The 63380-nt window shown below is 30.5% G+C and overlaps 1 protein-coding gene across 1 annotated transcript; it reads right to left on the bottom strand.

The window, feature by feature from the left end:
• Positions 1-3478: 3478 nt before the first annotated feature.
• Positions 3479-43267, bottom strand: LOC113377328. Its single transcript, XM_026617604.1, has 6 exons — positions 43151-43267; positions 29187-29294; positions 15151-15315; positions 10806-10906; positions 6500-6662; positions 3479-3768 (listed from the first exon to the last, which is right to left on the bottom strand). The coding sequence occupies exons 1-6, from the start codon at positions 43260-43262 to the stop codon at positions 3479-3481; spliced, it is 939 nt and encodes a 312-aa protein (XP_026473389.1). The 5' UTR covers positions 43263-43267.
• Between the last annotated feature and the right edge of the window lie 20113 nt (positions 43268-63380).

Raw genomic sequence — 63380 nt, 5'->3', positions numbered from 1 at the left:
AATGGAGTGACAGAGTTGTAAAATAGACAAAAATTATTCCAAGCAGTTTGAAAGTTATGAGCTTTTAAGTACAAGTGGCCTAGAGCTTTGGTCAAACCATGATCATTTTTCGGTTATTGTGGTTAATTTTTATTATTTTTGTTAATTTTAACTGTGAAACCATAACCATGAGTAGCATTTTTAGAACCACAGTTACAAATAATGACAATTGCTCCAATTGCTTTTTGATATTAACCCTTTCCACTCGCGAATTCCGGAATTCATACGTATTTTGCATATGAGCATATGCATCCGGGTCGATAAAGTCAAGAGTTAATTTGTTGAACTATGGGTTTAAATTTTTCAAAATTTGTCAAATTTGAAACGCCCTTCTTTAATAAAATGTACTAAAGTGCCTTGGCAATTTTATTAAAAGTTCGAACATTTAATTAGGATTGTAAAACAGTGCAATACCCATAAGTTTCATAAAAAACGAGTAAAAAAATAAAGTAATTTTTTGCCAACCAATTTTACTGTTTCGTTACTATATGTCCCGCTCACTCTTAACAAAATGTCCATTATCCATCTCTCTCATCATTAGCATTTTAAGCAGTTTGACCTAATTTCTAGGTTTTCCCTATATGCCCATAATTTTCAAATTAACTTCTTCTGATTTTTATCATGATTCATTGATTGCAACCAATATGCCTACCAATTATCACCGCCTCTCGGCTTACCGTTGAATTCTGGGACACCCTGTATATATGAGTTCAAACAACCGGACGTCAAATCTGAGAAGATTTTATGGATTTTGTATTTAAGCAGAAATATTTCACTGAACTATAACGGTCGATTCTTAGAACTTATAGTTAGTCCATACACATAGCAACATCTTTAGGATTCAATATAATGACATACCATTTAAAAAAGTAAAAAATTCAAACATATCACCGCATTCGTTTCAAAACACTTGGTGTTCAAGCATTTTAAACCAACACAAAAAATTATATACCCTTTCGATCAATTACAATTTCATACGCCAAATGATAACTATATTTAACACAATCAAAGAGGTAGACATGGGCAACTTGAATGTTATCCTAAATATATATCAAATATAGAATACTTCGTTGATTAGCAATATGTATTCTACTACTTGTATATTGCTGAAATGTTCAAATGCAACTATAAAAAAGCAAAGGAGTTCGATTTCAGAAAAGTGATTTAAAATATTTTGATAAAACCGTATGTGGTTCATAATTTTGGCATAGGCAGATTCAGCATCTAATGAACTGATTCTGCCACATAACGGACCAATGTTATGGCAAGGCTATGTTATGAAGAACTTTCTATACTGAATATTGACAATCATGTGGTTGCTTATCCTGGAAACAGCACAAATGTCAAAAAAGCGATCTTATGTAACAGGGTCTTTCTGACTCAGCTTCATAACATACAAGTGACGTTGCAGTTTATGTGCAAAACGCCTGAATGCACAGCAAATACATGACATTTTGACAGTATTCAGTACGATTCAGTAGCATAATGTATGCACTTTGGCGAGTAACAGGGCCTTGCCATAACATTGGTCTGTTGTGCGGCAGAATCGGCCCATAAATCTGAAAATTTTAATTTTTTTCGACCAGCAAGTACCAGGTTATAATGTGCACTTGTACAGAGGGAACAGTAATACAATTATTATTAATGACATTACTTATAGAATATTGGCACGGCAAGACAAATTAAAATACCAGAAAAATTAAAAAACTTCCAAATCACTTTATATGAGGCTATAGCAACCTTAGTAAAGGATTTCTTGTTGGTGTCCTACCGTGCTATTGGTGGATTGTTACAGTGGAGCTAAAACTAAGCCCAATATCTAATAGATATTAGGCACTGATTATTATAATATGCTACAAAACATTATAGATTAAGTAGTTTATTTAATTAGAATTGCTATACTACTATAATAATTAAACTTTATTAATGTTCTTAAACCAATACCGCAGGTTTCGTCCAAACAATAATACGTTGAAACCGCTTTTGCATTTTTTGAATTACTGTTAAATAATGATGTACGGTAATTTTAAGTAATCTATGAAAGATTAAGTAGTCATGCGATACATAGATCCACATTCTTATATATACAGGAGTAAAATTTACTTGCTTAATAGTATGTAAAATTTAAATATCTATACTTCAAACTTCAAACTTATACTTTGGCAATATTTGTTCAGAAAATAGAGTAACTAATATAATAATAGAGTCAATCATTTTTCTCAGGATTTTTATTATTAAGGTGACCATACTTCCAGGAATGGCAGGACAGGAAAATCACATGGACCATGATAACTTTATTAGATAATTTAGTTAAAAATGTATCAAGAAAACTTGATGTATCAACGAATTTTATTTTTGCTAAAATTTCTGGAAAAACAAATTTCTTTTGTCACACACCTATGACTGACATAGCTCTATATTAAAACTTTTTTCTCGATGAATTGTAGTAAGGTGATCATACGTCCCGGTTTTCCCGGGACAGTCCCAGATTTCCACCTTGTATCCCGGATTTTTCTAAAAAGAGTATTTGTCCCGGATTTAGATCTTTGGAATAATGAAGTTCTTACTAAAAATCGGCAATTCTGACTAAAAAAAAGTCATAAAAAAACTGTTTTTTAATTAATACTTAAATAAGCATTTGTTATTCGAAAGCTCACCCCCTCCCCCCCCCTTTGTCTAGGATTAGCATAACTAAAAACTGCCGTCCCGGTTTTGACTTAAAAAAATATGGTCACCTTAATTGTAGTCCTGTATATGTCAGGCATATATGTCTCATTAGGGTGGTCCTTAATATGGGCATTTTTTAATTTCCTTGCTCACAAAGGCTCAAATTCTTCCAAATTAATAAAAAAAAACTCTTCCAAAAGTTTTAGCTCTTAATATTGTCTTTTAGATAGCACGCAATTCAATCAAAATTTTGTATGGAAATAGCATGGCATAGCGAACAAATGAATGAGTTTTATTTAAAATTCGAAGTTCTACAAAACAAATTATAAAATACCTGTTTTGCAGAGCGTCGAATTTTCAATAAATGATGACACGAATTGTCACTTTTAATTCATTTGTCGCTAAGTTATACTTAAAAAACATTTTTAAAATTTTGGATTTTTTCCATGCATTTCCATACAAATCTTTGATTGAATTGCCCACTATCAAAAAGTTAATATTAAGACAAAAACTTTTATAGAATTTTTTTTATCAATTTGGAAGCATTTAAACTCCTGCAAGGAATAAAATTCGAAAAGATCCATATTAAGGACCACCCTAATGTCTCATATGGCTCATCATAGATAAACAAGTACAAATGGTGGCTCATGTAGAACTCCTAAGCGTCAGACACATATGACTAACATGCCAAAATATAAGTTTAACGCATTTGATAAACAAAACCAAGTCCACAAAACCAAACTTTCTCACTTTATTCCAATTATCCATTCCTCTAAACCTCGGTGCTGTGGGTTTGTATGCGAACCTTCTTGACGCTGCCGTTCCTTCCCATGACGGGCGACTGACCAGAGCCCGAGAAGCCAGGATTTGGAATGCCCAGGCCATTGTTATTGCTCGCCCTGGGTTTCTTGAGCGATGATCTCAATGGGGATCGCGTTATGGAAGACTCGAGCATCGAACCGTTGGAAGAGGCCGCCGTCGTTGTCGTGTTCATCGACACCAGACTTCCGTTGTTGTCACGCGGGTGGTACGGCTTGCCACTGGCGTCAGTCATAGAAACGCCTGCTCGAATAAACGATAATGGTAAAAGATTTATTAGATATTTGAAACATGAAAATTAGGGGCACAACTAGTGTGAAATTTTCAAAAAATCGAATTTTCAATTTCTCCATATTTCGATAGGTTATACCTTTGAAAATAACATACAAAAATTTTGAATCGATATCTTAAATAGTTTTTGAGTTACAGCCATTTAAAGAGTATATATATAGTATATAGTATAACGATCATTTAATCTTTAAACGCGTTTTTCTCGAACTCAAAAACAAATCAATCCGATCATTATCAAATTTTTTTTACATGTTCTATATATAGTTCTCCGTAAAATGAACTATCGGTTTTTTGATCGGATCAAAAATCGAATTTTGGCAGTCCAAAAACGACCAAAATTTTGGGTAAAATTCCACTTTTTTTTTAAAAACGCCGTCATTTTGTCAATTTTTGATTTTTTTTTCTTTATCGTAGTTCATTGTACAGACAATATTATCTAGTTTAACAAGAATTTTTTTTTTTAATTTCATTCACGTAGAAAGCCGAAATCACTGCAGCAGTGAAGGGCCTTTTTTGTCGCGCCGTTGGAGATCGACGATAACTTAAAAAATATTTAATTTTTTTCTTTAATTTTACTATGTATTCTTAAAACATGTATAAATATATTCCTAAAATTTTTAAATGATTGATAAAGTAGTTTTTTTAATATAAATTCCCAAAAATCACCTTTTTTTAGTTGTGCCTCTTAACGGGGTATTTTGGTCTAGAATTTTTCAAAAATCGTTTTATTTTTTTTTTTTTTTAAAGTTTAACTATTTAACACTAGATTTATGGATGGCACTAGATTTACCTATTTTTACTGAAATGAGCCAATTTGGCTCATACAAAAAAATGTTTTTTTTTTTTTAAAAAAAATAGGTCCTATGTAATTTAAATGAAATATTTATTATCAAAAAATTTATAATAAACATTTTTTATCATTTGATCAAGTATATCAACGCTATTGTATATGTACAGTCATCAAATTTTCATAAAGCCAAATCGGCTCCGTCCGTAAATCTAGTGTTAAGAATATGTGTACAAGATGATTTTTCGAAAATTTAAATTATTTTCGGAGATATAGCTGTTTGACCACGATAATCTTCCTCTGTTTCCTTCATCAGCAAATTTTTAAGTATGATTTACTCGAAACTGTCTTTTTCGATACGATACCCACGATTACTCAACTTCTATTGGACCGATTTACTTTAAATTTTTACAGATTCTTCTTTATAGACTTCATTTCAGTATAAACTACACTCTAATTTTTACTATTTTCAAAAAATTCGAGAATATTAAAAAAGTAGTATGTTTTATTCAGGCAGTCTCTATTTTGCAAAAAAACATTACTTTAACTTGTCCTTATTTCATACGATTGCAACATTATTCCAGATTAATAATATTTATTTTTTCTGCAAATAATTGGGAGGGCTACTATTTTAGATATGATCAAATGCCAATCTTGAGACCCGCCACTTCTAGATCTCCTTCAAGAATTAAAGCTTTATGACTATTATTTTTTCTAAAATCAACTCAAAACATTAATTATATATTTGTGAAAAAATATAGTAAAAATATTGTTTGCCTTCTTATGGTCTTTCAAAAATCTCATAAAACTCTTGGCTCTAGACCAAAATACCCATTTAAAAGGTCTTAAGACGTCGAAAGTTGAAAACTCGATTTTTTAAATTTAGGTTTTCTGAATCTAACTATTAATATTTTTTATTTGATTTTATTGAATCAAAGAAATAGTCTTACTGAGGACTATATGTGAGGCAGAAATTCGATGCTTTCAGAGAATTTAATAATATATATGAAATGTAGACTTAGATTAAATTTAATAATTATTTGGAAAATTTTCATTAATCATGAACCTAACGTCTGCTCAAACAAACGATAATAAAGGTCCTATTTATTATGTGAAACATGGAAATTCACACGGTCTTAGGATATAAAAATATAAATCTCATTTTTTGTTTAAATTTTATATGCAATACGTTTTTTTTATATTGGCATGAATTAAAAATTCATTTAACAAAATTCATTTAACAAAATTCATTAAAAAAATGAATAAATTTTTTCTTCAAAAAAACATTTTTTAAATTGTTGGTATATAAATTTATGGATATAGTGGGTATGCCGTTTCTGCAGGAACTTGAAGACTATTTTTTTTTTAAATATTCACTAAAAATCAAATTGTAAATTCACTAAAAATTATATTAATAATGCGTCAAGCTATAGTTGTTTATCATTGTATATAAAATTATCATAGAATGCAATAAAATTTGTGTAGTTTTTCTAGAAAAAATGGAAGCTTTCAGTTTAGATTATTAAAATCATATATATGTACAAGTTAAATATTTATTTATTTTTTGTGTTGATGATATTTGGTATAAAAGATTAATTGCATATATATCCATTTTTCAGTTCTCTTATAATCATGTAAGTAGTCATTTTTGCATAACACAGGCACAAAATCATCTTCTATATTAGGAAAGTTAAAAAATTCTCTATGCATTTCAATTATTTTCATGATCAAAATTGAGAAGAGGAAGGTCATGAAGACTAATTTCCCTAGATTGCAAGTTGTTTACTTCTCTTATTCTCGTAGGCCATCTCAGCATAAGCGAAAAGTTATATTTCTTTTTATTGCTTTACTACTATTTTATCTAAAATATGAAATTCTAGTAATATTTTTGTTTACCCGGTCGATGTCTCTGATCACGAAAACCTGGATTGTTAAACGTGGTAGAATTATCGCCTGATAAATCAGGTCCTGATGTTGGATCACCACCTTTCCGGCGTGAAAATAGGACGTCGTAAATCGCCAGGATTAAAAGCACGAAAGTTAACACTATCAGCACAATCTGAAAAAAGAAGAAAAAAAATATATTAAATAAAACATATGTGAATTAAGTTACAGATAGAGATAATTGATATCAATAATTAAAAAAATAAAGATTTTTTTTACTTAGTATGTAAATATGTTATCCATTAGGTATTCAGTTATCTAACTACAATTTATGATCTGCGAAACCCATTCGAGAATACGCTATTATTTCGTCAAGCACATAACACGCTCCATATAATATTTTGATTTATACTAATTAATTAAAAAAATATAATAATTAGTGCCTTTGCGTGTATGAAATGTACGATATATATACAATACGATTTATTTTTTGTGCTGTAAAAATGGGTGTATGTGAGACCGTTCCGTTTTGATGGAGCGTTTGACCTATACAAGCGTTTACCACGCATGAACAACTCTTTGTTTTAGCATAATAAAGGACCGAATTAAGACTAGTTGTACATATTTTTTAATAAATTATTAGCCTAAGATAAATCAAATATAATCAAAACAAATAAAAATGGAAGATATTTATAGAAATGTATTATTAACTTCCCGTAGGGTAATTGTAATGGGCCGAAAATCGAAATTGAAAATTTTTACATTTCTCGACGTTTTCAAGGTTTCTGAACATTTTGGCATACCTAAAAAAAATGGATGTGTGTGTATGTATGTATGGATACAAATTTCCAGTTCCGTTTTCGGGCGCACGGATCAACCGATTTGAATGGTTCAAAAAACATTCGATTCCTATTGATAGGGAGAAGAGCTGATTAGTTTTTGGCAAAGGCACGTCCAGCCGTTTCAGAGATACGGAGAAAAAAGTGCAGAAAATAGAAATCAAGTTTTTGAGAGAACGAAGCATCTGATTTGAATGATCTAAAAAACATTCAATTAGTAATGATTGGGAGAAGTGTTTATTAGTTTTTGGCAAAGGCAGGCCCAGCCATTTCAAAGATACGGAGCTAATATGTAAAAAATGGCAGTTTTTGAGAGAACTAAGTGTCCGATTTAAATGATTCAAAAAACTTTCTGCTTGTCTTAACAAAATATTTGATGTTGCAAAAAAAATTTTTGTATATCGAAAATAATTCAGATTTTATTTTTATTTCTGACTGTAGTTCTAATATACTTTAAACAAATAATTTCAACTTTGCAATTCAGTTTATATAATTCTTATAAATATTAGACAATGTTACAATATTAAAAATAATCTATTTGAAAACATTCAGTATTCCTCGAACATTTCGCTACGGTACGGGAAGTTCCAGCAATTTGCCTTGAGGCATGATGCCATACACCCCACTAGTTTCCATACATTTCGAAATATGATTCTATGTAATCTACAGTTGTATATATATTAAATAGATTTGAGGATCAATTATTATGAGCTATCAGGTTGGCAACTAAGTAAGTACGGTTTTCACTTTTAGATGGTTTCAATTGAATTTTTAGGTTTGTTGACATAGTCCAAAAGTAAACAGTAGGCATTGTAATATATAAACTATCAATCTGTAAAAAAGTATTTTTTATCAATTGCGTAGTTTTCGTTTGGCCTTCGTTGAATGATGGAAAATCAAATCAAATCTCAAATTTTTGTCATATTTCAGTATTCAATTTTTGCAAAAGTACAAGGGCATCTTAAGCTCACAAAAAGGTATGCGCTTCTTATGGTGGCGAAGCCTTGGTCAAAATTGGTTTGACAAATTTTGTTCTGGCGATTTTTTACTCAAAGATAAAAAAACCTTCTGTTCGTGCAGTTGAAGTTGATTACAAGGGTATTGTCCACTTTAAACTATCATAACCAAACGATTAATTCTGATGTAAAACGCGGCCTAGATTGACAAATTGTAGTGGTGATTGGTTACATTATTGGCATCACATATCTTTATCCACATCCACCATATAGTCCTGACCTTGCACCACTTGATTACTTTTTATTTAGATCTTCACAAAACTCCTTGAATGGTAAAAATTTAATGATTATGATGGTGTCAAATTGTACCTGATTCAGTATTTTGCTAATAAAAAAACAGAAGTTTTATAGAAGTGGGATAAAAATGCTGCTTGAAAGATGACAAAAAATCAGGAAAAAAATGTCTTTGAATTTCTAGCAAAAATCCGCACTTACTTAGTTTTCAACCTAATATATGCGTAAATATTCACTTTAATCTTTTACACCAGATTACGTGTCTCACTGAGATAGATTAATAATATTATTTATTTACAATTTAATGTTTGATTATAAAATATACTTCTTTTTTTTGCCGGAAGTATTTCATTGTCTGCTCCCATAGAATTTTTGGCTGATTCAAATTTCTTACCATTCAATTAAAATCGTATACAGTTCTTCAACCTATTAACTACAGGTTACTAGAACATCCGTGGTGTTACAGGTCAATCATCGTAGAGTAATATTGCACCTTATTGGCCTAATGACCCACACATTGTGATCGAATTAATAGTCAGTAATTGAATAATTGGCACAATTAAGCCGGAACGAATATGCAATGTTGTTTTTATAGGACACGTTGTTGTGTTTTGCATTCACAGCCACTTTGATAAATTAGATGACGAAAATGAATAGATCCACGAATAAAATTGATCATGGAACACCCAACTACTCGAACAGGCTAATTAAACATATTTTGTTCAATGGTAACTGACCTAATTTGACTAGTGATCTTGACTAAATTGCATTGTAAAATTTTGTGCGTTACTCATTCAATAAATTTTTAGCTCAATTAATAGATACATTTATAAATGTTTGTCTATGTACAATAATAATGTATTTTGCTGAAATGATTTTACATTTGATAAATCTAATTCATCCCTTAACATTTAACTTTATGATTTTTTTTCACTTTGAGGTTTTTGGCAAACAAGTTCAATTTTTATAAGTTACTTTATTTATCTAAATGTGGGTCTGGTTTTGTATTCTTTTATGTCAGAACTTTAAGATGTTATAATATTTTTAACTATGCAGCTTTTTTAGGAAGCAACCCAACGGTTGGCCTATCTGTTTGATATATTCGCACATATAGAATTTCACTAATATGTTTGATTTTTTCAAGTTGATGTAGCATTGTCGAAATTTAGGAGTTTCCATCTATATTTTTCAAGTAAATGTTTTTTATTTAAAAAAAAAAAGTTCTACAATTTTGTGACAATTGTAATCATGTGCCTCTATTTTTTTTATTATTTCAAGATTTTCTTCCACTGATTGATGACATATATAGTGTCGAAACACTCCAATAAATAATTTACAATATTTATTTATTTTTTTAATTAAGTCGCCAGATTGACCATTATACTATAACAAATGTTTCAATGTCGAAAAAACTATCAGATAAATATATTGGATCAGAAAAATATGTATTGGATCTATCGATTTGTGTATATTGTGTTGTGCAACGAAATTCAAATAAATATAAAATAAGAAACTGGTTTTTATACATAATTTATTATCGACGTTTTGGAACTATGTACGTTCCATCCTCAGAACAGCTGACAAAAATATGAGCGTAATTAGAAGAAAAACAAAAAACTTATTTTATAAAATACTACAAATGTAACAGTACTCTAATTATTATTAATAATTATTAATTACCATGACTTGTGACAGGTATATATAGTAATTATTAACTGCTATGACTTGTGACAAGATTTAAGTACTTCCAATAAATGGACAAAACTATCCAGGCAATCTAGTTATAAATATTTAATACAAAAATCATATAGTTGTTCTAAAGTAATGCAATATTAATAACTTCAGTTTGTTATTTTCTCTTCGATTAAACCACATACCCCTCCAATGAAAAAAATAGTTAGAAGCATGGATAGTAAGTTTATCGTTGTATAGTATGCCATGTCATGATCGTCAGGGGTAGAAAATAGGTCACAACTTTGTCTAAACGGAAACATAGGGGATGGAAGTCCGGCATTTTTTCCGGACAATGACAGCTAACGAAATGAAATAAAAAAACATGTGTAATACACACCCATATATATTATTATTTCAGATTAACCAAAGCTATGGTATATCATTAACCCCAGTTTGCTAATGAGTATTTTGTATGGACGACATATTAAATTTTAGCGTCATATATCTCATTTTATTTATCAAAATCGTTCAAATAATGATTTTTAAATAACTTACTTGAATGTAGAATGACTCGCCTCTCGTAACTTCAAATCCATTATTGTCACGATCATCTGTCTGTAGAGCGAATAGACACGCAGCCACAATTGTCAATAAATCTAAAACAAGTACAATTTGCAATATTATTACTCCATTTTTTTTAAAACACAATTATTAGAATAATTGATGAATCGTATATTCGAAATCTTGTAATAAAAGTAAGGTGATAAATAAACGAAATGACAGCAATTTGCAGATTTTATCGTAAGAAATTGACTTTTTATATTCATCCCTTACACCAAATATTTACAAAAAAACGGTTCTTCAGTTCAAATTTTTCACAAATATAGAGTTTCTCTTACTTTGATGTTCCAATTATGAATTACTTGTAATTATTTGCAATTACAATCCTCGTAAGATTTATTATTTAATATTTATAGAGAAGTTGATTCAGACATAATACCAAGTTTATTATACTACATCCATACGTTTCGGTCTACGCCGAGACCGTCATTGAGTACAAAAAACTAAAATATTTTATTTAAATTTTACAATATTTAGTGTAACATTGATTAATTTAATCTTATTATTTGCTAGCTGCAAAAATATACTTGAAAAAATAACACTAAACCATTACATTATGGTTAAATCCATGTAATCAACACTTTCCATTTGCGAATTCCGAAATTTATATGAATTTTGTCACCGGAGCAGCGGCATCCGAGTCGAAAGGGTTAATAATCGGAACATCAAAGTAAGAGAAATTCTATATTTTTAACTTCCCGTAGGGTAAGTTATAGTAATCGCGAAAAAATCGAAAATGAAAATTTTTGCATTTCTCGACGTTTCAAATGTTTCTGAATATTTTGGCATACCTTAGAAAAAATGGATGTATGTGTGTGTGTGTGTGTGTGTGTGTGTGTGTGTGTGTGTGTGCGTGTGTGTATGTATGTGCGGATACAAATTTTCGTCGACGATTTCGGGAACACCGATCAACCGATTTGAATAATTCAAAAAACATTTGATTCGTATTGATAAGGAGACGTGCTGATTAGTTTTTGGCGAAGTCAGGTCTAGCCGTTCCGAAGATACGGGGCAAAAAGTGCCGAAAACGGTAACTCAGTTTTTAAGAGAACGGAGCGTCCGATTTTAATAATTCAAAAAACATTTTACTTGTATTGACAAGGTGAAGAACCGATCAAATTTTCATAAAGGCAGGTCTAGCGGTTTCGGAGATCTAATGAAAAAAGTAAAAAAAAAATGCCATTTGGCGGTCAAAAATGATCATTAGACATATGCACATCAAATTATCTGATATTTTATAGAGATTTTAACAATAAGTATAATTTTGGTTTACATTCCTATGGGTTCCGTACCAATGTTTACGCGTTAGACGTCGACGCGGCGCTTACACGGTTTGATATTTTGTCTTTATGCAGTTAAAGCAGTACATTTGCTTTGAAAAAAAGTTTAGATCTTTCAAAATATGTCAAAATAAAACAAATATTTTTTTTTCAAAAAAAAAAATTAAAAAAAAAAATTTAAAAAAATTTTTTTTTTCAAAAAAAGTAATTTTTTGTCTAATTGTTTGTCAAAAATCTTATTTTTTCGAAGTAAATTTTTTTCAAAAATGTTAATCGTTTAAAAAAATAATAATTTTTGGTACGGGAAGTTCCAGCAATTTGCCTTAAGGCACGATGCCTTAATTGCCTTAAGACAGAATTCCACTTACAGCTAGTTACTAGATGATCCGACAGACACGTTGTCCTGCACCCACGTCTACAGTTTTTTAATATCCTATACTAATATTTACCGTTTACCTTAAAATAATAAATTGATATCGTAAACGCCGAATTGCATGTATTCATCTTTACTTTCCCATTTGTGGTTTTAAAGTGAAATTTTTAACGTATTTTAAAAATATTGTAAAAGATGTAAAGAAATTTTATATTTCTTGAATTATATTGAAAAAAACTATATTGAAAACTTCATATCCGAATCTTGTGTTGGCGCCCCCTAAGGCGTGCGCTTGTATTTCTTGCACGCGTCGCGTTCAAGGTAGGATCGGCCCTGATTATTAATTAATTTCATATTTTAAGTAAATTATTCAATTTGCCATACATATATTATCTTATTGTCAATAATTACATACATTACATACATTATTTGCCATCTTATATTATTTTTGTCAATAATAATGTAGACATTTATTTTTTCTTATTCATAATCATGAAGATATTATACATATTCTAATATCGTCTAGGCTCATAAGTAAATTTAAATTTTTGGCAGATGACAGTTTTCATTTGTTTTCAATGTCTCAAATATTTTCAATGACATGCCCTTTTTTGCAATTATTTCCATTTATTTCTACAATATTACTATATTTTTATAATCTCATACATTCTAAAAAATTCCCTTAACAAACTTCAGAAAGATTTGTCAAAATCTGAATAATCGGTTAGGAGGAGTATATTTACATACATCATTACAGAAGAATTTTATATATAAGATATGTGAAAAATTTGTTTAAGTACAAAAACTGAAGAACCGTTTTTGGGAAATATTTTGGAACAAGGGATGAACATAAAAAAGTCAATATTTAATTCAGTTTTTAACCATAATTAGACATATGATCAAGGAATATTTTACAGTCGCGATAAAAGCTGTAAATTGCTGTCATTTCGTTTATTTATTACCTTATTTTTAAGTAGTAAGTGTTTTAAAAATAGTTCTGTTCTTGAACTTATATATTTGCTTCTTGAACAAAATGTTGTTATATGTTGTTATATTTATTTAACAACTCATATAACTTTTATTGATGTAACACATGATTATTAGAACTCAACGTAAATATATATATATATATATATATTATATATATATATATTATGTATATGTACTATAATGAATAAATGTTATGTTAAATAACACATCTTGATGGCTTACTTAACCTATTTCGAAGCTATTGTTAAGAGTCAATAGTACCCAGAATTGCTTAGAGACTACTTGTGTGTGACTAATATTAGCAAAGTATATGCAATTTTCAATTCGCACAAAATTTACATAAAAATAATAAAAAAATAAGTGTGAATGAATATGATTTTGCGTTACGTAATTGCCAGTGTCTGTATTTTTATCCATCTCTATATTTTTACACTGGGAAAAAAATATATTTTAAGAAAACATATTGTAATAAATTTTTATCAATTTATTACAATTAATTATTCAATAGTATGTTAATAAAACCAATTGATTTTTTATTTCTCAAAATGCAAATACAATCTATTTTTAAAACACAAAAAAACTTTTTTTTATTCTCTCTTTTAAGTACAACTGTCCAGTAAAGGACATTTAATAAATTTGTGGAATTTACAATTCAATAGTTGTTTTTCCATTAGATATAATATTCACAATATTTTACTGATAATTATATAATTTGAATTATCTACTTATAAAATAATGACTAAGTTATTTCAATTTTTTATCAGGAGAATTGATGACTTAAATCCAATTATGAATGACCGTATGTAATGTCGAGACCAAAATAGAGTTTACCCATTAGTATCCAGGTGACTTTTACAAACATAAAACCAATATGAAACCAAAATTAAATTATTTGCGGTTGACATAATGCGTCACTCAAAAGGAAAAACCAATCGTATAGAAGATTTTGCAACATTGCATACATTATGAAGATCGATTCCGTCATATTAATGCATAGTTTAAAGATTGATATTTGCTATTTTGTGAGATTTGTGATAATTTGAAACAAAAATTTGAAAATATTTCTATCTTTTTTTTATTTTAATTTTAACAGCAATCAGAACCGTCCTATGAGCTGTTGGGCTGAAACTTCTCCTTACTTCGTATTTTTTTAGATGGTAACCCAATGGTAACAATGGTTTAGATAGTAACACAATCCATCCACATTTGATGATTTTTGTTATTAGAATTAATCTAATAGGACTGACTTTTTTTTATTGGTGCAGCAATGCCGGGCAAGGGCTATTTTCACTTGGAAACATATTGTTATTTATATTTCCAAGTAAAAATCGTTGTCACTGCTGCCTTACGACAAGTTGCTCAAAGTGAGTATCGAACCCTGGACCTCTGATTCAGGCTTACCTACGGGCGAGCCCTATATTTCTATCTTGACACAATAACTGTCTTTGATTAACTAACTTCCATGTATAGTATCTGTATACACCAGATAAGCGATTAACGACCAAGTTGAATGACAAAAAACCTCATTTCCTAGTATGCCATAATGATGTGATGCCGACGTAGCATCTATAGTGACTTTTGATAAGACGACATATCGATTTACGTGACCTGATACTGACTGTGAATGAATACTTACTCGAAAGCAGGACTATGGCTAATTTGAGGACGACCAGCACGTAATACTGACATACGATCTTGTCCTTGGACGTTATCTGGGCTATCTGCAGAACACTCAGGATGCTGAATACACCTAGAAGAACAACACTCGTCGCTGCAACCAAGCCTGCAATCCAAACTGCCACTGGAAAAGAAAAAGAAAGGATAAGTTATTGTGGAGGGTAAGGACGAAATATATATTTATGATGCCATTTGTAGCGATAGTTTTGGTAACCAATATCACTATCAATTTGACAGTGATCAGTTAATAATAACATTTGAACAGCAATCAGATTTATTTTGTCAGTGATCTATCTAACTGTTGTGATATATGAGAAATTGAGAAGGCATGCAAACAATATATTAATGTTCTCTATTATACAAAATTATTTCTCTTTTTTTATTTAAATGCGAATTACAATCTATTGATTGTTTTGCAGTTTTTTGACACATTTATTACATGTTCTATTAATTATTTTTTACAACTATAAGAATGCGAATTTAGGTTGTCCTCTCCTTAGGTTGTGGTTATATTCTTAAATACCTCAAATCAGTATTTTTGACATGTGAATGTCATGTGCTATGGTATACAATTGTGGGACAGTGCTCATAAGACTAATATAGAAATAATACAGAAATTTCAAAACAAATTTTTGAAAATTGCCTTAGGAGCTCCAAAATATGTTCCCCAACTGGTTGATTCATGTCGACACAAATACACCTACCATAAATGAAGTAATAACAAAAACAGCACACAAGTATAGAAACAAGCTAATTAGTCATCCAAATTTATTAGTAAATTCCTTGATAACAGGAATCCAAAAAGATTGAAAAGAAAAGCGCCTCTGGATATAATCCATCAACTCTCCTGATAAAAAATGGAAATAACTTAATCATTATTTATAAGAAATTATTTATTAAGTAAATAGTTAAAACTATATAATTATCAATAAAATATTGTGAATTTCATATCGAATGGAAAAACAACTACTGAGTTGTTTTTTCCAACATACCCTTGTAGTATACAATGTCCCTTTTCGGCCGACTATTGTAAATTCATCAAATTTATGGAATGTCCTTAACTGGACAAAAAAATTAAGCTTTTTATAGTAAAACCCAAAAATGCTACTTTCACTTGAAAATATAATAAATATTTCCAAGTGGAAATCGATATCACTACTAATTGATATCAGGTTGTGTTGTATCAGCACAAAACCATGTGGATGCAAAGCCTAGTTTCTATACAAACCCGGACGATTAGTATTAATAATTATGTTTCTGAAAATATTCAAAAATTTTCATTTTCAGTCATTTTCATCGTAACAATAATTGTTTTGCTTCATGTTGAATTTTTTTATAATTTTTATAAGATTTTTTTTATTGGTCATTTTCATTGATCTCTAGTGTTTAAGAGCTTTGGTCTTCTAAAGTGGAAAATTATTCTAAATTTCCAGGTTCAAGTTCAGCCTCGAGCAACATGATATCAAGCAGATCTAATATATAAATATATTATATTATAAAGTAGAGCAGAGTTGAAAGATCCGTTGGTAAAAAGGACCACCACAAGTAAAAATTAAGAATTTTTTAATAACAATATTTGAAAGTAGAGGGAAAAAGGTGAATAATCAGTCATCACCTTCATTCTTAGGAGTTGAAAGATCCGTAGATAAAAAGGATCACCACAAGTAAAATTAAGATTTTTTTTAAAAACAATATTTGAAAGTAGAGAGAAAAAGATGAATAACCAGCCATCACCTTTATTCTCACGACGTTGCTATAGATAAACAAAATTTTTTGAAAATCTATAATAAAAGTATTTTATTTAGTTGTTAGTTTCTAAGCACTTTTGTTTAGTTTACGACACCTTCATTTATTTTTTTGGTGTACGTTATCCAATTGTTTTATAAAATGTATTATTATTTTTAAGTTAGATTCAACAGTTAAAAAAAAAAAAAAACTATAAAAAAGCTCACACGTAGGCGCAGTAAAAAGGACGAGTTATTCCAACTCTGCTGATGAATATTTCTGACGAAATATTAGATCATAGTTATATAAATTGTTATTTCTGTTAAAAATGTACCCATGAAATTTATATTTAGCATTGCTTGAATAATATAGCTATTATTTCGTAAAATTCCATCAAAATTAAAAATTATATATTGGATCTGTTTGCCCGTGGCCGTCCCATTTCACCCCGCCTGTGGAGTATAAAAGACCAGTGACAAATTTGTGAAAAACAGCAAGAAACACATTTCTACAATGATGAATATGCTGGGAGTTTTACTAAACACAGTCAGATAGTTGATGGTTTAATATATATTATTTGTTGTGATTTACAATAACTTACCCTACGGGAAGTTAAAAATTAAATCATACAATGGTTGTTTGCAAATAAAGAAATTTAATCAAATTGCCCTGAGATATGATATCATTTGAAGTGATTCGAAACACATGATATCGTGTAACATCTCCATTCTGAACGAGAAACCACAATAATCTCCTCGTAGGCTTCAGTAGATCCAGATACATCCGGCGGAACGAATTTAACGCTCGTCGTATCGTAGCTCGGATTTGTTACGCAACGGCCCCGGCGGGAATATGCGCGGTTACGCGAACGTTGTTGTCACTTTATAATTGAATTTGACGTTCATTCCACGGCTTTTGGATTAAATATTATGTAAAAGGAGATGCCCTTATGCCGTTGAAATATTTATCACATTTTCCTCGAAAATGAATCCGCGCATAAAGCGGACCACCACCGATATCTCAACAACCAGTGAAATAAAGAAGTTTTTAACAACAATATTTGAAAGTAGAGGAACAAAGATGAATAATCAGTTATCACTTTGATTCTTAGGGAACGTCCATCAATCATGTGATCGATTTTCTAATTTTAATTTTAGGAACTTTTCACCAGCAATATTTGAAAGTAGAGGGCAAAAAATGTATAACCAACCATCACCTTGATTCCTACGACGTTGCTATCGGGAGATGTTTAAAAATTCATAAGAAAAGTATTTTCTTCCGTTGTTATTTGTTTTGATTGTGAGCAATGTTGCTTAGTTTTCCAGACCTTAATATAATTTTCAAATATACGTTATTTAATTGTTTTATGAAATGTGTAATTAATTTTAAGTTAGATTCAACAGTTTTTTTCATATAACCTTTACAAAATTCTTACACCTGGGTGGGGTAAAAAGTACCAACCGAACCTTCACCCTGGCGAAGGTGTAAAAAATAAAACGTTATAAATTAAGTTAAAATAAGCTATTTTACAAGAGAAATCAAATAAATAGTTATTCCAACTCTGCTGATTAATATTGTTGATGAAATACCAGATCAAGGTTAATTACAGTGTTATTTATCTCTGTAAAAAATGAACCCATGAAATTTATATTTTGCATTGGTTGAGTATTTATTTTGTAAAAACCCTTCAAAATTAAAATGAAACATTGGACCTGTTTGCCCTCTGGTCGTACCAATTTACCGCGACCATGGGGTAGAAAAAACCAGTTTACAAATTTTCGAAACATATTTCTATGATGATGATTTAGCTGGGATTTTTACTGAACATAGTCAGATAGTTGTTTGAGATATATTATTTGTTGTGATACAATTGTTTTGGTTTTCACAATATAATTGTGTAGAGTCAAATTGCACCTCTGTGCCCCGCCCTACCCTATATATTATTTATAAACATATTTCTATAATGATGATTTAGCTGGGGTTTTTACTGAATATAGTCAGATAGTTTTTTGTTTGATATGTGTTGTTTGTTATGATATAATTGTTTTGGTTTTCACAATATAATTGCTCAAAGTCAAATTAGACTTCTGTGCCTCTTATTACTATATAAATGATTTTAGATAGCAATCAAAACTTCCTGCAATATCACAATTTCATCACAATAGTTCCATGAGTGTGGTTAATACCCTCCTTAAAGTGATATCTTAGTCTAGAATTTTTAAGAAATCGATTTTTTTACTATATGATATAATATTTTCAAAGTTTAACTATACAAGATTATTTTAAAAATTCAAATTATTTTCGGAAATATAGCTATTTGACGACGAGAATATCCTCCTCTGCTAAATGCGTTTTTCTCGAAACTGTCTATTTCGATGCGATACCCACGATTTCTCAACTTATACTGGATCGATTTGCTTGAAATTTTTAAACAGTCTTCCTTATACATCATACTCTTCAGTATGATCTTGGGTTTTTACTATGTTCTATTATTTATTATTCACTCCGTTTTTTTACTATTTAAAAAAACGAGAATATAAAAAAAAATCTTTTTTCCAGAAAATTGCTATTTCCAAAACCCACTAAAATTCATGCCTCTAGACTAGAATACCCCTGCTTTTTCGAAGACAATATAAAGGTTGGTTCTCTATTAGATACATTGTAATATTAGAATTTCTCTAATAATGATTATGATGACTTTTAATTTGTTCAGTAATTTCAAGAAAATGTTATTATTAGAGTTAGTAGTAGCAAAATCCGATATTTATTGCCTTTAAGACTAAAGTAAGAAAGAAGAACTTTGTTTGATTGCATTGCTCGAATATAGAAAGATGAATACAGATTCTGCAAATCTTCTAAGATCAACATTTTTTCTTTAACTACAGAACTATCGAATGACAAGTGTACATTGAAAATTTTCCATCCTAGACAAAGTATATTAGACTGAATATGTAAAAGGTATCATATTTTCATTTTGAGTGTTTATTACAAAAATAGTAGTAAATAATTGTACAACATTGCAAACTCCATTGAAAAATATATTGAGACTACTGGAACGATTTATAAACCAATCATTGAAATGGTATTCTTGGAAATTAGCAGAGTATAATATTTTCTGCTTAATTCTCACGAGTAGATTATTTTCACACATAGTAATTTTTAGATTGAACAGCAATTAGAACTATATATCTTCTATGAACTGATGTGATGTAAATCTTTAACCTAGTGTTGTTATAATGCAACCCAGTGGTTGACCATTCTCTATCTGATGAGATTTTTTAACTTCCCGTAGGGCAAGTTATAGTAATCGCAAAAAAATCGAAAATGAACATTTTTATATATCTTTACGTTTCAGAGGTTTCTGAACATTTTGGCATACATTAGAAAAAATGGATGTATGTGTGTGTGTGTGTGTGTGTGTGTATGTGTGTGTGTATGTATGTATGTATGTGTGTGTATGTATGTGCGGATACAAATTTTCGTCGACGATTTCGGGAACACGGATCAACCGATTTGAATAATTCAAAAAACATTCGATCCGTATTGATAAGGAGACGTGCTGATTAGTTTTTGGCAAAGGCAGGTCAAGCCGTTCCGAAGATACGGGGCAAAAAGTTCCGAAAACGGTAACTCAGTTTTTAAGAGAACGGAGCGTCCGATTTTAATAATTCAAAAAACATTTTATTTGTATTGACAAGATGAAGAATCCATACAACTTTCATGAAGGTAGGTCCAGCGGTTTCGGAGATATAGAGGAAAAAAGTAAAAAAATGAGCCATTTGGCGGTCAAAAATGATCATTAGACCTATGCACATCAAATTATCAGACATTTTATAGAGATTTTAACAATAAGTATACATTTTGTTAACATTTCTATCGGTTCCGTACCAATGCTTATGCGTTAGACAGCGACGCGGCGCTTACGCGCTTTATATTTTGTCCCTATGTAGTTAAAGCAGTACGATTGCTTTGAAAAAAAAGTTCAGATCTTCCACAATATGTCAAAATAAAGAAAAAAAAATTTTTTTCAAAAAAAAAAATTTTTTTTTAAAAAAAATTTTTTTTTTTTAATTTTTTTTTTTCAAAAAAAAATAATTTTTTGTCCAATTTATAGTTTCTCAAAAATCTTATTTTTTCAAAGTAATTTTTTTTCAAAAATGTTAATCGTTTTTAAAAAAAAATAATAATTTTTGGTACGGGAAGTTCCAGCAATTTGCCTTAAGGCACGATGCCCTAATTGCCTTAAGACAGAATTCCACTTACAGCTAGTTTTATTATAGATTTAATCTAATGATATTTCAGAACCATAATCTCAAGTGAGGTATCGAACCCGGATCCACTGGTTGCTAGACTACGTTCTTACCACGAAATCAAGGCCTAATTGATACTTACAAGGGAACCCTCAGGTTTACTCTTCTGGCATTTTGATGAAACTTCGCATAATGATAGAATTGATAGTCAAACCGAACCCCATAAAATATTATAGGCTTATAAAAAGTGGTTTAATTATAAAAATTGATTAAAGTTGCAAAAAATGCGCTAAGCGCTATATCTGCTGCTGTCTAGAATACTTTCATATTCATAATTTTCTCACGTTAGTGGAACATTTTTTCCAATTTCTAATAGCATTTTCGTTACATAACAGTACACATATAGTTCTCCTGGTGTAAAGTGCTAACGAAATTTGTTTAGCGCCGTATCTTAACGGTATAATACAGATATTCTACTAACAATAAGTAAACACAAAAAACAGAAAATGAAACAACACACAAGAAGCACATCAAGTAATTATATAGATGCACATTCATAAAACACTAAGGAACAATTCTCGCCGCGAGGTAATACATTATCTATGGAATGGAAGGAAGATACTTCATGAATTAATAATATTTAATTTTATAGAGAAAACAATATTTTCAAAAAAAAAAAATTACCCTGAATCTTATCCTCAATATTTCAAGTTAAGTAAAGTCAACTCTACTACAACGTGGTATCTCAAGAACGCGGTTTCTATACTAGACAAAGTTGAATTTGGACAACCCTCCTATAGCTCGATTTTCGTTCAACAACTCATAAGTTCCTTCTGCGCAACTTACGAGATTTTAGTATAGGTATTATTATAAACAAATTTGACTTTTGCAAAATGTTCATATAAAATGCCTTTTTTTATGTACGACAACGGTTTTAGTAGTGTCAGAGCTCATTCACAGAACGTTAGTCTTGGTAAAAAAATGAGCTGAAAAACTTTTTGTTGGACAACGGTTTTAGATAAACTTTTGTATTATTTTTTTATCACACTTTATATTAACTTGATTTTCCTTGAATTCCATAAATAATTTGTATTTTTTTTATAATATCTTCATATGAACTGTTCAATTCGATAAAAATTTATAATTGATCTTGTCTTTTGTACTTGTTGGTCCCAATATAACGCTGTACTAAAGTAGTGATTTGTACTAATTCTGAATTTCTTAGAGCACGGTTCCCATACAACGCGATATACGAGACTTCCATATTGTTCGGTGCGCCCTGACCGCGTTATAAGGGGAGTAGACTTTATATATATATATATATATATATATATATATAATAATAGCTCCATGGTTAAAATCTCATTACCTACAAATGTCAGCAAATAGGTATCCAACGATACCGCACGGTTGCAGATTTATGTAGGTTTATCGCACGAGCTCGGATTTGCTCAAAACGACCATATAAGCATTTCAATTGGTCACACAAAGATTGAATATTTTTCATCATAAAATTTTATTATGTTTATGATAAGATTGAATAGAAAACAATACTTGCGATTGGCGTATTGACGAGCGTAACGCGCATAAGGAAGAATGCATATTCAATGAAATACTTAGATAAATTGTTCTTGATAAACCAGAAGGTGCAGTTATCGAAGAGCGCTGAAACTATTTCCTGGGTTATTATATTTAAATTGATTACTAAAATTACTAGATCATCATTATTTTGTTTTTGCAGCATCTAAATTCAAACGCAAAGACGCATTGCGTTGTATACTTTAATCACTGATATGAAAAGTACCGGTAAACGTTTTGACCATTATAGACTTTATGCTCTGTACATATAAAATATTCATTCTGAACTAAGATATACTTGTCTGCGCTTTTTTCATTAGTTACTTATAATCCACATAATATTTTTAAAATACACTTGTCATGGACCAATAATATTTTAAGGAGTTATTTCTCAAATAACTGACATAACAGACCATAACATTCTTGACCATAAGATAGATAAAATTATGGAGAAAAAACTTTATTGAAAATTTCGCTGGCTCGATTTTCACTTCTGAACAAGATTCAGACCTCAAATATTTAGAAAAAGGTTTAAAATAATTAAATAAGAGTATGAATATATAATAAAATATATTTTTATTTGTTGTGTATAGTTTCTGAAGCAAGGGACAGTAAAATTTCACTATGACACTTTCCTAGGAACAACAACAAAAAATCGTCTTATGCGAGCAAGCTTATTATGCCAGATGGAAACAAAGCATCGAAGTGTAGCTACCGCCTTAATGTGGCGAATTGTACAAAATCCTATTAACCATGATCGTCTTAACGGGGTTCCACTGTATCTATATATCCATGTGTACGACCGACAATGCATGGATCTACGGGAATAGAATCTTGTGCAATCAGCAAAAGCGTCTATCAGTTGTGTTGTGTAGTAACTACGTTTTATAAACGTACATATAATATCAATAACTCGCAAAGACCGGTGAAACGAGTTTTCTAGAACCGGAAAGTAAAAGGACAAGTGTTATAATGTTTTCTTAAAGTTATCGTCCGGGTAATTGAACGTTGTTTATTATGAAACATGCAAGAATTTGACCGCGCAAATTATGTACATATTTGCGAACAGATTTCAAAGGCACCCTGCAGCTAGGTTGAATTAAATTGAAAAATTTAATATGTAAATCAGTGTATTCATTTATTTCATTTTTTCTTTTATTTTGTTTCGCTCAATTTAAATGTTGCGAATCACGATTGATATTCGCACCCATCCGCTAATGGATGTTTCATTTGATTGGCGCCTAAGTTTACTGAATCAATCAAGAGAAATAATTAGCACAAATATTTGTTTTGATGTGCACATTTAATGCATTTCATTATGAAACATTGTCGAGGCTCAGAAAATTTCTTTGCTAATGGTCACGTTGCTGTATATATTAAATTGCATCATCTAATCTAAACTATCATGCCTGGTAAAAATAGGATTGAAAACTAAATGTTGCAATTCATATTGAATTAAAATATAATGTCGAGTTGTACTAGAGCTATGAAGTAGAAAGGACTAGTACCAAACAAAGACAAAGTAGTGGTCTATGGCATCGTGCATTAAGGTAAATTGCTGAACTTCTCGTACCAAAAATTAATTATTTTAAAAAAGATTCAAGTTTTTAACTTAAATAACATAGATTTGAAAATTTTGAATTTTGTTAAAAAATGACTTTTTTGAAAAAAAAAAAAACGATTATTTTTCATATTTTTAAATATTTTGAAAATTTTGATTTTGTCATATTTTTTAAAGCAATCGCGCTCCTTTAGCTGCATAGAGATACACACACACACACGAACATACGTCCATATTTTTCTAAGGTATGCCAAAATGTTCAGAAACTTCTGAAGCGTAAAGATATATAAAAATATTCATTTTCGATTTATTTTACGAGTACTGTAACTTACCCTACGGTTGAAAATGTAGATAAATAATTTAAGAAAATTGATTGATTAAGTTAGCATTTGTACATTCCTTATAAATAATTTCTTTCAGATAATTAATTCATTAAGGCACACTTAATAAAAAAAAATCGATATGTGGTTTTAATATTTTTTTTTACTTGAACAATCTGGCATTGGTAGTTATCAGTTTCGTCGAACAAATAAGGCCAATTCTTATGTAAAATAGAAATAGAGTTGATAATAGAAATAGCGTTGATAAGTTAATAAAAATAGAGTTGGTAATCTCAGGCCAATTTTCAGATAAAATAGAATTAGAGTTCTTGTGTAAGTTCGAAATGGAGTTGGTAGTCACAAACTGTCAAAAACCTATGTATTTGCTGTGTGATCAGACGTTTTACACATAAAACCTAACCTCCAAAACGCACAAATGTGAAAAAACAATTTGATCATAAATGCAGCTTTCTCAAATTATTAACAAAAATTAATCTTTGATTTTTGTATTAACTGGTGGTGCATGGCATCGTGCCTTGAAGCAAATTGCTGGAACTTTCCTTACCAAAGACTAAATTATTAAAAAAAAACTTTGCAAAACTTTGAAAAAATTAGATTTCTGGAAAATTTTGGAATTTTTGAAAAAAAATTGACAAATTGGATTTTTTTTATCTCAAAAACAGAAATACCATTTTTGGCACTTTTTGCCCCATATCTCCGAAACGGCTAGATCTGTCTTTGCTAAAAACTAATCAGCACGCCTCCTTATCAGTAGGAGCCGAATGTTTTTTGAATTATTCAAATCGGTTGATCCGTGTTCGCAAAATCGTCGACGAAAATTTGTATCCGCACACATACAAAATATAGTCCAAAAGCCCATATCTAATTATATCAAGGCAATTAATTAATAATTACCCAGCGTATATAGTATTTGATTCGTTTCGTATATATATATATACATATAAAAATATTCGTAATGACTCAACTATGCCATATTTTTAAGATCTGATTCAATCTTAGCACTTTATAAAACGAGTTTATCGATAATATATGAACTTATAGTTGATGACAGGAGGTGGCAACGCTCAAGGCTTTAATAGCAAATACATTCGATCTGAAACTGGGAAAAACTGTGCTTTCGTAATAAACATGCCATATCGATCGATTGACCATCAGTAATTATTTAATGGTGAGAGGCTATCACCTGCTCGTTTGAAAACTTTTAAACTATAATTTTTCGATATTCTATATAATTCATCATGGCTTGTTCGTGGCTCAAGCGGTAAGAACTTTGGCTTAGTATAGGTTCTATTCCTGATTTGGCAACCTGATAAGGTAACAAGTGAAGAAATCCTGAAAAAAATTGGTAAAGAAAGAACTTTACTGAGCACGATTATTAAAAGAAAAGGAAACTGGATCGGATTCCAGCAAAAAAAGTGTCTCATTATGACGTTGTTGAAGGTAAAATAGAAGGGCTAGAAGGATTGGGAAGAAGAAGAATGCAGATGGTTGTTGACCTACGCGAGAAGAGAAAATACAGGGAAATGAATGCCGAAGCACAAGATCAGGAAAAATAAAATCATAAGAGTGAATAAAATGTGATTAATAGTAATAGAATGGTAATGGGAATTATAAACAAGGAAGGAAAAAGGAATCATTTATTTGTGATGATCTCATACCATGAACATTGTCATCTATTTAGAATTTAATTGAAAGATTATTTTTATATGCATTTCAAATTATATTAAAAAAATAGTTCGTAGCGTGATCGCACGACCCCAAGATTATTTAGCTTATTTATTTATTCGACGTGACCTTCGACGGTTAGGTCATTTGACATCCCAAGAAAAATTAAATTGCTTCGTATTTATTTCAAATAACGATAAAGCAACTATTAAATATCAATTAAAATATTTATTCAAAATCTTTTTTTACCACAATCGTCCTAATTCTTTCGCAAATTTGATCCATTTCTTTTTTTATGATAAAGCCACGATTTGTATTCCCGACGTCGGTCTCTGGAGCGTATCTTTTTTCTGCAAAATCTTGTCTGCGCTGTTTTTCATCACTTGTTTTATTATTTTCAAAAGCCACAGTTGTGTTTTTTTATCACCCAGCTGAATTCGTTCTGGTCGTGCTTACAAATTGTCGCGTGCATCGGTTCGTGACATACCGTACCACGAGTTTAGGTACATATCGCTTAATACTTCTTGGGTTCGTTATGAATTCGAATAATCCAGCGATAAGACGACAGCAAACATTTCTAAATATTTTTTTTAATAATTTAGTATTTACAGATCGTCTAAATATAGCAAAACCTGTTGTTGCATAGTTAAAAGGCGATTGACGGTAATTTAGTGAGAACTCCTGATGCCACCAGAATGGGAACCAAAGTGACTCGATTGCGAACGATATAGGTTGGAGACTAAGTAATTGTGGATTTTTATAAAGAAATCAAATACATTTTTTTGAATAAAACTAAGTTACTTTATTTTGTAACGTATTGTCCATTTGATCAGTAGCGTTTTGTCATCTTTCAAGCAGCATCACCATTTCACTTTCATAAAACTTCTGGTTTTTATCAGCAAAAAACTGAATCAGGTACAATTTGACACCATCAAAATCATCGAATTATTTACTTTTCAAAGAATTTTATAGAGATCAAAACAAAAAGTAATCAGAAGGTTTTATGGATATGTCAAAACATCCCAACCAAGCTCTAATTATTTTTGCCAAGGTATGTAATGTCAATAATGGAATAAATCAACGTTTCGATTGGTCCATTTAGGCCGTTTTTCCACTGCATTGTTTAATTTCGTTAGTTGCTTAATTAAGGCATAAGAATTGATCATTCGATTGGTAATAAACGTTCAAAGTAGGCAATTTTAATCAACTCTAACTGGACGACCAGTTGGACCTACTATCCATTAACAAAAGATTTTTTAAATTTGAACTACGTCAGCAAACATGAAAGTTCAATTAATACCATCTATGCTGAGAACCCCAATTATTTAGTTGCCAACCTATATTTTTGGGAATATCAGATCACTACAAAAACAAAAAATGTAATAAAGACAGCATTTGAATTAATTCAATATTTTTTGTATATTTGGCAAAATAAGTAATTAATTTGTTCTTTTATATATTTGGTTCTACTTGATTTTTCATTTGTCCTGTGTATGTTCGTAGCAGCGTTACAAAAACCATTCAAGGAAAACAAATGAGTTATGAGCGATCTGGTTACTACATTTTCATCATCTTCTATTTTTCATATTATATAGAGCTCCTGTGGAGAATGAAACACGATATAATCTTCTATATAGCATCGGCAAGAAGGATTCTTATTTACATTCATCGTGTAATAGATATCACTGCAAACGCCTAACTGGGGTTGTGAGAAATCGAGATAAGCGAATTTGAAAGGGTCCTAAGTTCTAAAAAGGTTATATAAATCAGTGTAATCAGTATATTTTCGTTAGACTAACGTAATAAAGCTTTTACCAGTTAATTTTCAGTCAGAATCCAATCATGACGACCATATTTGTCAATCACAGAATAAGCTGGCGCTGGTAAGTTGGATAAAAAATGGGTTCATTTTATGAAACTTGACAGTTTTACTACTGACATTAGCTTAAAAGACTTTGCTAATCTAGTTCTCGCAGTTTCTTTCTTTTTGGTTAGACATTGCACTAAAATAGTAAAGTAAAAGAAGGGTATGTGACGTCACTTGTCTGAGCGAACATTGCCGACGACAACCGCGGACATTTAATCAATCGGGAAAGTCCGCGATTGTAGTCGGCAATGTTCGCTCAGACATGTGACGTCACATACCCTTCCATGTTTGAGCACTTATTACGCGCTCGACTAACATTCCATGTAATATAAGATCTATGACTCGTACTCATACTCGTGCTCATTACATATAGCTTTTCAATGTGGCCGGGTTGAGTACCTCTGCTTTAAATCGTATACTACACGTAATTAACATACAAATTTTACCTTTATTGTAAAAAAATCAAGTTTACCATATTAAAAGTCTGAATGTTTGGTAAAAAAATGTTTCTATCCCCTGTACCGATTTGACAGGTTGAGCACCCCTGCTTTGAGCCTTAACATACATCCCACAGAATCGACGTATGTTACCAAAGACCCAGATTAACAAATTGACATTGGGCGAGTTTCCTCATCCGTAATGCTCGATAGTACATAATACTCCGGGATTTGAAATGCGAAAGGTATCATACTAAATCCCCCGAAAAATTCTATCGAAAAGTAATATATCTCACATCTTGGAATTGTTAAGTTTTCCGAACGCCTGGTTTCATAAATCTTATGAAAGAAAGCATTTAGGCATGAGGTCTAGGCTTCCATAAAAATACGTGAGAACATTAGAAGATATTCTTCAGATAATGACGTTGGAGGCATGATTAATAATTCTCGGGCAATATTGCTCAAAAAAGTAGTAAATTGAATAGCACATAGAAATAAATGTAATGTATGTGAGAAAATATATCGCACATATAATAGTATATATTTTTTAATTTTTTCTAAATCTACTTACCCGAAGGGTGGAACTTTGACACTTCGGGCCCACATTTTTCGCGATTGTAGAGTAGTCTTTTACAGACGTTCCAGGGTCCGAAGTATCCGTTTTCTTCACCGTGTCCGCCTGAAATAAGTAAAAATAATTATTAATTAGGTTCTCTATTTTTTACTTCCAAATACAAAAAAAAAAATTAAACCGACATGTAAACGTATGTAAAAGTACGTGCATATGTCTAATGATCATTTTCAACTCAAAAATGGCATTTTTAACAACTTTTTTATTGGTCTCTGAATCCAGTGGATCTGCCTTCCCAGAAGTTTAATCAATTCATTCCTTCAATACAAGTAAAATGTTTTTTGGACCATTCAAATCGGACGCTCCGTTCTCTCAAAAACTGTATTGCCATTTTTTGCACTTTTTGTCCTGTATCTTCGAAATGGCTGAATCTGCCTTTGCCAAAAATTAATCAGCACGTCTCCCAGTCAATAGAAATCGAACGTTATTTATTTCATTCTAATCGGTTGATCCGTGCTCTCAAAATCGTAGACGCAAAATTGTATCCGCACACACACACACACGCACGCACGCACGCACACACACACATACATCGAGTTTTTTGTAAGATATGCGATTTTTCTGCGATTACTATAACTTACCCTACGGAAAATCAAACATTATTCATAATTCATTACAAAAACAACTAATTAATGTTTGTACCGGTATGTATCATATTATTTTGGGCAGATATTGCCGTAAAATAGACCAATGTTATGGCAAGGCTGTGTTCCAGTTTTCATACAAAATATTACTATATACTGTCAAAATCCCTTGTAATTGCTGTGCGATCAGGCGTTTTACACATAAAACGCAACTTCACTCATATGTTATCAAGTTATATCTCAAAGATTTAACATCCTTTTTTATCAACATCCTTTGTTGTTACATGCTTTTTTTACATTTTAACATCCTTTTTTTACATTTGTGCTTTTGGGGTCGTCCATTAATCACGTGATCGATTTTTTTAGGGATTTTGGGACCCCTCTCTCCCTTGGTGATACGTCGTGATATTTACAAATACCCCCCCCCCCTCCCTCATCAAACATTACGTGTATATTGAGTCATGCAAAATTTTTCGAACGAATTTTTCGAATTCACGAAATTGTGATTTTTTCTTAAACCCCCTAAAAGCCTTACGTGATTAATGAACGCCCGCTTTCCTAGGTTAGGTTTTCTATCTAAAACGCCTGATTGCACCACATAAGATTTTGAAAGTTTTTAGTACCACTTTGTATGAAAACTGCTATATAACATAGCCTTGCCGTAACATTGGTTTATTTTACGGCAGAATGGGCTCCTTTATTTATACCGATTATATTAAATATTTTTCAAATATGTATTTTAGTTGATTATGTATCTTTTCTCCAAACTAATCATTTTTCATAAAAGTAAATGATTTTACCATGAATATTAATCATTTTGGAATAAAGAATGAACTTTCAATGTAGGTTTTATAAAATTTTGGAGACATTATTTGGAGGCAATATTAAGAATTATGTTACGATATTAAATTAGCAATTTATCATATCCCTTATTTAATACAGCCAAATAAATTTAAAACGCCCCTGATTTATTTTTGTATCCAGTTTCACCGCAGATTCTGCTAGGGCTCGTGTGGCGATGACACCTGTGCCCTTAACCCTGGATATACTGTGACTAATTTATGTGATTTATACCCATATGGTACGCTCTATGTTCACATGAATACTTCGGTATTTTATGAATACAGTTTATTATCATTATTAATGCGCCGGTTCATCAAAATACTTGACGCACGAACGTGTTCGTCCTTTATTATGCGAACAATATCGTTAAATTTGAATGCATGTGGTAACGTAACAACCAGGAGACTTTAAAATTTCATAATAGTAGTCTTGAGGAGAATGAAAATTTACGATAATATATTTTTTAATTAAGGTAATATGATTTACTTATGTTTTATAAACATTTTTTATGCATTTATATACTAATCTCATATTTTTTTCTTTACAAATATGCTATAAAATATATTTGGCATCAATGAATCTTCTGAAGATTTTTAAGGTGGCATATTAATTTCCCGTAGGGTAAGTTATAGTGATGGACCAAAAATCGAAAATGTTTTTTTTCCATATCTTCACGTTTCAGAGGTTTCTGAACATTTTGGCATACCTTACAAAAAATGGATGTATGTAGTAGGTATGGATACAAAATTTCGTCAAAGTTTTCAAGAGTACGGACTAACCGATTTGATTGATTGATTCCTGTTGTTGGGGAGACGTGCTGATTAGTTTTTGGCAAAAGTTAGTCCAGCTTTTTAGGAGATACGAAGCAAAGAGTGCCGAAAATAAAAATCGAGTTTTTGAGAGGATCGAGCATCCGATTTGAATGATCCAAAAAACAATCAATTCGTAATGATGGGGAAAAGAGGTGATTAGTTTTAGGCAAAGGCAGGTCTAGCCGTTTCGGAGATACAGAGCTAAATGTGCAAAAAATTGCAGTTTTTGAAAGAACTAAGCATCAGAAAAAACTTTCTGCTTGTGTTGACGACACGATTGCTTTTGGGAAAAGAACATTTTTTTTATTTTAATTTTTTTTCTAATTTCCAAAACAAAAATTATCGTTATCAATTGTTACCGGTAATAATTGATAAACATAGGTTCCCAAACTATGGGTATTGTGAAATCCTTGGGCTTTGCAATGGACTCTCTATATGCCCCAAATAAATTGATCTTACCATGGTACATTGAGATCTCTATTTTCATTTTGCGGACTTGAAAGTTTCAATGTACCCCTGGCGAAATAATCATCTTTGATTAAGTCATTTGATATTTTCAGATTCTAGGACATAGTTTATTAATTTATTCTGTTTCATAGCTCACAGTGTAGATAGATAACATATTGCCCAATGAAGAAACCATCTAAAAGTGCCAAAAGTAGGAGAAGTACTTCTCATTTGAACAGATTTCACATTTTTAAGGTACCTCTATTTCAGTCAGTTGATTTATTTTAAAATATTATTATATTGTATTGGAAACTGTTACTCAAAAGTTAATAAAAGTGCCAAAAGTGTTCTAATTCAAATTTTTGAACTCAAATCCAGCATTTAAACATCCCTTCAATCTAATGGAGTAACACTCTGGGGTGGCCCTCCATCACGTCATGTACATAAAAATTTCAGTAGGTACTATTACTGGTATTCTAAAAAATCAGAACAATAGCTTATATTTTGTTTTCTGATTGCTATTTCAATATTGTTCGAAAAAAATCTAGAATTTGGTTTAAATAGATATGAGATTTGTACATTGTTGTTAATAAAAATAGATATGTCCAGCAAATTCTCGGAGTATCCTTTATTAAATTGCATAAATAATTATAATTAATTCTTCTCTTGGTTGTTACGTTACCTTGATAGATTTTTGCACATAAAGATGTCATTGTTCATTTGATTTGCAATCGCCTTTCTCTCATAAAGAGCTAACAATAACGCTCTTCGTCTATTTCGCATTGCATATTAAATCCTCTTATACCTCATCGATACAACTACCGCATTATTGTGTAACATTAATTAAACCTACTGTTTAATTGAAATATTGTGATTTATAAGGAAATATTAATTAGGTTGCGGTTTATCTTATATAAGTTAATTGCTAAAATACAGCTACGGTAAATCACGACAAATAATGTAACGTTATGTAATATGTTTGTTGTGGTGCTACATTAATAGGTAATGGAAAAGCATTCAGACTTCACATATATTTGCTCCCCCGTGGATTAGTGGTTAAAGGTATGGGTTTTCAATCAGATTCAATATCTACCTCGGTCAGCATTAGTGACATAGCTTTTCACTTGGAAATATAAAGAGCAATATGTTTCCAAGCAGAAATAGCCCTTACTCGGCATTACTACATCAATAGAAGTTCATAAGTATTATAGAAATTATAATAATAAATTTATCACAAAGATGGGTCAACTAAATGGGTTGCCATCTATAAAAAAGGACCAGGTCGTTAAAAAAACCAGCACAAACGCTCATAAGTTTTGACTTGTTAAGTTCGGATTACTGTTAAAAAAATCTTTTAACTAGTCAGACAAAAGTTTCATTTATCCATATAATTGAACTTCCATTCAAATCAAATTTATAACCGTTAAGTTTTCCAGCGCTGTTTGTTTAACCACAATGATTTCAATTTGAATTGATTTCTGTAAAATGTTTATTGATTTTGGGAATTTCTTATGAGTTATGTTTGTGATAACTAAGCAAATAATGATAAAGAGAAGTTGATAATGATAGAATTATAAAATAATTTTATTATTGTTTAAATTACTAATTTTTTATAGGAATTTGTAGATATAGATAATGTTATTGGAATTTATATTTATTTATTTTACTAGAATTTATTATAAAGGCTTACTCGTGGGCTAGAGAAACTGGACCTGAATCAGAGGACCAGGTTCGATCTAGCTTTGAGAACCTGATGTCAAGCAGTACTGACATCGGTTTTCACTTGGATATATAGATAGCAATAAATTTACAAGTGAAAATGGCTTTTATCCGGCATTGCTGCATCAGTAAAATATTCGCCCTATTACAGAAATTGTAATAATGAAGTTCATCACAGAGTTATGAACAACGTAATATTAAGCCAAATTAGGTTATACGACTTAAGTTCTTATTTGCTGTTTAAAAGAGTAAATAATAATTAGAAAATGAAATTTATTATATGATATGATTTGCCATAAAAATATACACCTTCCAATACAAATAATATAGGTAAATCTATAAAAAATATTTATGTGATGAATTTATTTTTACAATTTCTGTAATACTGATGATTTTTTATATTGTTGCATTAATGTTAAGCAAGGTCTATTTTAACTCGGAAACGTTGCTATCTATGTGCAAGTGAAAACGGTATCACTACTGCTTGATATCAGTCTGTCTAAGTCGGATGCTGAGCCTAAAACTTTTAATTTAAGTCCATAGCTCAAACAACTAAACCAATATAGAAAACTTAAATAATAAGGTTTTAATTAAATGAAACAATATAAATAGGTAACGTTACAGATTAGTTAAAAAATGTATGAACCGATTCTGCCGCATAACAGACCAATGTTATGGCAAGGCTATGTTATGAAGAACTATCCATACTAAATAATAGGTTGTCAAATATCTCCCTTCCGCCTTTTTGTATTATAAACCAAGAGCAAAAAAGCGGAAGGGAGATATTTGACAACCTAATATTGACAGAAGCCATGTGGTCATGCAGTCAGACGTATTTCTCAGGTTGTCAGATAGAAAACCTAACCTAGAAACCGCACAAATGTCAAAAAAAACGATCTTAGATAACAGGGTATTTCTGACACAGCTTCATAACATACGAGTGACGTTGCAGTTTATGTGTAAAACGCCTGAATACACAGCAAATACATGATATTTTCACAGAATTCAGTATGATTCTGTACCATAATGTATGCAAGTTGGAGCGTAACATGGCCTTGCCATAACATCTTTCTGTTATGCGGCAGAATCGGTCCCGGTCAGTGGAATTTACTGCTCATACAATAGTTCAATTTCAACGAAGGATATCAAATTTTTAAAAAGCATTAATTGTTTTATAAACACAATTTTCAGAATGTCGACTGATTTTACAATACACTTGATATGAATTATTGTTAGTCATAAAACGAAGAAACCGTTTCACGGAAAATTGTCGATATCATGCTATTCAAACATCTGCTACAGTCTGCATCGAGCATTCGTGCGATACACATCGGTAAATAAATTTACATAATCTGATAAGAGCGAGTGAGTCAGTAAGTGAACAATGGAATCTGGCCAGTACGGCCAGGAAAGTGACGACGATGACAGTGGACATCATGATTTTGAGGATTGTGAATTGAATCCAGTTGATAACAGAATTACGTCAATAGAAGAGTTTGAATACGAAATGGATGACATTAGTGATTATGAAATAAATGATTTGGATAATAATATTAATGAAACAAAAGTTAGTGAAATTAATTTAGTTAAAAATTGTGAATATAAAAAAAGTAATAAGAAAAGTATTAAAAGGGAGTAATAGATTTTAGAAAGAAAAGAAGATTGTTAAGTAATAAAATATTTGATAAGAATCGCGAAAAGTTAAGTGTGATAAGGAAAAAAGGTGAAATTGAAGTACAAGTTAACAAAACACGTTTAGAGAAAACTAATAATGATGGAATTAATGAAAACGATGTAAATATCGATTGGGCAAGTGAAGTAAATGAAGAAATGGATAGTAATTTAAATAAAAAAACCTATGAAGAGGAGTTTTTCTATTATGATGAAAGGAACGAAGGTCCATTTGTTATATATGCAGAATCAAAAGATAAAATTTGGGTAGACTACATCCAATGGCGTTAGGAAGAATTTTACATACAAAAGTGTCAAGTGTTAGTAATAAGATAAGTAATGTTGCAGCTATAGGTATAAATAAAATAAAAATATGTTTTAATGATTGGAAGAGTGCTAATACAGTGGTAAAACAGAAATTACTGGACGAGTATAATATTAAAACTTATATTCCGAAGCATAAAACTACGAGAATAGGTATTATATTTAATGTAGACCCAGAGATTGAAGAAGATGAAATCATGAGTTGCATTAAAACGGATGTTGAAATTATTAAAGTGAAGTGTATTAAAAATAAAAAGGCATATAATAGCAGTTATAAAACACAAAGAGTGAAGATTTGGTTCAGGGGCAGTTATCTTCCAGAAAATGTATTTATTCATTCAGTAGCTTGCGAGGTTCAACCTTTTATTGAAAATGTTATACAGTGCCACAAATGCTGGAGGTTCGGCCATATTCGTCTTCAGTGCCAGGGCAGGCAAAGATGTAGAAAATGTTCGGATGAACATGATGTAAAAGAATGTGTGAGCCAAATAGAAATATGTGCTTTATGCCGAAATAATCATCAAGCGAATGATAGAAATTGTCAAACGTATTTATATAATAAAAAATTAAAGGAGTTGAAAGCATATCAGAATATTTCTATAAGTGAAGCTAAGCAAATATTGCGTAAGAGAACATATGCAGATATAGTACAGACCAAATTTTATAACAGAGATTATCAAAATGTATTTCCTTCATTAATTAAACAATCAGATAATCAATTAAACAGATTTAATAATAACAAGTTTGAAATGTTAAATCATATTAAAGAAAAAGAAGTAGAAATTAATGAAGAAAATATATTGAAAATTAGAAAACCTAAGCACACGACATTAAGAATTGAAGGAAGACAAAAAAGAATAAATGCAGAAGAATACAAGGAAAGGAGAAAGGAAGTAACGAAATACAATAGTGAAGAAAATAACCCAAATAAAAATGAAGATGAAAAAGAAAAAAAAAGAAGATGAAGCAACAATTCAAAGAAATTTTTAACAAAATAAGGCTAAGATTAAGTTTTAAAACAGAGATAAACACACAGAATATATGGACAGCCCTGGAAGAAGAAATAGAATCATTGTGTACTGAAAAAGCAATGATGGAAACTAATAAAATAGGCAATGTTATTGAAGATACAGGTACGGAATAATAGTTTAAAATATAATAAATTCAACAACAAAACAATTATGGCAAGTAGAGTTATTATGGAAAAAAATAAAACTAATATTTTAAATATGAAAAAATTTAAAAATAAAAATATTAAAATTATGCAATGGAATGCAAGATCTTTACCGTCAAATAGAGAAAGTTTAGAGAATTTTATTTATGAAGAAAACATTGATGTTATTTTGATATCTGAGACTTGGTTTAAAATAACTCAGGAATACAAGTTTAAAAATTTTATTATAATTAGAGAAGACAGATTAGATGGAAAAGGAGGAACTGCTATATTGATTAATAAAAATATGAAGTTTAAAGAATATAAAATTAATAGGGAATACATTAATATGGATTTATGTCAAATGTGTGCTGCAGAAATATTATTAGGAAGTAAGAAAATAGTATGTGTATCATTATATGTTTCACCAAAGGCTAATATTTCAGAAGGGCAATGGAATAGTTTACTGAATGGAATTAAAAAACCCTGTATAATTGGAGGAGATTTTAATGTCCATAGTCAAGCTTGGGGTTGTGACTATGAAGATACAAAAGGACGTAGACTACTGGAAGCGATAGAGGAGAACCAACTTTTTATATTAAACGATAATAATAAAGTAATTAGTAATAGAATATGTAAATCAATAGTTGATATTACTATCTGCTCTTCAGACATAGCACATAAAATAGTATGGGATATGTATAATGATGATCTAGGCTCAGATCATTATCCAATAATAATGGAATTAAATGAAAAAAAGATCTTTGATGAAACTACATCTAATAGAAAATGGAGGTGTAGTAAGGCTAATTGGGAGCAATATAGAAAAGAAATTGAAGAGAAAATTGAAACAATTAAGATTTCAAAAAAAGAAATAAATTATGACACTTTTGTGGATATTGTTAATGAAGCAGCAATGAAGAGTATCCCAAAAACTGAAGGAATAGGAAAAAAAAGGATAATAAAACAAATTTGGTGGGATGAAGAATGTAACACCTTAATTAAAAAAAGGAGAGAAGCAGAAAAAAAATATAGGAAAAATATGAACTTAGAAAACTATTTACAATGTAATCTTGTTAAAAATGAGGTAAGAGCAAAGTTAAAGCAAAAGAAAAAAGAAAGCTGGGATAACTACATTAAAACTCTGAACCCAAACACACCAACCAAGCAAATATATAGTATGATTAAAAGATTGAAAAATATTGGAGAAGATACTGAAAAAGAAAATAAAAGATGCGACAACAATTGGATAGATATGTTATTGAATAAAATAGCCCCAATGGGAGTAAAGGATAGTTGTATGAGATTGCAATACTTGAAAGATAAAAACTATATCAAAGAAGTCATGAAACCGTTTAATATATGGGAGATGGCTGTCGCAATGAATAGGAGAAAAGACACTGCACCAGGAATAGATAATATTCATTACGTTATGTTATCTGAATTACCAAATATAGGTAAGGAAGTGCTATTAAAATTAATCAATAAGTACTGGTTGGATACACAAATAGTTAGAGACTGGAATAAATATAATATAATTCTCTTTAAAAAGACAAATGGAAATGCAGATAATACAGATAATTACAGACCTATATCACTAGCATCGTGTGTTGCTAAAACCAAAGATTTAATGATAAAGAGAAGATTGGAGTGGTTTGTAGAGAAAAATAAAATATTATCTAAAAGTCAATACGGATTCAGAAGAGGGCTGAGTACGAAGGATAATTTATGTAAATTAATGGTTGATATTAATTTGGCATTTTCAAGAAATAATTATGTGGTGGCACTCTTTTGCGATATTAAAGGGGCATATGATAATGTCGTTCCAAGTATAATGTTCCAAGAATTAATTAAAATAGGATTACCATTCCGATTGGTGTCAGCCTTAACATTTAATATATATGAAAGAAATATAATAGTGAAGAAAGATAACAAAATAATTGGTGAAAGAGTAGTGAATAAAGGACTACCACAAGGAGGTATACTTAGCCCATTATTGTATGCTATATATGTAAGAGATATAGATAATATTTGGGTAAGAGGTACTAATATTATACAATATGCCGATGACATACTCATTTATGTAGAACAAAGGGATTTAAATCTAGCGTTTAATATTATGAAGGAAAATATTAAAAAACTTCATGGATGGTTGAGGGATAAAGGCTTGGAACTTTCGGATGAGAAAAGCTCGATAGGGGTATTCACAAGACATAGGTTGAATGATTTACCAACTCATATTAGTACGGAAGAGCATTCAATAGCGGTTAAAAATAGTAATAAATTTTTAGGAGTCAAGTTGGATCAAAAATTGAAATTTAAAGAATGTATACAAGATATTAAAAAGAAAATAGAAAAAAGGATAAACCTATTAAGAGTGGTGAACAAAACATGGTGGGGTGCTCATCCACAAACGAGTTTAGAGCTATATAAAACTTTGATTAGACCAATTTTAGATTATGGTAGCATTGCTTATCACAGTAGTCCACATGTAAAGGTGTTGGATAAAGTACAATATAGATGTATCAGAATATGTATTGGCGCAATGAAATCCACGCCAATAAATGCAATGTTAGTTGAAAGTGGAGAATTACCTCTAAAACTAAGATGGAAATATTTAATCCATAAATATATTTATAAGAAGATATTAAGAAGAGAGCCAAATATTATTAGTGGATTAGAAGAATTGGAAAAATTAATGGAGAATAATAAATTTTGGGATAATAAGCAAAATATTATGGTAGACAGTTTGAATTTCATGAAGAAAACTAATGTTTATAAGATATATGAAAACCACGTTAATCTTAAAAAATTATGGTTTGATGAAGGTAAACAATTTTTTGTCAATATTAATAATGAAGAGACAAATATTATAAACAGTAGAGGATATGAGGAAATCTACACAGATGGCTCTAAAGTAAATAATGAAGTAGGGTGTGCCATGATCCATGAGAAGAAAGAATTTCAAAAATTGATAAAACTACCAGATTTTGTTTCAGTATATACTGCGGAATTAGTAGCTATAGGAGAAGCTGTAAAATATATTAAAAACTTGAACATAAGAAGAGCAATTGTATATACTGATTGTAAAAGTTGTGTAGAAAAATTAATAAGCATAAACAAAAAAAATCTTTTTGAGGAAGCAATTTATACAGAAATTCGAAGCGAGTTAGAAAATATAAAACTGATAGGAAATGAGATAAAAATTACGTGGATCAGAGGACATAATGGAATAGAGGGAAATGAAAAGGTGGATAAATTAGCAAAAATAGCAACGAAACAAGGAGAAAAAATGGACATTATGCTGAAAAGTGATGTGGAAAACATAAGTAAAAGAAATGTGGAAGAGGAATGGCAAAAAATTTGGGATGACACGGTAAAGGGAAAAACATATAAGACTATAGAGAATGAAATTAGAAAAAAAACTTGGTTTAAAAGTCTTAAAAATGAAGATAGAAAATTTGTAACTACGTTAAGTAGAATCAGATTAAACCATGGCAATTTTCCAAGTCACTTATATAAAATTGGTATTAGGTCTTCAGCTATCTGTGAATGTGGAGAAGAAGACGGAAATATAGAACATATTATTATGAAATGTAGCAGGTATATAAAACAACGAGAAGAAATGCTGGACAAATATTATGACGACAAAAGTATAATAAAACCAATTGCATGGATTTGCATAATAAGAAATGAAAGAAATTATAAAATATTATATGAATTTATTGTAAAATCTAAATTAGTTATATAATTTAATTTAGTAATAAGATGTTATGTATTTATCCTTAATGTATATTCATTATGTTTGTATATGACCAAATGTTATATAACGAAGTCAAATAAAAAAAAAAAAAAAAAAAAAAAAAAAAAAACATCTGCTAGCTATTTGTAATAAGTATTTGTTATCGAACAAGCATACCATTTCGAATTTCTAATAAAATTCGTCTCTATTAGAATCGAAGCACGCGATATCGTAGAATTTAGGTCGTGTCGTAGGTAAGGTAGTGCGTACTGCGATGTCTCTGTAGTCCCTGACTGTTTCAAGACTAATGCAAGAGTTGTTACTTGTTATGCAAATGCAACCGATGACAAACAAACAGGTAAATAATCGAAGATAAAAATATTATGATTATTTATTGATTGGATTGCACGGTATTGCGTTGTATATATAATACAATCATATTTATCATACAACCTTTTCAAAATATCTAATACTGAACAACAATATTATTAGGACTACCACAGGGCGGCCTGGTAACTTCTTTATATTAATCAAACAAATCACTAGATGTCATGTTTTTAGACAATTGTAATTATTAAATGAATGAATGAATGAATATAATTAGTAATTAGTAATTAATTAATAACCGTCCTACCCTAGGGCGAAGCACAAAGGTCCAATTTGATATTTTACCAAATCAGTAATTAAATTGTCTAAACCAAATGAACTACATAATAACACATTATGAATATCAAACAAATAATCGAACTATATACAGTAAAATTTCCATTTGAAATCCTAATTACAGAAATATGTTTTAAAATTGATCATCTGGTCCTTTTTGCTCCATAGGTGGAAGAAACGAAAGCTTCAGAGGGCAAAGAGATCCAATATCTCATTTTTAAATTTAAGGGGATTTTACGGAAAATAGCTACATTTTTTAACTAATGCAAAATATAAATTTTATGGGCACATTTTTACAAAGATTACACCGTATGTAACTTCGATCTGATATTTAAGCAGAAATACGAGTATTTATCAGCAGAGTTGGAATAACTATTAATTTACCTTAACTCTTGCAATTGCTTTTTTAAACTTAATTTACTTTTTTATTTACCATTTTCTTATTGTTTACATCTTTGCTAATGTAAAGGTTTAGTTGATTTTTTTTAAATTTTCGAACAGCAATCAGAACTTAATAGTCCTAAAAGCTGTTGTGCTGATTTGACTTAATATCAGTCTGTTCGACTGGTAATCCAAACAGTTATCACATATCTATATGATATATTATTATTACAATTTCTGTAATAGAACGAATATTTTTATTAGTGCAGCAATGCCCAATTAAGGCCTATTTTCACTTGGAAACATATTGCTATCTATATTTCCTAGTGAAAACTGTTGTCAATACTGCTCGACAACAGGCTGCTCGAAGTAGAATCGAACCCGGGACCTCTGATGTAAGTCCAATCGTTCTACCCGCTTACCTACGAGCGAGCAAGCTTTTATAAGGATTATATAAAAAAACTGATGCAATTTAAGAATTGAAATTTAAATAGACAATAGTCTTCGTAATTGAACACAAAATTCTGCCACTTAACCGTGACGAGCAGAGGCGGATACAAATTTATGGTGCCCGAGGGCACTAATAAAAATGCTGCCCTATCACTGCAATTTAGCCGCCCTCTCATCGATCAATGAAGTTTGTTCTCAAAAATACATGAATAAATTGAAAATATTTTTGATTTTTCAGAAAACATACATAAATTTAATAATTCCCAAAAATCAAATATTATCTTAAAATATCCTTATGGAAATAAATAAATTAATCTATTTTCATAGTTATTTCTCACAAATTTTCAAAATTATAATATACGTAGTTTTAATTTGATACATAAGGCATAAATTATATTTCTCGGGATAAAAAATGTTATTAAGAAGAATTAAGCCCTGTTCACACGACGCTTGTTTTGTGGGCTGAATAGCATACTTGATTTTGTCGCGCTAGATTTCATTATAGTTTTTTGAGCATTTTCGTAGATATATTTGTTCATTCGAAACAATAGAGAAGCAAGTATTTAGTCATGTGATTTATAATATTTGACAATCTAGCAAACTAAAACAAATCTCACTCAAAAATCTAACAAGCTAAAACAAATTACTCTCAAAAATCAAGCAAGCTAAAACAAATCACACTTAAAAATCAAGCATGCTATGTGGCCTGCCCAGGAAACAAATGTCGCGTGGTTTGAGCTTTTTTCATAGGTCTATATAAATCATATGAAAATCTCGCTTGCTGGAAACAAATCGAGATCGATACAACGTCATTTTGCCTACTTGATAACCAGCGTGCCAGCCGTCCGACCAAAAAAGCAACGAAACAAGCGTCGTATAGAATTAGTATACATATTTTTTTTTTACTTTCCAAATTTTGCCGCCCTAGAAAATTTTAGGCACTAGCCCCAAATGTTAATCTACTACCTCCAACTAATTAAGTTGATTATTTGGATATGTGGGGTAGGTCATGCAAGATGACTTAAGAATGCTACTTACATTTAGTAAGATATTGTGATCGTGTTTCGGAAAAGAAATAAGAAAATAATTTAGATAGATGATTATTTGTCACTTACTTATGCTCCTGTAGTACCCCCATAAGGGTAGCCCGACAGCTGTGCTGCCGACTGCAAAGCAGACAAACCCTAAGCAGGCGACACTTGTCGCGTACAACACTTTATTCGACATGGTTCACTCCGCATTATGCTTCACATACACTAAGATATCACAGTGACACTAACACTAAATAAAATTTAAAACCAGATAACACGTATTGCACATTGATTTATACAATAAGATTCCAACGAACGGAATCCGGATCGATAAAATTCAAGAATTCAAATACCTATCGCGACGAATGAGAAAAATTGATCTCACCGCGCGTTTATCGTTAGCAAAACCTATCGAATTTTCACATGATGGCTTCTTCGGAAAGTCTTGACGGCGATCGAGGTTCTATTTGTCACCAGCATGCGATCGTCACTGATTCTGCTGCGTCGTCCTCCTGAAAAATCAAACAGAAACCAACATTCAGATGATATTATTTATAAACGTATATCGGCTTAGAATCTGAACATGTTTTGCTGCTACTGCCACTGAAAATGCGCGATTTCTTATCGCGGTAAACGCAACTATCACAAGTTTAACGTCCGTGCAATAAATAACTTGATAGTCGAGCTTATAAAATACATATCCCTACGGCAGTAAATCGTAGAAAAAGGGTTGCGTCGGATAGCAGATCTAGTAAGTAAGATCTGAACACTCAAACATAAAAAATCATAATTTTCCAAGATTCTGTAATAATTAAAATAACACGAGCTTTCACGAATCAGCAAGTGCTCAACTCGCGGGCAGAGGTACCCAGCTCGAATCCCGGTATAGAAAGAATCCAAATAATAAAAAAAAACTTTGTGGATAACTCTAAAGGATGAGATATTAGTACAAGATTTAAACAAAAAATAAAGTAGTTGTGTATATCGTCATACTTCAAGGCAAATTGCTGGAACTTTCCGTAATAAAATATTCGAAGAATATTGAATGTTTTCAAATATATTTTTATAAATATCTTTCATCATTCGTATTTTACAGATAAAATATAAGAGCTTATAAATATAAATGGTCGATGACGTTTATATAAGTTTCTTTGCTTCATGTCTCCGAAATCCGTGCGCCCGAAATCTTGGACAAAAAATTATGAAACACACACACACATACATCAATTTTTTCTAAGGTATGCCAAAATGTTCAGTTTGTGACATGGAAAATAAATAAACAAAACTCAATTTAGAAAAAAGCGGATTTAGAATGAAGGATCTTATTTCATATTTCTAAGAATTATATAAACTCAATTAAAAAGGTGAAATTACTTATTTCACGTATATAAGCTTTATAATTTTAATATCAAAATTAAAATCCGAATTATTTTCGATATATCACATATCATTTTTTTAAATAAAAAAAAATATTTTGCTTTTCCCAAAAACAATCGTTTCGTCAATACAAGCCGAAGAATTATTGAATCATTCCAATCGGGTGCTTCGTTCTCTAAAAAAATACCATTTTTTGCACGTATCTCCAAAACGGTTGGACTTGTCTTTTTCAAAATCTAACTAACGCTTCTCTCCATTATTACGATTTAAATATTTTCTGAATAATTCAAATCGGATGGTCTGTTCTCTCAATAACTTCTATTTTCTGCACTCTATGCTCCGTATCTCCAAAAAGGCTGGAAATGTCTTTGTCAAAAACAAACGAGCACGTCTCCTTATCATTAGGAATCGAATGTTTTTTTTGAATATTTTCAATCAGTTGTTCCGTGCGCCCAAAATCGTGGACGAAAAATTGTGGATACACACGAATACATCCATTTTTTAAGGTATGCCAAAATGTTCGGAGACCTGTGAAAATTTTCGATTTTTGGATATTATAACTTACCCTACGAGAAGTTAATAACATAATAAAGTATTATAAATGTTAGAGTGAAAACCAATAAAAGAACACAATGTCTATGATTGGCAATAACAAAACCGTGAATATATTATCAAATTAAAACAATTATTAATTAGAAATTCACCATTAAAATTAAATTTTCTCTAGTGACATAAATCCTGATAATTATAATTTTAACGATGACAACGGCATCAATAACAGTATTAAATCTAACACATGATTTTTACATCGAGTCGGTACATCGGCAGATATAAATATATACGTAGGTGATCTCTGGGTACAGCGTACGATATTTAATTAATTGCTATTAAAATTCATGGTCGTTATATACATGCGAAGCATATCGTTGCAAACAACAAGCAATAGTGTTAGACATCGATAGATTATCGAACAATCGAAAAAAAATTAAAAAATATATATATTCATACATATTTCACCATCAAGTATTGAAAATTGAATTGTATTGTCTCATCATTCATAATATGATTCTGCAAATTCTGTATATCAAACAAGACAATATGCACTAAATGAGTAATTTCAAAAAAGACAAACATTTTAAATCAAAATTAAATAATTTTAGGCTAGAAAACCACGTGAGTTTGAAATAAACTAGATAATCCAAATCGGAATTCTTATGTCAGGAGAAAAGTGTATAAAGATGGTTGTATGAAACCAGGAAATTAAGTAAACTGGTCAGATTTACAATATTATGATTTGATAGTTATCAAAAAGTGAAAAAGCAGAACCAAGTTTGTTTATGCTCGGAGGGTATATGAAGATAAAAGCAGATTCTGCAAATCTTCTAAGGTCAACATTCCTTTCTTTATGAAGAATGGTCGAATGAATAGTCTTAAAGTGTGCCGAAAAAAGAATATGTTCATAGAATACTGTTTGTTAATTGTTTAGTTTTATTGGAATTATAAATATGTTGACTTAATGTATTAAAAATATATTGGCAACTTTTCCCAATATAGAAACAAACTCAATCATTACAATCTGCCTTGTAAACTAAATCAACAACTTTATGTATAGAAATTCTGGATTTCAAAACAAAAAGAAACTAAAAAATATTATCAAACACAACTAAAACATCTTAATATTTTATTGAAAAAAAAATGGAAGGAAATACCTAAACATGATCAAGGGTAAAAAAAATGAAAGAAAATATATTTAAGCTAGAATCATTTAGTAGAGGATTTTTTCAAAAAAATCTGACGCATTGGTTGTTAGATAATTAAATATGTTTTAATATCGAACAAAAAAACTCACGATCACTTAAAATATATAAATAAGAATAAATTTTGAGAAAATCGAAACGTGAATGAATTTTATTCAAAAATATTGTAACGAGTATGATGATTAATTGAATAAAAATATTAACTGTGTACAGACATTTTAGGAGGCTTAAAGAGAGAGAGTGGGTGAGATTGACAAAAAATCACAAAGTATCACGTAGGGGAGGGGGGGTCTAGTAAGATATCACGTGTATTTATTTTTTACCTCAATTTGAAAAAAACTGATTTTTTTCAAAAAAAAAAAAAATTGAAAAAATACGTTTTTTTCTAGATACTAAAAATATACGTAATGCGTCGGGAAGGGGTGGGGGTTATTTTAAATATCACTATAGAAATCGCTCACATAAAATGTACGCCCCCTTAGAATAAAAATAAATGTATATCACTAATAAAGTTCTAAACACGTTCGACATCCCATGCAAATTGCAACGGTCGGTCAAGCACTATAATCCCACGACGCTCTAATTTTTATAAAACATTTCTCGTTTCCCACATTTTATCAATAACAATAGTTTACAAAGCGATCGGATCTATAATTTACTCCCATGTACAAACAAAGCAATCTATTCCCGTAGATCGATCGATCGAAATCCATCTAATAAACGAGTAGTTTTGTTTGCATCTCGTAAACTCAGGTGCAACGGGCCACATTCAGAGCCAAAAAACTCAAATCTGCCGCGTTGTAGTTGACCGTGTACATTTTTTTCTTCTCTCGGATTATAACTGTTTATACTGTTATTAAGTAACGTAGACGTTGCTTGTACGGGAGCGAGAAAAAAATCGTAAGACACGAGCGTAGGTTGGTAAATGAGTGAGAAAATAAAATAGAGGTACTGATAAAAAATAAAAGAGCGATATTTTTCATACCAATTAGGTGAATTGATTTACAAGCATTCGTTGATAAATTTTATTATATACAAAGAGGAGCTATTGATCGCTGGGTTGCCCTCTCGAGGTTAGAATGTACCAGAGCAAACATAGCTCACAGAATATGTAGTTCTGATCTCTATTAAAAAATGTTTCGTATTTTCTGTAATTTGTAAAACAAAACTCCAAAGTTATTAAGCCAATAAGATTGATATAAAAGCTAGTCATCAGAATCGGATACCTACACCATAATCGAGAAGACTAAAAAAAATATGGCCAGATAACTTAATCTAGTGTAACTGCATCAAAAAGTACATACCCACTGGGGTAACTATTGTATATTATAAATGTCAACCAAATAGCTCTAGGAATATAACTAATGTTCTGATTGTTATTAAAAATAAAAAAAATAAAAAAATCAGTACTGAAGAATTTCTAATAGTATTCTATTAAAGATAGGTCAACTGTCTTATGAAGCCATCACAACAAGCTCATAGGACAATTAAATTCTGATTGAAAATTTTATAAGAGTCGTTTATTTTTTTTTTTGCATTCCAAAGACAAATAATTTGTTTCTTTATTCGCTTCGCAATAATATAATAAATTGCAATATTGTGAGCTGACCGCACAGTAGCAAGTGCGCAGCAAAGAATTACGTGGGCGGTTGATGTGGCTGATATATGCAGGAAAAAACAAATTGCTTTTGAACAATTAGCAATAAATAAAATTTACATGGACTAATTTCAGAAGCAGCAAGGACTTGCATCTCCAAATAAAAGAGCAAATCCTAAAATTGTGGTAACCGTTCCAATCTACGAATGCAAAACTTGAATAAACTACTGCTGAATTAAAAATTTATAATAAATCAACACGCGATTAAATAAATGTATGAACAAAAACATGAGTCAATGTACTTTTGTTAGTGAAGAATTCTCTATAAAAAAATTATTATTATTGTTATATATTGTCAGTTTTATTAGATAATCTTATAGAACCCCAAGACTGATTAATAATAATTACGTGAAAACCATCATACATTTAGTTTTCACACAAAATCATATGATTAACCATGTTCATGATCAATCAGAATTTCTTGGTAATTTGATAATATTCCGTGTTGCACGTAACCTGATATTAAGCAATAGTTATAACCATTTCCACTTGAGAATATAGATTAAAAATATATTTTCAAATAAAAATAGTCCTTCCTATAAACAAATATCACCACCAGAAAGGGCTAACCATTGTCTTACCTCCTAAAATAAATATATAGATTAAAAATAATTTTTCAACTGTAAATAGTACTTCCAATAAACAATTAACACCATCAGAAAGAGCCAACAATTGTTTTACCTCCTAATAAAAATATATCAAAATTAGAATAGGCCAATTACTGGGTAACCTTGTGAAAGCCATTAGTAAAATTAGTCATCACAACAACAGCTTATAGAAAACCAAAAATTTTGACCGTTCAAATTTATGAATAATAATTTCTGTTCAAATACTAAGAATAATAATAAAAAGTTGATAATATAATGAGAATAACCAGAAAGGGCCAACCATTGTTTTACCTTCTAATAAAAAAATATATCAAAACTAGAATTGGCCAATTATTGGGTAATCTTGCCATTAGATAAATTGGTCATCACAATAACAGCTTATAGAAAACCAAAAATTCTGACTGTCTTATTATTAATAATTGCTACTGTTCAAATACGAAAAATAATGATAAAAAGTTGTTAATATAATGAGAATTATTAATAATTGCTACTGTTCAAATACGAAAAATAATGATAAAAAGTTGTTAATATAATGAGAATTATTAATAATTGCTACTGTTCAAATACGAAAAATAATGATAAAAAGTTGTTAATATAATGAGAATTACACATGTAATCAGCTATCCAAAAAAGGCAACCATTGTTTTACCTTATAATAAAAAATATATCAAAACTAGAATAGACCAATTATTGGGTAGCCATTAGTAAAATTGGTCATCGCAACAACTTATAGAAAACCAAAAATTCTGACTGTTCAAATTTATTATTAATTATTACTGTTGAAATACTAATAATAATGATAAAATGTTGTATAATGAGAATTACAAATGTAATCAGCTATAAGAAAGGGCCAACCATTGTTTTACCTTGTAATAAAAAATATATCAAAACTGGAAAAGCAACCTTGTAAAACTGATTAGTAAAATTGGTCATCACAACAACAGATTATGGAAAACCAAAAATTCTAATTATTAAAAATTACTGTTCAAATACAAAAAATAATTATGAAGAGTTGATAATATAATGAGAATTACACATTAATCAGCTATTATAAGACAATAAAACGGATAGTATATTGACAAAAAATTATCACCATCAGAAAGGACCCACCATTGTTTAATAAAAATACCTTCTAATAAAAAATATATAAAAACTGGAATAGACCAATTATTGGGTAACCTTGTGAATGCGATTGGTAAAATTGGTCATCACAACAACAGCTTATAGAAAACAAATTCAAATATAGAGAATAATGATAAAAAGTTGATAATATAATAACAATTATACATTCAATCAGGTACTATGAGTCAATACAATAGATTGTACAAATGTTGATAAACTGTAAGTAAATAGTCGATACAAATTATAGAGTATAATGTTGCAATACATCATGGGCTACTTAAAGTAGAAGCATTTTTAATAGATATTGCAATGTCAGATGCATTAAGTGGTCCACCTTAAAGTGTTAAGGAGCGTTAATTATAATTCTATATCACATTTTTCCAAGGCCAATACCTTCAGAATCATATTAATCTCAACTTACACATATCATTGCATTTATATTTATATTTATAACAAATAGAATATATATTTAAATGCATCCGAGACTAGTAAACACGACTACCTTGTGAGATATAAACATGTGCTCATGAATGGCAGAGCGAGAACAGGTGCAGGCGGCTATGACATACAACTATTGTGAAATACTGTCCATTGTACACGAAACGGCATATTTTTGTGTAGAATATTTGTCCCAGATACATAGGAAATAAATTACATCTCATTAAAAATGCAGTGTATACCTACAGTAGCGTCGACGATGTCTTTGTTTTATTCATAACAAATAGGTATTTCAATTTGAACAGGGACGTAGCTGCAGACGTAACTCCTGCATCAATTGTACGGGGCCCCTAACCTGTATAAGCAAAAATTCATAAAAGGTTCCAAAATTTTTCATACAAGCAGACGCTTCAGAAAATCGTATTACTCTAATATTTTTATTTTTTTCTTATTTTGTTCCTATTTTAGTTATATCATGATCGATCACATCATGATCAACCCGATCAGGTTATGGTTTGGCATCTTGTGACTTCAAAGAATCTATAGCCATTATCAGCTATAAATGATTTAACTAGTTTGCCAAAAAAGGTAAGAAGAGTATAAATTTACTATATGAAATAATATTCATATAATAATAAAATTATTATTATAATTTCCAACAATTGAGCAATATCTCACTTTCTAAAATTAGGCCCAGTCAAGTATTGTTTCGAAAATGACTTATACAAAAAAAAAAATCTTTATATTCCCGAGATATAGATCTGCGAGAAGCGTATTAAGCATATTAAAAGAGCGAATTAATTTATTCATATATGCGTAATTATATATACAAGAGTATTGTATTATACAAACAATGAACCGCAAGAAAAATAATCCGTCATTAAAGAAGTGCATTCCATTTTGAAAGTGTGTTATTTAAATATTCTCGTACACGAAGATAATTTATTCCATCTCTTTTTTATATCAATTAGTTATTAAAATTCGAGAATTTTGTGAAGTTATCTTAAGAAAACGCTGGATCACTTGTACAAAGTTTTTCTATTAAAAGTTTAATCCTTCCGCCAAGTTTGTCTTTGAAATTTTTTCAATTCCAGTTCTCACAAACAATTATACTCATAAAAATGCGCAAAATATAATAAAGAATTGATAAAGGTTATAAAAATAGGTGTAAGTGGCATTTTACCTTGAGGCAAAATTCAATAATTATCCTATACATGTAAACTATCGAATATTTATTTCGAGAATGAAGATTTCGGTTTCACTAGAAATTAATCAGAATGAATTCTGAGTTATTGAAGAGGTTCTGGGAAGAATGGGCAAAGAAAGAATACTACTGAGCACGATTCTTAAAAGAAAAGAAAACTGGATCGGACCCGTTCTGCAAAACGGGTGTTACGACGTAGTACAAAGTCAAATAGAAGGACTGAAAGAAATGGGAAAAAGAAGAATGCAGATGGTTGACGACTTACGCGAGGAGAGAAAATGCAGGGAACTGACAGCTGAAGCGCAAGACCAGACCAAACAAATGCTCTAAAGAGTCAACGTAAACATCTCCTTCGGGATACAAAAAATACGTAAACATTTATTCTTTGAATTCATATCAATAATTTATACTCAAGCCCATATGAACCTACGGTCTCCAACTTTGGGGTACCGCAAAAAGAGCAATCTAAACTTCATCCAACGTGCTCAAAATAAAATCCTTTTGTTATATTTGATGGTTTGTTTCCTTTTGTTTTTCTTCTTTTTCTTTTGTTTTGTTATTTTATTAATATGCGTTATATGTTCCTAGTAGACACGCCGTTGGGTGTTGCTACTATCTTCTAGTTTATATTGTAAGATATTCATAGTTAGCATTCTCTGCTTATTATTCATAAAAAAACAGATTGCAGAATGAAATTAAAACCAAAAAAATAACAAGAATTTATTAAAAATAAATATTTATTTAGTTCTATCTTCTATCATACCCGTGGGCAGTAGGTTGACCGGACGGGAGATTTGCCGCGTTCCTGAACACGAATGCGTTACCGGATGGCGTTCATCATCCATAGGACGCGTTTCTAAGGCAACTCCAACTATAAAACAATTCTTACATGGAAGAGTGGGGCTGGAATTTTAACAGTCTGTAGATTTGATCTTAATGGTCATAATGCAAATTCTGTAAACCTTAGATAAAACGGTACATTTAAATTGCTAATGTAATAATTGGCTAACCAAATACCAGCGAAAGAGAGAAAAATAACTTATGCGAGAAAATTTGTTAAGCTGGTAAGATTAACAGAAATGTATATAGGTATATACATTCACATTATATGGACACAAACAGAAACATAACAACTATTTCAAAGTAAAAAGCAGAATTTGGGTACTAATTAAGCATCGTTGTTTTGTCAGGATGTTCATTCATTGTGTCAGTTTTTGATTTAAAATAGAGTTATGTTTCTGTGTTTATTGTTTTTTCCATATTTTTTGAATAATATTGTTTAAACATTGCGTCTTATATATATATATATATATATATATATATATATATATATATATATATACAAGTGTGTGATTAAATCATGGTGTCAAACACCTAATACTATCAATGTTGCGGTAGGTTTTTTTCGCATAAAACTCTATGTCTTTCATATCCATATAACGGATAGTGATCGTTGACCACATTTTCATAAGCGGATTTTATTACAGTAATATTTTTTATAATGTTTGCATATCAAATTAGGTAATATTGATTTATTCGATCAAACTTTGTTGAACAACAAAACAAATTACCGAGGCCCACTTTTGAATTGTAAATATAAATATAACTAGGTAAGTTAACTAGCTTCAAAATTAATTTCTTACAAATACCAAATAAAAGCTGCGTAGGTTTATTTAAAGTTTATACAAAGTTTACCAAACTTAAATCTGTTAAGCTTACTTCAAGCACTTAAAATAAAATTCAATAACTCAGTGCATAAATTCATTTAAAACTTCAAAAATGCAATTCAATACTTTCAGAAAAATAAAAATTAATTGCGTACTTCAAAGCTGGTAAATGTTTGCAGTAAAGACGTTAAATAGAATTTCGATTTTATTGTAGATATAAAGAAAACTGTGTTACGCGGGGCTATGTTTATTTTTACTATTTTTATAGGAATGTTCGTGAACTATTTAAAATTGGCTAGTCCGCATTACTTGTCACAATCTACACATACAGGCAGATTTTAAAAAATAGGATATAAAATAATTATTTTATTGGCTTTGGATATGAAAACATTAACAAATTGTAGCTCTCTGAGTTAAGCCAGAAGATCTAAGTATTCTAGAAGCTTTTGTGATGATACTTTATTAGGATGCTCTACCTGGTTATTAGAAAGCTAGTTCAAATTAGTATTTTGCTGATTAAACTCTTTTCCGCAGTAATTTCATGAAAGTCAATTTTCATTTGTGGATATATTTCTAATATATTACTGCTCGATATTAAGTTTTACGAAACGCAGAGACTCTACACCTATGGCAATTTATTTTGGCAAAGGCAGGTCAAGCCATCACGGAGATACGGAGCAAAAGATGCAGAAAATATAAATCAAGTTTTTTGGTCTATATTTCCAAGTAAAACCTGATGGTCACTGCTGCTTGGCACCAGCAGCAGAGGGTGTCAGAACTGGAAGTTCTGAAAGTAAGTCCATAACTCTAACCATTAGGTCACGGGTAATTCGATCAACTTCAAATCTCTTTCGGTAATTCTTGTTTCGTGCTAACTGCAATAAAAGTGAATGACGTTCGACTATTATTGAACAAGGCACCTTGCAATCATGACTGGACAAATGCAGCAATATTCATCTAGTTGGCATGTTTGTGATTCCGATATGATGTTTACTTAATGGATGTGTCGGTATATTCCGTAATCGTATAGGTTGGCAATTGTACAGTTCGCGTATTACATAATGATATATAATTTGCGTAATTCGCCATTCTATTAATATAGTGATATTGAATTAAAATATCTTAGAAAACTGCTAATTATGGATAGCGGGATAAAAGTGAAACCAGAATAGTAATTATAGCAAATTGCGATATTGGATTAATTGATACATAATGCACATTATTTGATTTACCAAACGTTTTTATTTTGGAACGATACAAATTTTGAAGGCAATTTGTATGTTTTTAGAATCTTGACAAAATCTTCATTTAGTTCATGATAGTAAGATTTTGGTAAAATTATGAGCGTTATGAATTGAAAGGTAGATTATAACTAAAAACTAGTCAATGCAAGTTCTAATTGAGCTTTATTAAATGGCTTTTAAAATTTTGAAATTCGTGCAGAAAAATGGTCAAATTTTGCCTCACTCATATACACTTACATAATTTTCCAATTTTGGTGGCCAAAAATTCAGAACGACTTGAAAAACGAAACTAGCAAGTTCGATTTTCTGGAACTAGAAAAGCAGCAAAAAATAAATAAACCAGTGGTGCATGGCATCGTGCCTTAAGGCAAATTACTGAATCTTGCCATACCAAAAATTATTTTTTTTTAAAAAAGCTTTAAAATTATTTGAAAACTTTGGAAAAAAGGGATTATTGAAAAATTGCAATTTTTTTATATTCGAATTTTTTTTATACTTAGAATTATTCTGAAAATTTTAAACTTTTTTCAAAGCAATCGTGCTGCATGGCTATTTTAGAGAAGAAATATCGAAGCGCATAAGCACCGCATCTTAGACAAACGGATAAGCATTGGTACGGAACCCATAGAAATGTAAACAAAATTCATACTAGTTATTAAAATCTTTATAAAATATCTAATAATTTGATGTGCATATGCCTAATGATCATTTTTGACCATCAAATGGCATTTTTTTTATTTTTTTCACTCAATCTCTGAAACCGCTAGACTTGCCCTTTGCAAAAATTCAAACGATACTTCATTTTATAAATACAAATGTTTTTTGAATTATTAAAAAAAAACTGAATTACCATCTTTGACTCTTTTTGCCCCGTGTCTTCGAAATGGCTAGACCTGCCTTTGCCAAAAACTGATCAACACGTCTCCTTATCAATACAAATTGAATGTTTTTGAATTATTCAAATCGGTTGATTCATCTTCCCGAAATCGTCGACCAAAATTTGTATCCGCACACATACATACATCCATTTTTTCTAAGGTATGCTAAAATATTCAAAAGATACATAAAAATTTTCATTTTCGATTTGTTTGCGATTTCTGTAATTTACCCTACGGAAAGATAAAAATTGTAGATAACAATTGCTGAAATTTCTAGAATGTCTATTAAGTTTGTAATGACAATTGTAGCTCGGTCTTTTTTTAATCACGGAAGTATCAACATTAGAGTGAGTTTGATAACCCAAATAAACCAAAACAATTCTAAAAGTACTAGTGGTCCTCTGCCAAACTAATAAAAAGGAATTACCGTGCCAATTCTCCATTCGAATTTTTACACTTCACCTTAATTACAAAGAATTCGTTGTAAATTTATTAACGAGCGTTGTAAACTTTAAAATTAGAAATTACGTTGAATGGAACATCTATCTAAAAATAGTATGTCAAAGTCATTTGTTGTTTATAAATTTGTCGTCTCTCTCATCCACATCGCAATGTGCTTCTGAATGAACAAAAGAGCACGTACTCAATTCTAGTTTCCACGATATTTCTGATGAGAGGAACACACTAGTTCGTGATCGTAGACGAAGATTTTATCAAAACTTTTATTCGAATGGAATTTATATGGAAATAGAAATTTACAAAAAAAATCAATATTAGGTAAGTAGAGGGTCCGCCCCGAAGCAAGGCATCGCAATGAGTCTAATAAAGATACCTAATTACTTGAAATGTGATGAACTAATGTGATATCAGAAATATTAAATATGAAAAATAAAATATTAAGGTACCAATTCTGCCATATAACAGACAAATATTATGGCAAGACCATGTTACGCTCCAACTTCCAAACATTATGCTACTGAATCAAACTGAATACTGTCAAAATGTCAAGTATTTGCTGTGCATTCAGGAGTTTTACACATAAACTGCAATGTCACTCGTATGTTATGAACCTGAGTCAGAAAGACCCTGTGATCTAACATCGCTTTTTTGACAATTGTGCGGTTTCTAGGTTATGTTTTGGTTATCTGACAACCTGAGAAAATCGCCTGACTGCACAGAAACCACATGGCTTTTGTTAATATTTAGAAAAAAATTGTATGGAAAGTTCTTCATAACATAGCCTTGCCATAACATTGGTCTGTTCTGCGGCAGAATCAGTCCCTAAATGAACATAAATAACAAAAACAAACTTGACCAAAAAAACGATTTCGCGTTATGGATTTCGATAACATCCACATCCATTGCATATGTTGTCGCAGGCTAGTAAGTCCCATTATTTTGATTTTTTTCAAAAACTTGTAATAGACCATTTTAGCATTGTCAAAGAACCAAGAATTGCATTACTATATAAATAATCAATAAAATCGTCAGAAACAAATTTTGATCAATCAATCAAATTAAACAATCAAGAAAGAGCATCAGGAAAAATCATCAAGAAGAGCAATTTTTATCATACAAAAATTTACTATTTCACTAAATCAACAATTTGCTCATTTGCTTGATATTCCGTTCAACAAACAAGTGTTTATAGATTTAATGAAAAAAATATACCATTATGATTTACTCATAGGAATAAATCCCACTATTTATTTTACTAACGGGTGGTCCATCTAGTGGTCCTAGTGATCTAGTGATCTTACGGTTTAGATATTTCTGTAAAGAAAACATATAAAGTATTATACATCGTTAGAAAGACCTCAAACATCTTAGTTTTTTTCCCATATATCGCTTAGAGGCAAGTTGCTATCGATAAATTCCAGTTTTTAAATGGGCCAAATTGTTTAATTTCTATTCATGTTTAATTTAGTTTCACAAACTTATAAAAGTCCTACATAGATAAACAAGTATGAGCTCCTACTAATATAATTGTTTGTAATAATTTTGAATAGAAAATATTTAGCTTTGACCCAATATGGGCAAAATTCAGTCATAGTTATGCAGTATTTTATTATTGCAGTAGTAGCTATTCTTTAAATTACGTTCATCATGAGTAAAATTCAGGAGTAGCAGAGTGAATAATGATTTTATTATTAGATTTTGATGACTTCAAGTAGTCAATAATTCTAATTCTGTCCCAAATTCAGATTCTAAAATAAACAATGCTTCATTTCAAAAAGAAGAATAAACAATTATTTTGCTATTTATTTATCTCATGCTTCCGGATGAGATGAATAATAAAACAATGTCCATTATTTGAATAAAATATTTCCCAACTCTCTCTCTGCAATATGCAGCCAATGCCCAGATCGCAATCTATTGGGATCACAGGTGATCTGTATGTCGTAATTAGGTGATCATCCCACAGAGCGAAATTTCCGTCGCTCCATCCAGAACAATGGACAGAGATGGTTCTAAAACTTTTATGTGATCGCAGATTTTTGGTCTCATTAGATCCGAAATATTAATTGAAAACTAGATAAAAATATTTAATTGACGTTGAAAGAAGCACGCAAGATTCGAAATACTTGAAACACAGTTTATCTATAACTTTCTTGTATCAATTTATTTCTTTGCAGTAGTTGTCTCATTTAATATCCAATGCCAAATGACAAATAAAAAAACAAAGGCACTCACTGTTCATCATCTCCTTGAAGAAAAAAAACGGTACCTACGCGAGTAACGTCAGAACGAAAAATAAATAATAATAATGCGCGTCATGACAAATACACTTGACATAAGCAGAAAATGCAAATGAACACATAACACCAGAGATTAACAACGGATTAATTGAAAAATAATAAGAAAAAAAAGTAGATGTCAGTGGCATTTAGCCTTAAGACGAGAAGCATGAACTTCTCCACATGTGAAGATAATTGACACCATGGATAAGAATTGAAATTTAGCAAATATTCAGAACTTTGATGCAGATTTAGACCAGACTAATGTTCCAAATTAATGATTTTTTATAATTAAATCACTGTCTGTAGTGATACAATATTTAGAATGTTCTTTAAGACCGTGAATCCTACCATCATAAAAAGTTTCATCACACCACTAAACATTTTTAACTTCCCGTAGGGTAAGTTATAGTAATCGCAAAAAAATCGAGAATGAAAAATTTTATATATCTTTACGTTTCAGAGGTTTCTGAATATTTTGGCATACCTTAGAAAAAATGGATGTATGTGTGTGTGTATGTGTGTGCGTATGGATGTGTTCGGATACAAATTTTTGTCGACGATTTCCGGAACACGGATGAAGCGATTTGATAAGGAGACATGCTGATTAGTTTTTGGCGGAGGCAGGTTTAGCCGTTCCGATAATATGGTGCAAAAAGTGCCAAAAACGGTAACTCAGTTTTTAAGAGAAAGGAGCGTCCGATTTGAATAATTCAAAAGACATTTTACTTGTATTAACAAGATGAAGAACTGATCAAATTTTCATGAAGGCAGGTCTAGCGGTTTCGGAGATCTAATAAAAATAGTAAAAAAAAATGACATCTGGCGGTCAAAAATGATCATTAGACATATGCACATCAAATTATCAGATACTTTATAGAGATTTTAACAATAAGTATAAATTTTCTTTACATTCCTATGGGTTCCGTATAAATGCTTAACCGTTAAACGGCGGCGCGGCGCTTACGCGCTTCGTTATTTCGTCTCTATGAAGTTAAAGCAGTACGATTGCTTTGATAAAAGTTCGGAATTTCCAAAATATTTCAAAATACACTTTTCTTCAAAAAGTCTTTTTTTCAAAAAAAAGTAAATTTTTGTCAAAAATTTATAGTTTCTCAAAAATCTAATTTTTCAGAGTAATTTTTTTTTCAAAAATGTTAATCTTTTGAAAAAATAATAAGTTTTGATACAGGAAGTTCCAGCAATTTGCCTTAAGGCACGATGCCATGCGCCCCACTAGTTTCCATATTAATTACATAATACGTAAATCTACCTTGTAATTCTATTATCATTTTCTATAAAGGTTGCAAACCCCTGCAATAAATCAACCATTCATACGACGTTATATTCGTTTTGCATACGGTGAATTCAGTACCAATTTATATCCGCACAATAAGGTCGACTTATGTGTAAGTGCATTTTATGGTTACAGTTTATCCAAAGAGCATTCAGAAGACGAGATGTTTTCATCCACACCATTTACATCAACCATTAATTATAATTTTACGTTTAATGTCTAACATGTAGGAAGTTCTGCGGCCATTGAAAAAGCAAAATAAAACTTTCTTAAGAGATTCTACAGAGTAGAAATACTTGAATGAGTTAGTAAGTATATACTTTGTTCAAGGAAATAAAAATTTGTGATTGAAGGTGGACAATGTTGAACATGGAGAAGCAGATAGAAACTAATTCCGGGTTCGATCCAAACCTCGGGCAGCTTGATATCAAGCAATAAGGTACTATGTTTGCACTTGAGGTTATAAATCTCAAATATGATCAGGTGAAAATAGCTTTTGGAGAGAATTGCTCTATAATAAAATGAAGTCAAAAAATCAAACAGTTAGGTATAGTCATAATATGTTATAGGATAGGACAAATACTGAGTTGTCTTCCAAACTAGCCTTCACTGAGATATCAAACAAATACCAAATGTCCTAGTAATATAGATAAATCGTAATTCTATAAAAAGGTAGACTGATGACAATCATATGTCGACCAATTAACACTTTTGAAAACCCACAATGATCTGAACTTTTTAAGACCCTAGGAAGAAAAAAATATCACATATAGGCCAGCTGACTTACTTGATCAAGTAATCTCTGTCTGTCTTTCTTCACTTAGGGTAGTTACTCAATGGAGGCATTCTAACATACTTATTTTTCTTAATTTGCTTATAATTATATTATTTGAATTTATTTATAATCTTTGATTTGTATTTTTATTATTGTTTGTATCTTAATTACTGTATTTAATTTTTATTTTTTGTATTGATGTCAAGCATTAGCTCATAGAATTTGTATATTCTGATTGCTAATATAAATAAAGAAAAAAAAACATATAGGCCAGACGCTGTATTGAAAAATTATAATTTTTCATGAGCTAAAACATTCTTTCATTAAAAACATTTTTCCTGGCAGCATCCTATTTATTACATACTAATTAGAAACCGTATAATATTAAAATGTAAAACCATTCAATATAAAAAGTTATAATTTTGATAGAGTCCAATTAGCAATACGATTTCAACGAGCTTACAAAAACGTGTGTTTGAAGTATAATCGCCTTGTTTTAAACGGATTTTTTTAATTGGCCTCGTTAGGGCATTTAATCCTCCACATTATACATATATTTGCACAACCGTGACAGAGGACAATTTTCACTTGGCAACACATATTTTCATCTATATTTTCAAGTGAAAATAGATATTATTACCCAGGTTATACGTAACGGAACTCGTGGTAAGGCTGAGGCTCTTACCACTGAACATTTACACCAAATTGTTTATTTATCTATGATTGAGGTTATTGGCGTTTGTAAACTTAGAGAATATATTATTGGCGTTACAATCATATTATATATCACTAAACAAAAACAAACTGAGCAAATACGGCGTTTATTATAACCGGCAATTTTCCGGTGTAGCAATTCGCAAACCGGAGGCAATTCGCTAACCTGCAACAGGTGAAGGAATCATAGAAATAATCATAGCACCAGGAAACTTTGAACAAGATAACTATGTACACATTATTGAATTAATAATAAGTGAATAATTTAATTTATTTGTCTATTTAATTTCTGCTAGTTTGAAAAAATTCTATTATGAGTTCATTAACAAAAAACTTGAAACAAACTAAATACTAACAAGGAGAACCTCAGGTTAACTCATCTGGGAATTTGAAAAAACTTTGTTAAGAGGTTCTTCTTGAGAAGTATGAAAAATCCATATAACATTTATACAACCGGTGATCAATTTCAAGTTAGTTTTCAGTTCTGTTCCGTGATACTTCAAGATGTTAACACAAATAAAAACAGAGATTCGTATAATTCAAATCACAGAACGATGATTTATTTCTGATTGCGTTTTGTTTTGACAGCCGACTCTAATTTGTAACGGTTCTGATATTAAAACAGCCGATTAACAGTGTTGCATTAGTCGTAAATGAAATATTCGTGCACGGTCATAGTCTTTAATTGCCTTTCAAACAGTACAGGATGTTTAAGTCAATTAGCTAATCATGAATTTCAGAGTAAATAAATCATAAATAAGTCAAAAAAATACTAGAGATAAATATATATTCAACAGTTCTATAACGCGGTGAGGTCGTGCCGCGTAATATAAAAACCACGCTATAAGAAACTCGGATTGAACATACAAACCAGGCTAATTCGTAGCGTGTTCTATGAAAATAAGATATCGCGTTGTATGGACACCGCGCTATAAGAAATTCAGAATTAGAGCAAATCTCATCATTTGTGCTGCATTATATGGAGACTTTTGAATACAAAAAATATGTTAAATTATAAATTGCTTTTATTGAATTGAAATCTCTATATAAGAATCTGATGAAAAAATGTTTAGCTTCCCGTAGGGTAAGTTACAGTAATCGCAAAAAAATCGAAAATGAAATTTTTTATATATCTTTACGTTTCAGAGCCTTCGGAACATTTTGGTATAGCTTAGAAAAAACGGATGTATGTGTGCGTGAGTGTGTATGTTTGTGCGGATACAATTTTTCATCGACAATTTCGGAAACACGGTTCAGCCGATTAGAATGATTCAAAAAACATTCGATTCCTATTGATGAGGGGACGTGGTGATTAGGATTTGGCAAAGGCATATCCAATCGTTTCAAAAATACTGGGCAAAAAATGTCAAAAATGGTTAATCAGTTTTTGACAGAATGGAGCGTCCGATTTCACTAATTCAAAAAACACTGTAATCGTATTGACAAGATAAAGAACTGATTTTTGGAAAGGCAGATCTAGCGGTTTCGGAGATCCAATAAAAAACGTATAAAAATGCCAGCAATTTGCCACGCACCACAAGTTTTTCATGAAATTCAAGAGATTATATAAGGTTGAACTGATGGGTTGATGAACGGAAACCGCGCTATTCAAGTACCGCGTTATATGAAAACAGTCACAATTTCAGCTTTGCCGAGTATGAAAACCACGTTCCCAGAGTACTATGTACCGACTGTATTTAATTATTCAAAAAAATTAATAACCCACGAGACAAAAACATTTAATTTTACAACTGAGTCTAATTGCTTTAAAAACTTTTGTGTGTGGTATAACCGTACATTATCCGAATTCTGGTGTCATCCTGTACATTGAAGTAATTATAAATTTACTATCTATCTGTGTACGGTTTCTCATCAGAACTTAAATAAACAAAAAATCTCAGCTAATAAACAGCAGCAATAAAATTTGTCTAACAGTAAACTTTTCTCATTTTCTCTCATTGATCATTCTGTTAAGTAAACAATTGTTTTGTAATGAACAATAATGCTGAAAACACTTTTATAAGATGTAACTGTAAGCGTTTTCGATAAATTGTATAATTGAATTTAATGCAAAGTGTTTAATTACAATTAGATAATTCTAAGTAAGTAAATGGAATATAATGAATAGGAAAAAGTTGCAGAAATGCATATTTATCTTATTCATCAAATTCAGTTTTAGCACGATTCTGAAAACTCTGATTGCCTAGTTGACTTCTTATACTAAAAAAGATTACCCTATTTTTTATATATTTATTGTCTCAATTTCGGCAAACAATTTGAGATTTGTATGCATATTGAAATGCAGAAAATAGTAATTCTTATAATGAAATAAACGAAAGTTTTTGAACTGTTTGTAAACGAATTTCAAATACTTAATAAATCCTTAGATGTGTGAAAAACACACTGTAGAACACATTTATGTCGAGTATTAGATTTCGAAGTTGTCGGAGTCGTCAGAGTTGTTAAGAGAATATAACTCCTTTCTGAAGCTGAGTCGACTCCTATCCAATCCGCCTTCGGATATGATAAGTTCATCTCTAGTATGTACATATATGTATGTGTTTTGCTCCAAATTTTCATATCAACATCTACTTCTACTAATGTCGAATGGGCCATTGTAGAAGGTAATTTGATATGCACGCCAGATTCGTTCCAAATGTTGCACTTAATGTTAACGTGAGCTCGTTCGCGGCTTTTCCCAGAACCATATGTCATTATCGTTAAATTCAATGTACCGATATTCATAGAGTCATATATGCGTTACCTCGACAAGGACAATTGCGAAGAATTGAATCTCAGTTTTCGATGCACTTGCAAATTAAAAACCTTATGCAAATT

This window comes from Ctenocephalides felis, unplaced genomic scaffold, assembly GCF_003426905.1.
Source record: "Ctenocephalides felis isolate EL2017-DRISC unplaced genomic scaffold, ASM342690v1 CF-g0.4_SCAFFOLD_01886, whole genome shotgun sequence".
Classification (NCBI taxonomy): domain Eukaryota; kingdom Metazoa; phylum Arthropoda; class Insecta; order Siphonaptera; family Pulicidae; genus Ctenocephalides; species Ctenocephalides felis.
The sequence above is the reverse complement of the archived record's forward strand: the minus strand, read 5'-3'. Positions and strand labels throughout refer to the sequence as shown.

What these genes read in the sequence shown, in the direction of transcription:
- LOC113377328 (XM_026617604.1), bottom strand. Translation starts at nt 43,262, where the DNA reads ATGTCGAATAAAGTGTTGTACGCGACAAGTGTCGCCTGCTTAGGGTTT. An exon ending in GTCAAAGTTCCACCCTTCGG is followed by an intron (nt 15,316 to 29,186) that starts GTAAGTAGATTT and finishes TTTCTTTTCCAG; the next exon opens with TGGCAGTTTGGATTGCAGGC. An exon ending in AGCCATAGTCCTGCTTTCGA is followed by an intron (nt 10,907 to 15,150) that starts GTAAGTATTCAT and finishes TACTTGTTTTAG; the next exon opens with ATTTATTGACAATTGTGGCT.